This window comes from Clupea harengus, chromosome 22 (genome assembly GCF_900700415.2).
Source record: "Clupea harengus chromosome 22, Ch_v2.0.2, whole genome shotgun sequence".
Classification (NCBI taxonomy): Eukaryota; Metazoa; Chordata; class Actinopteri; order Clupeiformes; family Clupeidae; genus Clupea; species Clupea harengus.
In genome coordinates, this window is record NC_045173.1 from 16,070,689 (window position 1) to 16,137,861 (window position 67,173).

Sequence of the window (67,173 nt, forward strand, 5' to 3'; positions counted from 1 at the left end):
TTCTCCCTTGAACCGTTGTTCCCTTTTACACCCCGCAGCAAACATGCAAAAAGTTAGTCTCAACCCCACTTGAAGACAAGTGTACGCAAAACCGAAACAAACAAGAACCATATACTACTGTGCACTTACAATAAACAAACAATATACTCACAAACTCTCGGCTCTCCTCGCTGGCAGGCCCTGGCCTCCTTCTAATTCAAGTTGGAGGTCTTTAGAAAAACTGAGTCTCGTACTCCTCCGTACGATTCAGGTCCTGATGATTAGCCCAGCGTGGAGAGTCGATGAGGTTGTTGGAATCCCGGACACAAGCCCCCAATTATGATAGGTGAAAATTCACGCTAGTTACCTCAGGACTTCGGAGCTGCATATAAGTATATTTATTAGACAAACAACAATTGCAATCGGGCTCACTCCCAGCACAAGGCTGAAAGTGAAGCAATGATAAACACATCGCACAAGGTTTATATAGACAGAAGTTGAGCGTTCAGCAGGGAAAACCACGTGGTGGATTTCTGACGCCGAGGCAAGGATGGAAGTTTTGCACAAGGTCGGAAGAAGCACAGTTCGTCCCTTCTTATCACTTCTGGTCTAAACATGCTCTTGTACATATGCAGACTAAGTGGCACCTAATATTCTAAGTTACACGCACGCAGAAACACAGAAAAGCCATGTTCCTGCTTACATAAGTACATGATTCATATAAGGTAATTATTAATACAAGTCACTTGATTATTATATTAAGTCATTAACAGTGTTTGGAAATTATCTCCATCAATAATAAGGTCGTATAGAATGAAACATGGAAAAAAAACGGGGGAGGGGGTACGTAGCTGTGGGAAGAAAGGTGAGAGCAAAGTAAAACACGAGGACATTTGCAGAATATGCTATTTTAACAACATGTATGGTTATATGTTACCAGGAGACATCATAAAATGACTGCATTCATATAGAATCATTGCGAAGGATAATAGACCGAGTCATCAGTACCAATTGAGCAGAAATATTAGGCGGCTACTAAAGAAACCAGTCATCTAGTCAAACAGGCCTGATAATGTGCAGAATACACTGCATTCCACAAGCTATTGATTTTACCATGTTTGCCGTAATGCTTGTAACCCATACTGAGAAATTGCCACTCACACATGTATCAGCTCGTGGGTTTATTTGGACAGTCGTTGGACATTACCGTAAGGGGCAGATCTGTTAATACGGGAAAAGGAAATGGGGTTGTATGGCACCATGTCTCACAGGATCAGAAGTTCAGTATTGCCCCTCAAAAGGGAATTGCAAGTCTGGGCAAAAGGAGGATTTTATTAGACTTCAGCCTGGGGCTGACGTGAGCAGCATGCTTCTCCATTTACAGTGTGTGTGAGATTGTGTGTGTGTGTGTGTGGCCCAATTAGAAAATGAAAGCTTCAGCTGAGTGAACATAATGTATATAATATATGCAGTGGGTAGATTCATTTCCTCATCAGACTACAGCAAGACTGTACATACTTAGATGAGTGAGGATCCTTATAGTCTCTGTATTAAATTGTTTAAATCATCGGTTCCCAAACTGGGGTACGCAAAGTAGTTCAGGGGGTACGCGGGAAAGAAAGATGATCTTTATTCCTCTGCCTCAGTAGCAGTAGCACTTGGTATGGTCTGTCCCACTTGGGCGAATGGTAGTGTTTTCTTTTGAGGCTGTTGATTAGGACACAATCTCTTGGCCCAACCTTGGTTTCAGCCTCACAGTGTTCCTGTGTAGGGGAGAGAAGTCTGAGAGCATTTAGTTTCGACATCATCTTTGCCATGTACTCTGAAAGTGTGTATTCAATCTCTTTGTCTGTTTCAGCAAATGGTTTGAGAGTTTAGGCAGTGTAAATTCTTCCATACATCATTTCAAACAGTGATAACAACATGCATGTTTAATTTCACTAATTTCACTCTTGGATTCTCAATTAACTTTTAATAGTTTGGTTCATTCTTTTCTACCAGTCCGGCTGACTGGGGGTTGTATGAACAGTGATTGTCTATGGCTAGACAATATTTATTTCTTTCGTTGGGATTTAACTCAATAAAATCAATAATGAATGATTAAACATCTTTCTCATAAAATATAAATAAGAAGTACAAATATATGCTTACTATCCCCACTTATTGAGGCATGTTTTCACCATGGCTCAATATTACAGCATATCTTTTAGTATTGTGAGATCTAATTCTTCAATTGTGTAGGTGTCAGATGGTTGTTGTAGTGCGGCCTGGTTAGTGGCCTTGTCTGCTTTTTGGTTTCCCAATGAAACCGGGTCTTTTGCATGTGTGTGTGTGCGCAATCAGGGAAATCAGTTCCACTGCTTGTGCAGAATTGTTTGGAAGTAGTGGCTATGCGTTCAAGGTTTATTTGCTTGAACCATCAACAAACAATAGTTAAATCAGCTTCTGGAAAAGGCATATCTTGTAGGTCAGCTCTGGCTGCCATAGATTTTATCTGTTCTCTGCCGTAAGTAAAAGTGTAACTGGGTTAAGTGTCACGCAGCGCTCAATATTGATATGAGGCTGAGTGAGCAAAAAAAAATAAAAAATAAAAGTAAGCATGTGGAACTTTCAGTATAAGTGTCTGTTTAGTACAATAGGAGCAGAGGCCTGCAGCCACTACTGCTTGTAAACATTCAGACATTGCTTGGGCTACTGGATCTAGCCGTGTGGAATAGTATGGCACTGGTATCAACTTTAAGTCCCCACTTATGCATTAACACAGAACCTTTTTTTTTTTTTATCTACAGTTTGTATGAATGGCTTTGTCATGTATGTGCTAAGACATAATTTATTTCTTTGTCTGTGGCTGAGGTGCTTTTTTTAAGATAGCTTTACTTTACTTTACTGGACCACAGCTCAACAGTGTATATTCTATAATATTTTGGGACATCATTGTTTAATTTATTCTAAAACCAATGTATTGTTGGAACAATTCTAATGCCCAACCCACATACATCTCTTCCTAATAAGTTTGTAGGACATGTTTTTGAAACATATTCTGTATTTTAAATATCTCTCCTGTTTTCAGAGTCTGCTTTTAGATGTCTCTTTCTTCTTACAACCTTACTGTTCTGGGCATCTAATTCAAGTAATCAGAGTCACACAAAACAAAACAAAACAAAAAAATCATTGGCTTTCTTGCCACCATTAACGTAAGCTTTGCTCTGTTTGGCGCAACCAATAATGTAAAAACATTTTCAAATCAGTGTTTAAACCACCTCTTATTGCCATTATCATGTACGTCTTCTGATTTTGACGCACTTTTTCCCATTTCTAAGTTATTTTATGTATTTCTCTTAATACCTCTAACTGATCTTGAAACCTTTTAAATTACCTTTATCTTATTCTTCACACTAGGGTTAGTTATGTTTCTATTTTCAGACTCTCATAGTTTGTTTTTGAGATCGCAATGCTGAGTCAACCCGAGCCCGACCAGAGGGCCCCCGTCTCACTCGCTTGGTGAGGAGGTTGAGGCCAGGGAATTTCCCTGGGGTGATCAGTCCCCTACTGGTTCCGGGTCAAGGCATCTCAGTAATGCGAAATCTTTAATTACATAAATTATAACTACAATTATCTGTGTTTTATCCATTGTAAAAAGTTCGTCTCAACCCCACAGAAAAATAACACAGGAGTATCTCTGACTCTTTTTTTTCTTTGTGTGTCTCCTTTGTGCTACACTATGCCATATTTGGGCCTCCCTTAAACCCAGTTTTTCTTGCATGTCTCTATCACCACAGGCTTTCTCTCTGATTTTTTTGTATCAAGGCACTAGTTTTACACACAATTTTAGATTCCTTGTTTCCCATTTTTTATTATTATTCTCACTTAGAATAATACCCCTTTCGTATAGCCTTTTTGCTAAAGCACCCAGAGGCTTATCAGGGGATCCCACAGGAAAACAGAAATTGAGAAGTTTGTTCCCTTCAAACAAGGCGAACAGGAAAATATACAGAAATATCTGGAGAAAATAGGCCTAGAGAGTTTTCAACTTCAGATGACACCTTCCTTTTAAAGTGAACAGCGCTCTCGCGTATAACCTTTAGCGTTCCCTAAACGAACGATACCCTTCCGTCTCTACCTTACCAGGGGACGGGAAGGTGAACAGTGCTTATACTTTTAGCGCGCGCTAGCCCTTCTTTTGGCAACAGGCTTTCTTTGCTTATAACCTTTAGCGTTCCCTAAACGAACTGTACCCTTCCGTCTCTACCTTATCAGGGGACAGGAAGGTGAACAGGAATAGAAACATTTAGCCTTGAGTGCTCCAAGAACATGAAAACTACAGACAGGAGTCTCTCTAACTCTAGCAATTCGTTCAACACACGAGGCAACCAGGAAAAAGTTCTCCCTTGAACCGTTGTTCCCCTTTACACCCCGCAGCAAACATGCAAAAAGTTAGTCTCAACCCCACTTGAAGACAAGTGTACGCAAAACCGAAACAAACAAGAACCATATACTACTGTGCACTTACAATAAACAAACAATATACTCACAAACTCTCGGCTCTCCTCGCTGGCAGGCCCTGGCCTCCTTCTAATTCAAGTTGGAGGTCTTTAGAAAAACTGAGTCTCGTACTCCTCCGTACGATTCAGGTCCTGATGATTAGCCCAGCGTGGAGAGTCGATGAGGTTGTTGGAATCCCGGACACAAGCCCCCAATTATGATAGGTGAAAATTCACGCTAGTTACCTCAGGACTTCGGAGCTGCATATAAGTATATTTATTAGACAAACAACAATTGCAATCGGGCTCACTCCCAGCACAAGGCTGAAAGTGAAGCAATGATAAACACATCGCACAAGGTTTATATAGACAGAAGTTGAGCGTTCAGCAGGGAAAACCACGTGGTGGATTTCTGACACCGAGGCAAGGATGGAAGTTTTGCACAAGGTCGGAAGAAGCACAGTTCGTCCCTTCTTATCACTTCTGGTCTAAACATGCTCTTGTACATATGCAGACTAAGTGGCACCTAATATTCTAAGTTACACGCACGCAGAAACACAGAAAAGCCATGTTCCTGCTTACATAAGTACATGATTCATATAAGGTAATTATTAATACAAGTCACTTGATTATTATATTAAGTCATTAACAGTGTTTGGAAATTATCTCCATCAATAATAAGGTCGTATAGAATGAAACATGGAAAAAAAACGGGGGAGGGGGTACGTAGCTGGAGATTAAATGTCTGAAGGGGTACGGGACTGTAAAAAGTTTGTGAACCACTGATCTAACAGATTATTCTTTTAAAAGGATCACATTATTGGTGTAACATTAGCTGCTAGCCCCCACTGCAGTGCAACATGCCTAGCTAGCCAATTACAGTTGGCTGTGGTCTGATTTACAGTTCAGCAGCTAAATCCCTCATCTGACCAATCAGCCTCAAGCACTCAGTTTAATACACAAAGATGGTAGAATTCACTTGCAGTAATTACTCACCAACTTTTATTTCATTTTCCTGATCTTCTTTACTCTTGCTGTCCAATTCTGTGTTGGGTTAAAAAAAAGAATCTGTTCAGTTTGATTCCATCCCATGATATTGGTATTGGTGTGATGGCAGTATGTGTAGTCAAGACAGTTTGACAAAAAGCAAAGACTGTACTACATGTGGATCGATGAGATCTGTTCATCTATCTTGTGATATGCCTACTCTCAGAGCTGTCATATCATTATTGTTTCAATTCAAACTTCTTTGCAATATTCCTTGCAATAATAGATTCTTCACAAAGAGAGTACACAATCTGGAGACAACTCATATGAATTTAATGATGAATTCGGTCGACAGCCAATGCTAGCGATGCTAATTTTCTCTACTTTGAGCTGTCTTCATGGGCCATTGCATTGGTCTAGAATGGCTCGAAAACACTCAACATGCTAACCGTTCCTTCCTACAAACTGTTATATGGTCTTACATTACCAATCTACAACTCAGACCAGTCTTTTATATGGTCTTACATTACCAATCTACAATTCAGACCAGTCTTTTATATGGTCTTACATTACCAGTCTGGTTTGCACTTGTAGCCATGTAAGAGTTTCATTCAAGCACATTTTCCTGGTTTTAAGAAACAAAATATTACTGTTGTGTCACTTGTAGATTGATGATGTAAATGAAAAAAAGAGAAGTTAACAACATATAACATATATCCATCTCTTCTCTATCTCTACAAGTCAGGAAATACAGTATGATTGGCTACTGAATGTGGCCATGTCTTATCATCGTCATTCGGCACTAATGTAGCTTACCTGCAACTTTGTCCTTAAGCTTCTGGTTCTCTTGTTCTTTTCTGTTCAGGGAATCCATTCTCCAAAGCTGTAACATAGAGACAATAAAAAAAAAGACTTGAGTTGATCTGTTGGTCAGAGGAGATGCATTTACACATGCGTTAAGAAACTCTTAAAGATCATGTCCGCGATTCTGGCGAAAGGTTGTTGATATTTGATCCTAACAGCCAAACAATTTAGATAGATAGATAGATGGATACTTTATTAATCCCGAGGGGAATTTTAGGACATCCAGTAGCTTATACACATAGGGAGAATATGTTCAAAAGGAGTGGGGTGATAACAGATACAACAATGGGTCTGACCCTATGGTGCAATATGCATTGATTGTGACAGTGTAGATGCCCAGGAGGGAAGTGTTCTTGTGCTGCTTGTGTGGATAGTGCAAATAGATAGTGTTCTATATCCCTCCCCTCCGTGCTCCTGATGCAACGTGTTGATTGGCTGGAATTAGTTAGGGGTCAGTCCGAGCCACTGTGTTTGTGTCTGAGTTGTTTTGAGAGCATACTCTGAACAGACAGCCAGAGGGCTGTGAGGAGCAATTCACTGAATTTGACAAAAAGTGTATTGGATTAGAATCATAGACTGTGCCTTTAGCACTTCACATTGTTTACCTTCATTTGCAGCTTTTAGTTTAGTATTCTCTCGTTCTTTCTCTTGAACTTGTCTCTTGAGGTCTGGAAAGATAATCAGTTTTTCCATCAGCTCAGTACAAACCATATATTTTAAAGTATAAACAGAAGAAATTAAAACATTACCAGAAATTTCATCCGCTGTCCTCCGTTTTAGGTCTTTAGCTCGATTTAGTATGGCATTAATTTCATCTTGCATTTCAATAGCCTTTGCAACTGAACAGTCAAACCCAAAACAAGTACATTATTTCTTTTTAATCACTGCAAAGTACTTGTTGTTTGTCATGCTGTTGATGTAAGGACAATCTTACGGTGCGCTCCATTCTTCTTGTCCAGATGTAACAGAGTTGAAATGAACCTAACTTTAGATTAAGTGAATTCAAACAAAATTTGTATTTCACATACCATTGTAATCCAATGTTTTTTTGATGTTCTGTGTGAAACCTGGAAATGTCCCAAATACTATACTGCATTCACTAAGGTTCAATATGAGGCTGCGCGACTGCTTGTTTATTTTCTTTCACTTTAACGCATTTTGGGCGTTTGCGCTTCCCGTACCTTAGAGCTAGTCTATCCCTGTTTGAGGTAAGCAAGCTTTGGGAGCGCTCTGTGAATAATTTGATATTTTAATAAATGAACATGTTTTTACTTACTAACTATGGATTGTATATAAATGTATATAAGTTGCACTAATGGATGCTCTAACAAATTAACGATAGGAGGTGATTTGTAAAGGTTGTAACCAACATAAAGTATATTTTGGCGGCAACCACGCTGCACTATGCGTTAGGGTGAGCATTGTCCTGAGTTTGGTTTTGTGCTTTTTCAGACGTACGTAAGCAGTCGAGTTTGCAGTAAAGATTTTATGGATTATTTGTTTCTATTGTGAATGCAGGTATGTGGTTTGTACAAAATGTAAATGGTTAAGAACGTGTGTATATATATATTGCAAGTGTTCAAACTATACGATCATTCAGTGTGCTATGCCAGTGTTGTCTGTCTTTTTGTTTGGTTTATTTAGTCCTTTGGTTTGCACGAAGATTTACGAGCCGTGCATTCTGATTTCCATATAATTTAGAATGCTTTGCAATGCATGAGGTTAGCCAGTAAGGCAGGGTTTGCGCTTCCCGTACCTTGGAGCTAGTCTATCCCTGTTTGAGACGTACGTAAGCAGTCGAGTTTGCAGTAAAGATTTTATGGATTATTTGTTTCTATTGTGAATGCAGACAATAAAAGCCACTGTGCTGGTCCGATTCCCTGTCACTGATACACATGAGAGTGAGGGTCGTTACACAGACTCTCCAGTGTCTGACTACTGGCTTCTGACTACTAGATCCTCCTCTTTCTCCTTGAGACGCTTTTCCAAATCTAACATCAGCACATAGTTAACAGCAACCGTTAAAATCAACCCTTAATCAACCTACGATGTGTTGGGAGAATGTTTCCACTCCCAGTTGAAACAGTTTTCACTATGAAAACTATTTGCTATATATGACTGAAATTATTCATCACCTGCAATATCTCTCTCAGAGGACTATCTGAGACGCTTTAATTTGGCCTGCAAGTCTCTGGCTTCTTTCTCCAATGTGGCAATCTCTTCCACTGAAAACAGAAAAAATGTATTTGAATTCTAAGAATAGAATTGCTTTGTATTTGGAATAATTTGAAACAATCTGTGTTCTACTTACTTCTTTTACCATATTTACAGTCCTGTACTTTTATCTCATTGATCTCCTGCCTCTACCTCTCCAGTTCTGCCTCTACTCCTGCACGTTGATTCACATGTACACATGGAACTCACGTTATGTTAATGTGATATAGCATTCTTCACTAATATCTAATGTTTTTGGAACAACCTTTTAAATGTGCATCTGTTCATGATGGCAAATATGAAAATATGCACCAACCAGCAATCTTCTGGGAAGAATCCTGTTTGACCTTGGATAGTCTGCTCTTAAATTGGGTGATCTCATCCTGCTGTTCCATCACCCTGATCGCTAAAGCAGAGAAAACACAATGTACTGAAATATAGTATGATAGTATATCATTCTCAAAACTCCATATCATCTAGTCACTTGAGCACATTGTGGGAGCACAGTACACTACTGAGCTACTGGGTTGTTGTACCCCAGGAATAACCTGGTTGACGCGCTTAGATCTTTTAAGGTGATTACCGTCAGCGAGATAAAGTCCATACACGCATTGCGTTCGTTTAAACAGTTCTCCATTTATTGTCCATTAAAACGCAGAGCAACGACATGTTACTCAAACCTTCGCGGTATAGCGGTCAAAACCATTTGCCCTTCCGGGGTCAACACCTAACCACAACAGTAGGCTTCTTACCTATATGCCTAAAAACACCTGTGCAATGCACAGCAACACCCAGTGTACAAACAGGGACATTACACATTGAGTGACAACACATTGAGTGACAACACATTTGGCTGTAGCAACCCATTTGGCTGCTACACACATCATACATGAATGCATGTCATGACGAATTACACATTTAACACACTTTTTGCATATCATAAAGAATCAAAATATTCAACACTTTTTTTGTCTCCACTTGTTTTTCAGTTGGCTCTTGACCAATCATCAATTGAGTAACACTCAATGGCGAAATTAAGCTGAATGGCCAAAATGGCCAATGAAAGCCTCTTCCTGTCCGGGGTTTGCTTATCAGTCGTGAACTTGCACACAGTCATGTGGTTATATGGTTATATATACATACATATATATGCTCAAACTGTATATATATATATATATATATATATGAGAAGTAGCCCATTTCTGATTGCATATTTTGCTACAGCATTAAAAATAGAACATATGTTTTTGATATAATTTTTTGTTATTCTTAATTTTTATTCTTTGCCACTTGTATTCATTTTATTTGTTTTAGTCTTTCCACCTTTTACTATCTTTATTCCTCTTTTTTTATTCTTGACTGGAAAACACTTCGGTATAACTCCGTTTTTGAACGTGCTATGTAAATAAAGTGACTTGACTTTGTTTATAACAGTTCCCTCTAGTGGGCAAAACGAGGAGTTCATCGAACTACACTCCCACCTCTCCCGTTTGTCACCCTTAAAAAAAATCCAACTCATGTTATACCATGAACCATCTAATGTCTGTGGTGGTACTATCGTCAGATAATGATGACCTTGTTGAGTTTTAAGATAAAAAATAAACATTTATAAGATTAGTATTAAAAACGACCAGGGTGAAGCAGAAAAGAAGCACTATACAGTTTGCTGCCTCGGAATCCTTTCTGTGGCCAAGCCAGACACCAAACAATATCCAAGACTCGAAGTCTTTGCACTGTACAATGTCCAGAACTGTGTACATTGCCATGCTTATGTTAATTGTGTGATCATGAAGTGATGAATCTATTGTAGCATGGCCATGTCGAATGTTTGCCTTTTCCCCCAAAATATAACATCATAAAGAATGTCTAACTAAGAAGTCTAACTTTGTCCTTTGGCCTCCTCCTTTCTGTCAATCTTTGAAAGGAATCCTCAGTTGTGTGGACACATTCACACCATCTTTCTCCTTCTCCCTCCTTCACCTTTGCACTCTCCCTCTCTCTCTGTCTGTCTGTTTTGGACCCTAACCCAGATTCTGCAGGTAACTCCCACTTTCTGCTCTCTGATTGACTGGAAGCCCTTCAGAAAAAAACCCAGAACTAACCCCAGCTAGCCACCACAGTTTGAGCAGGAACATGTCAGTATCCAGCATTGCTGTGGATCAGGACAACTTCACATCTGCTTTGATCTCCTGACCGACCCATCACCCTTCCCTGTCGACAGTTACTGCATGGCCTACTGGAACGACCACAACAGAGTCTGCAACTGTCAACAGTATAGACATTCAAATGATGAAGCTTTCAAACAATGTCACATACACGTAGGATCTCCTTTCCATGACACCCATCACAAGAATGCTTGGGCAGGTGAGAGCATCTCCCTGAGGTGAATCATCTAGAAGCAATTACACATCAGTTGTTATTTTTTACTGTTAATGTATTATCCTTGGATGTTAGTGGAAATCCACACTATACATTTAGTCTCATAACATCTTTATATTTGAAAGTATTGTATGCATTTGCCACATGTATGCTAGCATGCTTATCCTGATTTATGATTATCTCCCCTCCCTTCCCTTCAGGTACCATGGGAATGGGGATGTACAGCTGATTGTTTACTTGCTTGTTTTTTTTAGCTATTTTGACCACTATGGTTAGTAATACTGCAAACATAAACAAAAAATGTGCAGGCCTTTTTTTTGAGCTGCCCATTTAGACACTGTCTCTCCTCACACAGCTCTGCCCTGGTAGCAACCGAGAACACAGACGACATCTTGTCTGAGCTCATCCAGGCCCTTGAGGGTGCTTCCAGGTTAACGTACATTTCCCACATTTCCTCCCATGTATTTCAGACCTTACCAATTTTATAGGTTATTTACTGTAACAGTACTGAATATGAAAATTTCCAAAAATGTAAGGAACTATACTTTATGATTGTGTCTGCTGTACACTAAAAACGTTAACACTATATGAGGATATATTATCATAGATAAAAAAAAAATAGTCACATTTCGATATATTTTACAGACTGCATTTACGAATGCATGTCACCACGAGTTACATATTTAACACACTTTTTGCATATCATGATGTATCAAAATATTCAACACACTATTTTTTAAATCTCAACTTGTTTTTCAGTTGGCTCTTGACCAATCATCAATGGAGTAACACCCAATGGCGAAATTAAGCAAGAACACATAATGTTCTGTGAAGTAGCGCACTTTTGTGTGTAGCACGTTGCAAAATATAAAACTTGTGTTCAATTAAACTTAAACTATTTCTCTCTGGTCACAAGCCGCTACTGGAGGTAACTATCTGTAGTATTATAGTTACTGGGATATTAATAATGTAACGACCTGTATGTTTAATGTGTTCATGTTCATGTTCATTGTGTTGTCTGTGTGCCTGTGTCCTTGCTCTCTGTCAGCCGCAGCAGCTCATGTGCGGGTTGCTATGCGCTGCAGGGGGCTGGCAGAGTAGCCGGGGGGCGGGGGCACCTGTTTAAGATAACGTGCAACTTGTTGTTGAGCCTCTTGATGCTCGCGGTTTTGTGATAAGGAGTCACTGTGATTTACGTGTCCTCCATGTCAAGTAATAAAGTCATCATAACGGAAAACCCTCTAAGAATAGTTACTGAGATCGCTACAATTGGTGTCAGAAGTAAACTATAAATAAAGTGAGTGAGCTCGGGAGACTTATTTTTTGTTTGGTAGTTAATGATCAGTTTAGCTAGCGGCTAAGTTTTTGCGGAGGACATTGCTTCGTTTAACGTCATGGAGAACTTTTCTGGCGTGAAAGTGAAGGAGGAGGAAGACAGTGGACCTGCCCGATGGTCTGAGGAGTCTCGGAGGATGGAGCAGGCAAGATCTCGGATACGGTATTCGGCTGCGAGGATGGCTTCGGAGGCGGGCACATAAAGGCTAGATGTCTCGTCCGCGTTGCCAGCCAACGGAGTCGAACGTCCGCACATGGCGGCCATCTTGCCCCAGGCAGCTCGCTCACCCATAACATTGTGTTGGTAGTGGTATGTACTTTTTAAATAACCATAACTTGCTCAATTTTCAACTGATTTACAAATGGTTTGGTTTCTTACAAACGTTATTAACGTGGTTATAATTCGGGATGCTATTTGGATATTTTTAAGAAAATAACATAAATATGCATAAGTATGTAGTGTCATAACTACATCTCTGACGTTTATAACAAACCAACCCGTTTAAAAATCGGTTGAAAATTGAGCAAGTTATGGGTATTTAAAAAGTACATACCACTACCAACACAATGTTATGGGTGAGCGAGCTGCCTGGGGCAAGATGGCCGCCATGTGCGGACGTTCGACTCTGTTGGATGAGACATCTAGCCTTTATATATATCTATGGGCGGGCATGGTTGCAGGTGCGATGTCAAAGTCCTGCGCGGAGCAACCGAGCAGAGGGAGAGGGGCGGACTGTGACTGTAACTATAACAACGTCAAACATGGCAGCGCCCATAGCGCATGGTCCTCATTGAAAACACCAAAGTACAGGGGTAAATCAGATTGGGAGGCATTTCATGCACAGTTTGAGTTGCTGGCTCATGCGGGGGAGTGGACGGAGAGAGAGAAAGCCCTGCAGCTTGCTATGTGCCTCACGGACGATGCATTAAAATGCCTTTTGTTGATTAGCCCAGAGGACAGGCATGAATATGGGGCTTTGGTGGCTGCATTACAGAGGCGCTTCGGACAGTGTGTGCAGCCTGGCCTGCTCAAAAATGAACTGAGCAACAGGTACAGACTCCCTGGGGAGCCCCTGCGGGCATTGGCAAATGACATTGAGAGCCTCACTCGGCGGGCATATGCACACATGCCACCTGATGTACAGAGCAAGCTGGCAAGAGACCAGTTCATCAGAGCTCTGTCCCCCACTGAGCTGCGTGTGCACGTACAGCTGGAGCACCCTCAATCTCTGCAGGCTGCATTGGAGTTGGCAGTAGAGAGGGAGTTTGTGTGGGGTATGCCAGCTGGAGGTAGCCACAGTGAGAGCATGCCCATAACAAGAGTGAAAGTGGGCACCAAAGCTTGCCTGGAGAAGCCGGCATGGGCATCTGAGCTGACGGAACTGATACGGGCTATGTCTGTCCAGTCAACCCGTACCCCACACACATCACCCAGGGTGTGTTGGGGGTGTGGCCAGCCTGGTCACCTCCTCCGGCAGTGCCCAAAAGCACCCAAGGGTCCGGGAAACGACGCGGGGTCCGCATAGGGGAGGCTGTGCGGACCCCTGCCCCATCCTCTTTCTCTTCGTCATCTGTAGGAAGGGCCTGACAGCACAGACGGGGGAGTCAGGGCCCACCCCCCCCAGAAGCAGACGACAACATGCCCACGGAGCCTGTGGTAGTGGTGGGGCGGACTTGTGTGGGGGACTTTTGTCACGTCTCAGTGACCGTAGAGGGGGTTCTCTGCACTGCTCTTGTGGACACGGGGTCCACAGTGACACTGGTAAGACCTGATGTGGTGCCAGGCTGGACTCAGTTAGAGCCCACCACTGTGCAGCTGCGCACAGTCACGGGCGGGCTGGCACCCATGAAAGGCAGGGGCACAATGACACTGTCTGTGGGGGGCAAAGCTGTCCGCCACCCAGTGTGGGTGGCAAGCGTGCAGGACCCGTGCATACTGGGGCTGGATTTCTTGAAGGCTACGGGCTGTCAGCTGGACCTGGGCAGATGCACGCTGAGGTTTCAGGACGGGCCTGTCATCGCGTTGTCGGCCGTGACACCACCAGTTGCTGCACCCACTACCTTGCCGGCGCGTGAAGTTGGCACAGCAGAGCAGCGGGCCACACCCACTTTCCCCCAAAACCCCTCACGACTTCAGGGTGCGTGTTTCCCCAACCGGCCACCACCTCACGCCCACAGCATTGCTGTTCAATCACCTCCCTCTCAGCTGGAGACAGAGGTGACAGCACCCAACTCCTCTCCACCCCTGCTGGCAGTGCCAGCCCCCAACAGCATGGGCTGCTCGTCTTCGGCCCTGCTGACCCAGACGGAGGAGGAGGCGTCCCTGCTGCCCCTGACGGAGGAGGAGGCGTCCCTGCTGCCCCAGACGGAGGAGGAGGCGACGCGGTCTGCCATCACGAAAATCTGGATGGAGAACTGTGATGACCTGGACTCACAACAGCAGGAGCTGTTGTGGCGGCTGTTAGTGGAGTTTAAAGACGGCTTTGCACTGAGGGAGGATGACGTTGGGCGAACACAGCTGGTGGAGCATGAGATTGACACCGGAGACGCCTGCCCGATAAAGTGCCGTCCTCGCCGGCTTCCGCTGGCACGGCAAGAGGCGTGTGACAAAGCTGTCGGGAACATGCTGCAGGCAGGCGTCATCGAGCCATCGGACAGCCCCTGGGCAGCTGCAGTGGTCATGGTCCCCAAAAAGAATGGTGAGTGGCGCCTCTGCTCTGACTACAGGCCACTGAATGGGGTAATTAAGAAAGACTCATATCCACTACCTCGCGTGGATGAGTCTCTGGACTTAGTCTCAGGCTCTGCCTGGTTTTCCTCACTGGACCTCCGCTCCGGCTACTACCAGGTGCCTCTCGCCCCATCTGCCCGACCAAAGACTGCCTTTTGCACTGGACGTGGGCTCTGGCAGTTTAAGGTCCTCAGTTTCGGCTTATGCAACGCCCCTGCTTCCTTCTCCAGACTGATGGATCAGGTGTTGACTGGCATCCCACGTCAGGAGTGCCTGGTTTATCTGGACGACATCTTGGCACATGGACCCTCGTTCGATGCCGCTCTGTTGTCGTTACGGCGCGTGCTGGAGAGGATCCGGGCAGCAGGGCTGAAACTCCACCCGGATAAGTGCCACTTCATGCAGCGTCAGGTGACTTTTCTGGGACACAGAGTGGGGCGGGAGGGAATTAGCACTGTGCAAGACAAAGTGCAGGCAGTGGCAGACTGGCCCGTCCCGTCCACTCAAAAGGACTTGAAAAGTTTCTTGGGCCTCGCCTCATACTACCGGAGGTTTGTACGGGGTTTTTCGTGCATCGCTGCCCCTCTATTCCAGTTGTTGCATAAAGACAGAGAGTTTGCCTGGACAGATGCATGCCAGGGGGCGTTCGACCAGCTGCGCCGGGCCCTCAGCGATGCCCCTGTGCTGGCTCCAGCTGACCCCTCTCTCCCATTTATGTTGGACAATGATGCCAGCGGGGTGGGTGTTGGAGGAGTGCTGTCTCAGGTGGGTGCAGACGGGGAGAGGGTAGTGGCGTATTTCAGCCGGGTGTTCAACAAGGCTGAGAAGCGCTACTGTGTGACCCGGCGAGAGCTCCTGGCAGTGGTGCTCTCCGTGCGCCATTTTAAATATTACCTGTGCGGTCTGCCCTTCACTGTGAGAACCGATCATTCAGCTCTCCAGTGGCTGATGTCATTCAGGGAGCCGGAGGGGCAGGTCGCCAGGTGGTTGGAGGAGCTCCAGGCCTATAACTTCACAGTAGTGCACAGGGCAGGAGCTCAACACAGCAATGCAGACGCCCTCTCCCGTCGCCTGTGTGCTGCAGACGGGTGCCACCACTGTGAACGGAGGTAGAGTCGGGAGCATGAACTGTGTGAGCAGGAGCAGCAGCAGAAGGCAGTGCGGCGGGCAGAAGTGGTTGACTGCCGGGAGCTGCAGATGGTGAGCGTGGGGGAATGGAGGCAACAGCAGGAACTCGACCCCGACCTACACCCTGTGCATCAGTGGGTGGAGTCACAGCAGAGGCCGCCATGGGAAGAGGTGGCAAGACTCTCACAGGCCACCAAGGGGCTGTGGTCAAAGTTCGACTCGCTGCGTCTGATCGACGGGGTGCTGCAGAGGGCGTGGAAAGAGCCTGCTACAGGGGAGGAGCGTTGGCAGCTGGTGGTCCCCAAGGGCCTGAGGACAGCTGTACTGCAGGGCATGCACGGAGCCTCGGGGTCAGGCCACTTTGGTGTGACCAAAACGCTCCGCCGCCTCCGTCAAGGCTTCTATTGGGGCCACTTTCGGCGGGACGTAGAGGACTTCTGCCGACGGTGTGACTTATGCACTGCACGGAAAGGCCCAACAGGGCCGTCACATGCCCAGCTGCAGCAGCATCTAGTGGGGGCCCCCATGGAGAGAGTGGCTGTAGATGTGATGGGCCCGCTTCCCCGCACAAACAAGGGTAATGTCCACATCCTCTCTGTGATTGACTACTTCACCAAGTGGCCAGAGGCCTATGCCCTTCCAAACCAGGAAGCAGAGACTGTGGCAGATGCCCTGCTGGGAGGCATTCTCAGCCGGTTTGGGATGCCTGACACACTGCACAGTGACCAGGGGAGAAATTTTGAATCCCAGGTATTCGCTGCCATGTGCAGCCGCCTGGGCATACAAAAGACACGCACCACCCCGTTACGTCCTCAAAGTGACGGGCTCGTGGAGAGGCTTCACCGCACACTGGGTCAGCAGCTGGCCATACTGACATCGGAGCATCAGCGAGACTGGGATGAGCATCTGCCGCTGGTGCTCATGGCGTGCCGGTCTGCAGTCCAGGAGTCGACCACATGTTCCCCAGCACTCCTCATGCTAGGGAGGGAGCTCCGCACACCAGCAGAGCTGGCCTTTGGGCGGCCTCCAGACGCCCCTGTTGTTGCCCCAGGCCCTGAATATGCGAGGAGGCTCCAGGACAGGCTTGAGTCTGCCCATGCGTTTGCCCGGGTGCAGCAGGAAAGTGCTGGTGCAAGGCAAAAGCGCAACTATGACGTGCGGGCACGGGGTAGGCATTTCCAGGCTGGAGAGCTTGTTTGGGTGTACAGCCCACAAAGAAAGAAGGGCCATTGTCCAAAGCTTGACAGTCAGTGGGTGGGGCCCTGCAGGGTGTTGGAGCGGATGGGGGAGGTGGTGTATCGGGTGCAGCTACCGCCACGAGGACGGAAGGTTGCACTGCACAGAGACAGACTGACCCCCTATCAAGGCAATGCCTTGCCCCAGGTTCCAGGTACCCCACGCACCCAACCCCAACCCCCTGCACTACACACACACACACCGCACCCCCCACAGCCAGTGCCTGATGGGGGTGACCCTGACTCTGTTCCTGTGGCCCCCTGGTCTCAGCCCACTTCCCCTGCCCCGGGGTTAAGCCTGTTACCCCCCTTCTCACTACACACACACACACCGCACTCCCCACAGCCAGTGCCTGATGGGGGTGACCCTGACTTTGTCCCTGTGGCCCCCTGGTCTCAGCCCACGTCCCCTGCCCCTGGGTTAAGCCTGTTACCCCCCTTCTCACGTCCACAAAGGGCTAGGAGACCGCCCCAGCGTTTTGCAGACTTTGTTTGTTCCCTCAGGGACGAGGAACTTTGTAGTGGGGGGGGGGTAATGTAACGACCTGTATGTTTAATGTGTTCATGTTCATTGTGTTGTCTGTGTGCCTGTGTCCTTGCTCTCTGTCAGCCGCAGCAGCTCATGTGCGGGTTGCTTTGCGCTGCAGGGGGCTGGCAGAGTAGCCGGGGGGCGGGGGCACCTGTTTAAGATAACGTGCAACTTGTTGTTGAGCCTCTTGATGCTCGCGGTTTTGTAATAAGGAGTCACTGTGATTTACATGTCCTCCATGTCAAGTAATAAAGTCATCATAACGGAAAACCCTCTAAGAATAGTTACTGAGATCGCTACAATACAATCTCCAAATATGAACTTAGTTTGGGTGTGCGCCGTAGTACAGTAGGAGGGACATTCATTACAATAACTAGAGTTGGCGTATTACGAAGATTACGGTAGAGAGGCAGCTCATGGGGTTTGCTTATCAGTCGTGAACTTGCACACAGTAGGCCTATGCGGTTATATGGTAATCTGGCAAAAAGAAATGACAAGTAGCCCATATCTGATTGCATATTTTGCAACAGCAGTAAGGAAGCACAAGTAAATCTCGACCCACTCGTTGATGAAGGTAAGAGCCTTGTTAGATATTGGTTACATGTTTAATGTATATCCTAGGAGCCTTGTCACGTCGAGGCAGAAGTGTGACAACTTTTTAAACGGTCATAGTCCCGTTGTCCAACTTCCCTCTGCATATCCTTTTAGTGTGTGGTCATTTATACTGAGAGTACTGTAAACTACGTAGCCTACATTGTTTTGATATAAATCAGACAATGTTGAATGCCATTAGCCTAGAGTCACAGTCCCACCGTTTATTGGTGTAAGTAAACAATGTCAGCAATGTGTTAGAAGTCTTCATTTTGATTCATCTAGTTATGTCCACCGTAGATAGCAAAACTATGACGCAGCTGAACTTGCATAACGGTGCATTCAAAGGAAGACCACATGAATTCGATATTTTCTTCCCGTTGTCGGCGCTGTTTCTCTACAGATTATCTAATATGCGTTTATCTCACACAGTATTATCCTTTCATCTAGATGGCGCTGTCTGGATGGATTTGTTTGGTAACAGGAGCCTCAAGGGGTATTGGTAGAGGTATTGCTTTGCAGTTGTCAGAAGCCGGAGCGACTGTGTACATTACTGGTCGTCAGGAGAACACCTTGAAGCTCACCGCAGCTGAGGTGAGGATGTGGCCTACACGTTGCGGCCTTAAGTTTTGTTTACATAATAATGTCATCTAAACCTCTCTATCTACGATCGTGGCAGGGTTATGCAATGGCTGCCTTTGCATTACTGAAAAGTACAGTGAAATTGACTCACACTTGTGAGACACAGCTTAAGTTTTGATGAGAGCCTTGCTTACTACTCCCTAAAATTTCACAGGTCAAAGAAAGAGGAGGTGATTGTATACCAGTGGTATGTGATTCCTCAAAAGAGGATGACATCGAGGCACTCTTTGAAAGAATAAAACAAGAGCAAAACGGCAGGTTGGACATCTTGATAAACAACGCCTATGCTGGAGTGCACGTAAGAGACACTGAGGGGGTTTCATACCACACATAACAGACACTTCTACGCAAAGTAACCCCCTCTAAATAATGCTACTTTACAATATGACTGATTTGGATAACATTAATGCAGTGTTTGTTCATTATAAAGTAACTGTTGACGGTAAAGTTGATGACAAAGCTGTTTGTTTAAGAGTGATTTATATTACAGGCCATATTTGACAACATGGGAAAGAAATTCTGGGAGACTGATCCATCCATATGGGATGCAATTAACAACACAGGACTGAGGTACTGTATTAAGTCAAATCAATAATAATAAGATGCCAGTAGACAGTACCCCTCAATATTATAAATTACCTCTGTTATTAGACAATGTGTCGTTAGATAATGTAATTCACCATAGCAACACAAAAGAGCTGTTTTTGACATGCATGGTGATAACATCACATCCTCTTTATCTCATCTGTGTAGTCATGTTAAGACTTGTTCTTATACCCTGCAGAGGCCATTACTTTTGCTCAGTCTATGCTTCCAGACTGATGGTGGCCCAGGGAAAGGGCCTAATCGTCATGATCTCTTCCATGGGTGGACTGCGGTACCTCTTCAATGTGGCCTATGGGGTTGGCAAGGCTGCTGTGAGTCCACCTGCCTATTCATTTTTATTAGCGCATCTATGTTTGCTATCAGTGTGCGTTTATATTTAGTAGTATGTCTGTACAGTCTTAGCCTGGAGAAACCCAACGCACATTCATTTTGTGAAAACTGGGCTGGGAGCGATAGACCAGAGTCAGGCTTATAAAATGTATGTATGTATGTACAGTGTATTCTCCCATTTCCATTATACGTATATGTGATGGAAATGGGAGTAAATGGGGGTAAAATCTATTGTAATTGACAACCTGTCAAGTTTTCCCTTTACTTCTGCATCTGTATATGCATATATGTTTGGCAGTATATTTATATACAAACAATTTATCATACACCCCACATTTTTCAAATATTTTTTTGTTGCAGCAATTAGGGGAATGGCTGTTTAAAGGCCTTCACTTTAACTCTTGACTTCATCCGTCTATGTGTTGTGCTGCTTTTGTGTGACAGTGTGACAGGCTTGCGGCAGACACTGCAGTGGAGCTGAAGAGCAGAGGAGTGGCATCTGTGAGTCTGTGGCCGGGTGCGGTGCAGACTGAGCTGATCTCTAAGATGGTAATCGAGAAAGAGACACCAAAGGTACTGCAGCCAGATTGGCAGATGTCTATTAACTCCCACGTGTTTTTGTAGAGGGTCAGCCAGCGAGACACTAAAATCACATTACAGTTCCACATAACTCTGAACCTTGAATGGTTTTTTTTTTGTTTCCTCTTACAGTTTACAGATGTGTTTGCCAATGGGGAGACAACAGAGCTCAGTGGCAAATGCATTGTTGAACTGGCCAAAGGTAAGCTGTAAGATGCTATAAAACCTAAGGAAAAAGTGATTAAGTGAAACTCAGTGGCTTTGTATTTGATGTGTGCATTTTCCTCTTTGTCATTAAGATAAGAACTTGATGTCCCTCACGGGGAAGGTTCTAATGACGTGTGACCTGGCGAGACGTTATGGCTTCCAGGATGTTGACGGTAAGATTAAACTCACGTTATCCATCAATTACGTTTTATGTTTATAATTATGTTTGTGATAACATTAGTTTTAAATTCTGTTTTCTTTCCCCCAACACTGACTCTTTAAGGACGCAGTGTAACTGACTTCACATCCATGAAGTTTATAATCTCACAGGTGCCTTACCTGTCTTGGCTTTCATCCATCACTCCGTCATTCCTGCGTGTACCCAGATTCATGCTCACACTAGCAAATGGACGCTTCTAAGTAAATACATGGTGGTGTGGAACAACAACAATGGAACTATTGATTTATGAAATGTAATTCTAATACTTATTTGGTAATTTTCACATTGTGTGCAAAAAGTCAAGACTGTCTAGAGGAATGGAAGGCAGTATGTTTTTTTTACAGTTTTAAAAGAATTATAGGAGCTGCAGCTTTAGCCCAACAGCCACAAACTGTAAATGTTTTACTGTCTAAAAAGCTATTTAACATACGTATAATGGTATGCTACATGTCTGTTCATTTATAACATTCCCAAGTTGTGCCTTCTGCAGAAAACTTCTGCACATGTTATGATGAATTCAGAGATAAGTGATAAGGATTTACTGGACTCAGAATAACTAGCCTTTTACAATATGTCTAATTTGTACTACCTATAAAAAAAATAAAGTGGGGGTTCTCACACTCCAGTTCAAATATCAGACCTCTTTTTATTTTATTTTAAAAGTTTTAAATTATTAACATTAATATTCGAAATCAAACAAGGCGATAGACTTATAACCGTTTTCAGGGCGAACCTGGCGAAGATGTCGAGAGACAACTCTGCGCAAGTTTATTGAACTCAGTAAGCCGTCCTAAATCAAATGGCCTTTCCTGCTGCCCCTTTCATCCAATCCTCGTCTTGCCCAGCACGGGCTGGCACACACCCTCAGCTTCGTCACTGAAGGCGATACGGGGCCTAGGCTGTGAGTTTCCTGATTCTCCGCCTAGCCTCGATTTGGCCGGACAGGGTGGAAAACAGTTTGGGATTGCCAGAACAAAAGCACAACGGACCAAAGGGCTGCTAAACACAGGGCGATGCGTGTAGTTAATGTTAAATACACTTAAAAAGAGAAAATATGTTTTTGATATAAACGAATCTGTGCTCCAAATGTAGTAGCGAATAAGAACAATTAAGTATTAGGTTAAGTTTGTTCAGATTATCATTATTTGGTGTGGAGGACACTGGAATTGTTGTCCGAGACAATCGCTCGGGGAACAGGTTCGAGGAGGGCAATTGTTTTCATTTCACTGTTCATATATTTGGATTACGAAGACGAAGAATCGATCATAAAGAATCGATCATCAAGTCAATACAGAGCGACGAGGTTGATATATTTTTTTGTCTCCACTTGTTTTTCAGTTGGCTCTTGACCAATCATCAATTGAGTAACACTCAATGGCGAAATTAAGCTGAATGGCCAATGGCCAAAATGGCCAATGAAAGCCTCTTCCTGTCCGGGGTTTGCTTATCAGTCGTGAACTTGCACACAGTCATGTGGTTATATGGTTATATATACATACATATATATGCTCAAACTGTATATATATATATATATAGGCTATATATATGAGAAGTAGCCCATTTCTGATTGCATATTTTGCTACAGCATTAAAAATAGAACATATGTTTTTGATATAATTTTTTGTTATTCTTAATTTTTATTCTTTGCCACTTGTATTCATTTTATTTGTTTTAGTCTTTCCACCTTTTACTATCTTTATTCCTCTTTTTTTATTCTTGACTGGAAAACACTTCGGTATAACTCCGTTTTTGAACGTGCTATGTAAATAAAGTGACTTGACTTTGTTTATAACAGTTCCCTCTAGTGGGCAAAACGAGGAGTTCATCGAACTACACTCCCACCTCTCCCGTTTGTCACCCTTAAAAAAAATCCAACTCATGTTATACCATGAACCATCTAATGTCTGTGGTGGTACTATCGTCAGATAATGATGACCTTGTTGAGTTTTAAGATAAAAAATAAACATTTATAAGATTAGTATTAAAAACGACCAGGGTGAAGCAGAAAAGAAGCACTATACAGTTTGCTGCCTCGGAATCCTTTCTGTGGCCAAGCCAGACACAGTCTTTGCACTGTACAATGTCCAGAACTGTGTACATTGCCATGCTTATGTTAATTGTGTGATCATGAAGTGATGAATCTATTGTAGCATGGCCATGTCGAATGTTTGCCTTTTCCCCCAAAATATAACATCATAAAGAATGTCTAACTAAGAAGTCTAACTTTGTCCTTTGGCCTCCTCCTTTCTGTCAATCTTTGAAAGGAATCCTCAGTTGTGTGGACACATTCACACCATCTTTCTCCTTCTCCCTCCTTCACCTTTGCACTCTCCCTCTCTCTCTGTCTGTCTGTTTTGGACCCTAACCCAGATTCTGCAGGTAACTCCCACTTTCTGCTCTCTGATTGACTGGAAGCCCTTCAGAAAAAAAAACAGAACTAACCCCAGCTAGCCACCACAGTTTGAGCAGGAACATGTCAGTATCCAGCATTGCTGTGGATCAGGACAACTTCACATCTGCTTTGATCTCCTGACCGACCCATCACCCTTCCCTGTCGACAGTTACTGCATGGCCTACTGGAACGACCACAACAGAGTCTGCAACTGTCAACAGTGTAGACACGCCTTCACCACAGTGCCTCTTCTTGGAAAAAACACAATGCTGGACAAAGTTGTAGAAGAGCTCAAGAAGATGGCCGTCCAGACTCACCCTCATCATCTGGCCATCTGCAGGGCTGAGGCTGGCGACGTGGAGTGTAATGTGTGCTCTGGGGTGAAGGACAAAGCCGTTGGGTCCAGCCTTGTGTGCCTTGCCTCCAATTGTTAGTTTCACCTTCAGCCTCTCCTCTCATCTCCAGCCTTCCAGAGGCATACGCTAGTTGACACCTCAGGCAAGCTGCAGCAGAAGCAGGTTGCTGGAGATCTACCGGGGGACGTGACAGCGTCTTGAGAGAGGACTGAGAGTGTGGTTTGTATCTGTTATTTGTGGAACAATGAAGTCGTAGTGCATTGACAAGTACGCTTCATGAGAATGAACCCAAAACTGAGAAAGTGTCGAACAACAAACATTCAAATGATGAAGCTTTCAAACAATGTCACATACACGTAGGATCTCCTTTCCATGACACCCATCACAAGAATGCTTGGGCAGGTGAGAGCATCTCCCTGAGGTGAATCATCTAGAAGCAATTACACATCAGTTGTTATTTTTTACTGTTAATGTATTATCCTTGGATGTTAGTGGAAATCCACACTATACATTTAGTCTCATAACATCTTTATATTTGAAAGTATTGTATGCATTTGCCACATGTATGCTAGCATGCTTATCCTGATGTATGATTCTCTCCCCTCCCTTCCCTTCAGGTACCATGGGAATGGGGATGTACAGCTGATTGTTTACTTGCTTGTTTTTTTGGCTTTTTGACCACTATGGTTAGTAATACTGCAAACATAAACAAAAAATGTGCAGGCCTTTTTTTTGAGCTGCCCATTTAGACACTGTCTCTCCTCACACAGCTCTGCCCTGGCAGCAACCGAGAACACAGACGGCATCTTGTCTGAGCTCATCCAGGCCCTTGAGGGTGCTTCGAGGTTAACGTACATTTCCCACATTTCCTCCCATGTATTTCAGACCTTACCAATTTTATAGGTTATTTACTGTAACAGTACTGAATATGAAAATTTCCAAAAATGTAAGGAACTATACTTTATGATTGTGTCTGCTGTACACTAAAAACGTTAACACTATATGATGATATATTATCATAGATTAAAAAAAAATAGTCACATTTCGATATATTTTACAGACTGCATTTACGAATGCATGTCACCACGAGTTACATATTTAACACACTTTTTGCATATCATGATGTATCAAAATATTCAACACAAAAATCTCAACTTGTTTTTCAGTTGGCTCTTGACCAATCATCAATGGAGTAACACCCAATGGCGAAATTAAGCAAGAACACATAATGTTCTGTGAAGTAGCGCACTTTTGTGTGTAGCACGTTGCAAAATATAAAACTTGTGTTCAATTAAACTTAAACTATTTCTCTCTGGTCACAAGCCGCTACTGGAGGTAACTATCTGTAGTATTATAGTTACTGGGATATTAATACAATCTCCAAATATGAACTTAGTTTGGGTGTGCGCCGTAGTACAGTAGGAGGGACATTCATTACAATAACTAGAGTTGGCGTATTACGAAGATTACGGTAGAGAGGCAGCTCATGGGGTTTGCTTATCAGTCGTGAACTTGCACACAGTAGGCCTATGCGGTTATATGGTAATCTGGCAAAAAGAAATGACAAGTAGCCCATATCTGATTGCATATTTTGCAACAGCAGTAAGGAAGCACAAGTAAATCTCGACCCACTCGTTGATGAAGGTAAGAGCCTTGTTAGATATTGGTTACATGTTTAATGTATATCCTAGGAGCCTTGTCACGTCGAGGCAGAAGTGTGACAACATTTTTAAACGGTCATAGTCCCGTTGTCCAACTTCCCTCTGCATATCCTTTTAGTGTGTGGTCATTTATACTGATAGTACTGTAAACTACGTAGCCTACGTTGTTTTGATATACATCAGACAATGTTGAATGCCATTAGCCTAGAGTCACAGTCCCACCGTTTATTGGTGTAAGTAAACAATGTCAGCAATGTGTTTGAAGTCTTCATTTTGATTCATCATGTTATGTCCAGAGTAGATAGCAAAACTATGACGCAGCTGAACTTGCATAACGGTGCATTCAAAAGACGACCACATGAATTCGATATTTTCTTCCCGTTGTCGGCGCTGTTTCTCTACAGATTATCTAATATGCGTTTATCTCACACAGTATTATCCTTTCATCTAGATGGCGCTGTCTGGATGGATTTGTTTGGTAACAGGAGCCTCAAGGGGTATTGGTAGAGGTATTGCTTTGCAGTTGTCAGAAGCCGGAGCGACCGTGTACATTACTGGTCGTCAGGAGAACACCTTGAAGCTCACCGCAGCTGAGGTGAGGATGTGGCCTACACGTTGCGGCCTTAAGTTTTGTTTACATAATAATGTCATCTAAACCTCTCTATCTAAGATCGTGGCAGGGTTATGCAATGGCTGCCTTTGCATTACTGAAAAGTACAGTGAAATTGACTCACGCTTGTGAGACACATAGCTTAAGTTTTGATGAGAGCCTTGCTTACTACTCCCTAAAATTTCACAGGTCAAAGAAAGAGGAGGTGATTGTATACCAGTGGTATGTGATTCCTCAAAAGAGGATGACATCGAGGCACTCTTTGAAAGAATAAAACAAGAGCAAAACGGCAGGTTGGACATCTTGATAAACAACGCCTATGCTGGAGTGCACGTAAGAGACACTGAGGGGGTTTTATACCACACATAACAGACACTTCTACGCAAAGTAACCCCCTCTAAATAATGCTACTTTACAATATGACTGATTTGGATAACATTAATGAAGTGTTTGTTCATTATAAAGTAACTGTTGACGGTAAAGTTGATGACAAAGCTGTTTGTTTAAGAGTGATTTATATTACAGGCCATATTTGACAACATGGGAAAGAAATTCTGGGAGACTGATCCATCCATATGGGATGCAATTAACAACACAGGACTGAGGTACTGTATTAAGTCAAATCAATAATAATAAGATGCCAGTAGACAGTACCCCTCAATATTATAAATTACCTCTGTTATTAGACAATGTGTCGTTAGATAATGTAATTCACCATAGCAACACAAAAGAGCTGTTTTTGACATGCATGGTGATAACATCACATCCTCTTTATCTCATCTGTGTAGTCATGTTAAGACTTGTTCTTATACCCTGCAGAGGCCATTACTTTTGCTCAGTCTATGCTTCCAGACTGATGGTGGCCCAGGGAAAGGGCCTAATCGTCATGATCTCTTCCATGGGTGGACTGCGCTACCTCTTCAATGTGGCCTATGGGGTTGGCAAGGCTGCTGTGAGTCCATCTGCCTATTCATTTTTATTAGCGCATCTATGTTTGCTATCAGTGTGCGTTTATATTTAGTAGTATGTCTGTACAGTCTTAGCCTGGAGAAACCCAACGCACATTCATTTTGTGAAAACTGGGCTGGGAGTCAGGCTTATAAAATGTATGTATGTATGTACAGTGTATTCTCCCATTTCCATTATACGTATATGTGATGGAAATGGGAGTAAATGGGGGTAAAATCTATTGTAATTGACAACCTGTCAAGTTTTCCCTTTACTTCTGCATCTGTATATGCATATATGTTTGGCAGTATATTTATATACAAACAATTTATCATACACCCCACATTTTTCAAATATTTTTTTGTTGCAGCAATTAGGGGAATGGCTGTTTAAAGACCTTCACTTTAACTCTTGACTTCATCCGTCTATGTGTTGTGCTGCTTCTGTGTGACAGTGTGACAGGCTTGCGGCAGACACTGCAGTGGAGCTGAAGAGCAGAGGAGTGGCATCTGTGAGTCTGTGGCCGGGTGCGGTGCAGACTGAGCTGATCTCTAAGATGGTAATCGAGAAAGAGACACCGCCCGGGGTTGACCCAAAGGTACTGCAGCCAGATTGGCAGATGTCTATTAACTCCCATGTGTTTTTGTAGAGGGTCAGCCAGCGAGACACTAAAATCACATTGCAGTTCCACAGAACTCTGAACCTTGAATGGTTTTTTTTTTGTTTCCTCTTACAGTTTAAAGATGTGTTTGCCAATGGGGAGACAACAGAGCTCAGTGGCAAATGCATTGTTGAACTGGCCAAAGGTAAGCTGTAAGATGCTATCAAAACTAAGGAAAAAGTGATGACGTGAAACTCAGTGGCTTTGTATTTGATGTGTGCCTTTTTCTCTTTGTCATTAAGATAAGAACTTGATGTCCCTCACGGGGAAGGTTCTAATGACGTGTGACCTGGCGAGACGTTATGGCTTCCAGGATGTTGACGGTAAGATTAAACTCACGTTATCCATCAATTACGTTTTATGTTTATAATTATGTTTGTGATAACATTAGTTTTAAATTCTGTTTTCTTTCCCCCAACACTGACTCTTTAAGGACGCAGTGTAACTGACTTCACATCCATGAAGTTTATAATCTCACAGGTGCCTTACCTGTCTTGGCTTTCATCCATCACTCCGTCATTCCTGCGTGTACCCAGATTCATGCTCACACTAGCAAATGGACGCTTCTAAGTAAATACATGGTGGTGTGGAACAACAACAATGGAACTATTGATTTATGAAATGTAATTCTAATACTTATTTGGTAATTTTCACATTGTGTGCAAAAAGTCAAGACTGTCTAGAGGAATGGAAGGCAGTATGTTTTTTTTACAGTTTTAAAAGAATTATAGGAGCTGCAGCTTTAGCCCAACAGCCACAAACTGTAAATGTTTTACTGTCTAAAAAGCTATTTAACATACGTATAATGGTATGCTACATGTCTGTTCATTTATAACATTCCCAAGTTGTGCCTTCTGCAGAAAACTTCTGCACATGTTATGATGAATTCAGAGATAAGTGATAAGGATTTACTGGACTCAGAATAACTAGCCTTTTACAATATGTCTAATTTGTACTACCTATAAAAAAAATAAAGTGGGGGTTCTCACACTCCAGTTCAAATATCAGACCTCTTTTTATTTTATTTTAAAAGTTTTAAATTATTAACATTAATATTCGAAATCAAACAAGGCGATAGACTTATAACCGTTTTCAGGGCGAACCTGGCGAAGATGTCGAGAGACAACTCTGCGCAAGTTTATTGAACTCAGTAAGCCGTCCTAAATCAAATGGCCTTTCCTGCTGCCCCTTTCATCCAATCCTCGTCTTGCCCAGCACGGGCTGGCACACACCCTCAGCTTCGTCACTGAAGGCGATACGGGGCCTAGGCTGTGAGTTTCCTGATTCTCCGCCTAGCCTCGATTTGGCCGGACAGGGGGGAAAACAGTTTGGGATTGCCAGAACAAAAGCACAACGGACCAAAGGGCTGCTAAACACAGGGCGATGCGTGTAGTTAATGTTAAATACACTTAAAAAGAGAAAATATGTTTTTGATATAAACGAATCTGTGCTCCAAATGTAGTAGCGAAGAAGAACAATTAAGTATTAGGTTAAGTTTGTTCAGATTATCATTATTTGGTGTGGAGGACACTGGAATTGTTGTCCGAGACAATCGCTCGGGGAAAAGGTTCGAGGAGGGCAAGCGACAAGGGTCAGGCAGCGGCAGAAGCATTGTTTTCATTTCACTGTTCATATATTTGGATTACGAAGACGAAGAATCGATCATAAAGAATCGATCATCAAGTCAATACAGAGCGACGAGGTTGATATATTTTCGGGTAAGTTCGTGTTTTGTATGTGTTACTGAAGCGTGTCTGTGGCAGTGCGCCTGTGCGGTTTATCTGACCATAAGCAGTAGTTACTACGCCACAAAAGACCAAGTTTGTGAGATCGATGGGCTATTGTCATGGACATTTAAGAGGGTGCAACTGTCTTTGTTGGATATGAGGTGCCCTTTCGGCTAGGCATTTTGAAATTTTTTACTCAGACGGATGGTAAAGTTCATTTTACTCAGCTCTCATGAAATGTGTTACCTAATTTGCCAACTGCGTCAAACTTCTAAAGCTTAGCTTAGCAATACGCTGTTAATTAGCCAGCTTTAGGGCAGCGTGAAACTGTAAACTAATCGTTGCCTGGCTATCTCCGTTTCAATTAAAAACGTGGAAAACAGTTACACCTGCCTCAGCTGCATTAATGTCTTACGAACCCATATCGTTAAACTAGGATTAGATGCTGTTATCAAGTCACGTTTGTCACTGTTGTCATTTATTGTTAGACACCGACCTAATTCGCGAAAGCCAGAGTGAAGTGAAGAAAACATGCAAATCCCTGCCAGTCTAAAGTCGATGGCTAGCTAAGAAAGTGCAAACAAATCGGATTGATGTTAAACTTATTACTGCTTTTGACTTGACGAACGTCGTAAAAGCTTACTTTAATGGACCAAACTAACAGCACTTGGTTTGTTTTACTTCCAACGTTTATTGCCATTGCTATTTTATATATTTTGGCCTCTGAACTGTACAGCGTACATCAATAAGTATTTTATTGATTCGAAGCACACCCCCTTTTAACAGAGTTACAGGTTAGATATCCTCATCCAGACAAGAGAGTTTGAGCTTTCTGTTTGTCATGCTAGTTAGTAGGCTGCAATCCATTGAATATGCATGAACGAATGTAGCAGGTGTATGAATGAATAACGCGATGAGCGTATTGATGTGGGCTACTGTTACATAGAAAATGTTGGTCATTTTCAATTCATGTAGCCTACCGCTTGTTGGTAGGCCCACAAGAGTTGGTTGATTTACTGGTGTTAAAATATTTTGGTGCAGAAGGCATTTCATGTTTGTATATGGCACGGTCCCGTTGATCACACCAGTTTCTTTTTTGGTTGAAACAATGTGGAGACTTATAAAAAATATTGTTTGGCTCATCACAGTAGCTTTGCAAAATGCCAAAATGTATGTATGAGGGTCAAACGGATATGTGTGAGACGATTAGGAAGGGCCCATAACTGTTAATAGGGTGTTCATCACATATCTGCCTAAAGCTGCTGAAAAGATAGCCACCTTTTAACACTATTAATCTGTTTGTATTGTAAAACCCTCTGTTTCTCCTTTTTTAATTCAGACTGGAATTTCAAAAGCATCGCACCTCCCCCTAGAGGTTATGCTGAACTGCCTGCCGGGTGTGGAAGATTGGGACTGAGAAAGGGAGACAAAACAGGCCCTGGGAAAGGGGTGAGCAAAGACGGGGGTAAGCAAAGGGACCCCCATCCCATCCACCCCATACCCAATAAAGTCTGTCCCCCATAGTCTGGTGAAAGTGGGGGAGGGGTAGGAGGCACAGAGAGAGGGTTACAAGCGGTTTCATGGTGGGATGGTCAGGAGCCGAGGGGGAGGGGACACAGCTGTTAGATCTGTAAAGTTTCGAGTGAGAAGTTGGCTGCTAGACTTCCTCATCAAAGGATGTGGCAGGGTGACAATGGCATTTCATGCTTAGCCAAACATCTGTGCCACTCTCACAACATGAAGAAAACAACCTATTACTACTCTTGTGTTTAGGCTATTTCATCATCACATGTTGTGATATTGTTTTTTTTCTTACAATTTTCTCCTTTTACCCCCACAAATAGAGACAAAGGGGAAGACGGTGGCACATCACCGATGGCGACACACGGTGACTTTGACAAACAAACTGGACTGGATGGGAACATGAAGGAGAAGTCTTTCAAGGGATCCTTGTCAAACAAAGAGCGAGACGGAAAGCACACTCACCCTCGACCACTGAAAGCCTCCTATTATCACAATACAAATGGCAAGCTCCAGTCACCCTCTGATCACACCGTGGCAGAACACAATGGGGGTGACAGTGGCGGCGTGGTCAGCTTTAGCACCAACCACAACTCGGTGGTTTGCCTCCCTCTAGTGTCGGAGGGACTCAAACTGGTGTGGACACAATCCGACCAAACTCGAGAGCTGGACACTGTCCCAGAGCTGGTTCAGGCTTTCAATGTGTTCCCATATCCTACGTCACGAGAACTGAGCAACCTGGCTTGCCTCTGTGCACTGCCGCTGGACAAGGTTAAAGTGTGGTTCATGGTGCAGCGCATCAAGTATGGTATCAGCTGGACTTCTGAGGAAATAGAGGAGACGCGGCGCAAGCTGGCAGGACCAGAGCGCATCAGCAAGTACGAGGATGAGGGCAAGACAGAGGAGGACAAGGAACTAAGGAAGGGATTAACAACCCATTGCTCTCCTCAGAAGAACCCAGCAAAAAGACCCCGGTATGATCCACCAGAGTCTCCAAACCCTCCGAGTACGCCAAAATTCCGCTCTTCCCTGCCACCCCCGCAGGACTCGTATTATTACCGCCACCCAGTGGATGTACCTGCCATCACGGCCACCTCTCCAGGCACCCCCGAGTCTCCCCTCAGCCTTCAGCAACAGAGGCAGGGCCGCTACAAGAAATCCAAAGCCCAGCTGGCCTTGCTCCGCAGCAGCTTCCTGCGAGAAAACTGGCCCAACGAGGCAGAGCTGCGGCGCCTGCAAGAAGAGACTGGCCTGAGTCGCAACGACATCCGCAAGTGGTTCAGTGACAGCCGGTACCAGCTCAGGAATGGACGTGCAGGACCAGGGATTACCTCGACCCCGAAAGGAGGCCAGGTTGACCCTCGGCCGCCAACCCCAACAGAAACTCAGCAGCTTCAGCCTCTGCCGCTTGTGGCACATAAGCCTCGGGACCAGGAGAATGAGGTCACACCTACGGGGCTCCCTCGTGGGAAGGTGGTCCGTAATGGTGCAAAGGAGAGTGATTTCTTTAAGAACTTCCTGTCCAATCGGCTGGAGGCTTTTGGTGAAGGCACCGTAGCGAAGGGAGAGAGTGACGACTCTGCGGACGAGCCCCCAGCTGGAATACCGAAGGATGAACCTGTGGAGCCGAAAGCCAAGGAGGAAGCCAAGAAGGAAGCCAAGGAGGAAATGCAGAGTGACGAGGACCAACCCCTAAAGTTGATTAGGGAGCCCTCTGAGCCAGAGGCGCCTACAGCGCTGCCAACCAATGCATCGTCCCCATCTCCCTCCGCCACTCCCCCACCTGCTTCGGCAGCTTTACCTCATAAACGCTCTTCAACCAGCGGCCCGTCCTCACAGAAGACAGCATCCTCGGCCAAAGCAAACCCTCCAGTCGTCTCCAGCCCCTCCTCCCCTCATCTGACAGCAGCTGGCCGTCCCCGCAAGACAAAGGAGCAGCTGGATGTGCTGAAGCAACACTTCTTGTCCTGTCAGTGGCCCACGAGCGAAGACTATACCCAGCTCGTCGAACTCACCGGCCTGCCCCGTGCTGACGTCATTCAGTGGTTTGGGGATACACGCTATGCCGTGAAAAACGGGCAGCTCCGGTGGGTGCGGGGTGTCCGGGAACAGATACTGGCAGAAATTGCACTGCAGCAAAATGGAGGAGGAGCGGGTGGCAACAGTTCCAGTGGGGTCTCCCGGGGTGGTAGCCGCAAGCGGAGATCTCAGGGGGGCAACACCACCAAAGCACCGGCAGCTTCAGCTTCAGCGGATTCTCCCGATATCAAACCACTGGAGTCATATCACCAGCAGACTGGAGTGCTGCAGGAGAAAGACCTGGATGCTCTCTGCCGAAAGTCAAGGATGAGTTACCAGCAGGTGCGCGAGTGGTTTGCGTCCCAGAAGGGGGGTGAGTCACAGCCCTCTGAACCCAGTGTTACTAACTGACTGGGCAGGCCTCGACTCTCATTCTGTTCAGGTTGATCGTTTTTTCTTCTTTTGGCTGTTTGCTCCCCTCCACCAATGCAGGGATAGAGGCTCATCTTGAGCTTTTGGACAATACTGCTTAATTTTTTTACTGTAATGTGGCCACTTATGTCTTCCAAGTAAAAGTAAATGATCCATAAATGAGCGTGAATGCTGTATCCAAGTCCATTTCTGGTTTTGAACTGGCTTAAACAATAAGCCTGTGTTGTTAGTGATGGGCATAACTGTCTGCTGTGCACTGTTTTCTTTTACCATGACAACTCTTTGGTTGTACGTATTATTATTTTAGAGCTAGACCCAAATAATTGTTACAGTTTACTATTAACTTAATATAGGCTACATTTAGATTGTTAAACACATTGGTTGGTCCTACACAGGTACTGTGGAATAGTTTTGTAGATAGCAGGACTTAGATAGTTAGGACTTTTACCATTGTGAGATCTCATTCCTTTAGACGAGCAATTCAGTTCCATTTAATCATCTAGTCCCCTGGAGACGTTTCGCACTTCCCTTGATTGGTGCAAGCCCTGATGATTATGTGGACAAATATTAAATCAGTATATATTTTGCTAGTTTGCTTTTTTAATAGTTGTTCTTTCCCCCTGAAAGTTTTTGTTTCTACCCCTAAAAAGGTGCAAAGCACTCTTACTTCCATGAAATACCCTGCTTCCACGAAAGCTGCAAAAATAAATGTGTGCCTTACATGAGTCTGTGTAACCATAGAAATAGAACTTTTTGGATCACTGAAAACACCTCATTATTAAATGTCTTCCCTTCCTCTGATATTTGAATGGTGAGGGGGCATGAGACCCCCTCCTGTGATTTTCAATGACTGTGAATTCTAAAAACCCTGAAAACACCTGGAACCTTTAGAAATAATGGTTGCAAAATTGCAATGTAAATGCATATTTAGTGCTGAAAATGGTATTAACTTTAACGAAGAAACCTTGTCCAGTTCATTTTCCGTTTAGTGCTGCTGTAACTAATACCGTTTATTTAACGAACATGATCCCAGGGGTAATCGCATTCCACTGAACGTTAGGCCTGATGGTTATTTATTGTCTAGTTTTGTGTCTATTTGAAATAATAAACACATCAATTCAGTGCTTAGTGATTCACTTTTACCATTTCTTTCCCAAATTGCAGATCAATGTCACAACATTGTTTGGGTCTTCCTTTGCAATTTTGAGGTCAATTCAAGTAAAAACATTACTAGAAATGTGATAATCTTATTAGTTAATGAGAATGGCAAAATTAAAGTGATGTGCTGAGCATTTGTAGAACCTGCTGTCACATGAACCTCCTTGAGGTCTTGTTTTGTAGTAGATGGGTCCGATGTTGCTCTTTGTTGTAATAAACTGGACTGAATGCACTACCTCTACTGGTCTGTGTCATATTTTGTATTTATCACACAGTGAATCTACTGAATATGGAACCAATATCTTTGTTCAAATTATAGTATCGAAGTAGTAACTAGCGAAACTAAGACAGTGGATGCAGCTGCATTAACTGGCGAAACACAGTCAGTAGATGCGAGCAGCCTAGGCTACTTGTAAGATCACCTCAGCGTGAATTCCAACACAAATTGGGTCACAAAGCGAGGACGTAGTCGAAATACGTCTATGTCCGTAGCACACTCACAAACCATCCCCATTTATAATAGACTATCCCCTATTAGTAACACAGGTGCTGATGATTAAGTTCTGATAGTTGGCGATTCTAATGAGAAAAAAAACATTAAGTAAGCAACACCTACGAACACTGTGAGCTGTATTTCTGAAGATAGAGTAACCAACATTGAATCAAATCTATAACTGATCGCTAATTCTAAATGCATTACTCCACAATTATCCACACCGGTGTTGTACCCAATTCAGCACCCCCGGTGTTGTACCCAATTCAGCACCCCCGGCGTCAGATGCACCCCCTCGCGGGAGCGCGCACCACTCGCTTGATCGGAAAGGAAAGCAGTTCGCCTAAACAAACGCAGGGGAAAATACTATACTACGATTTAATTATTTGTGAAAGAGATGGAAGAGAAGAACACAAGTGATTACAGTCTTTAAAACTGTTCTAAAGAGTACAAACAACCGATGTTTTTCTTCCAAAAAACTCGGATAATAGCGAACGCAAAAGAACACCTTTTTTTCTGTGGAAATATATAGCCTACCCCAGCCATGACTACAACATGAATTAACTTAATTTTGCTTTGAGCAAGTTGAATGTATTTGACACGGCGTTTCACAAGACTAAATATGATTCTAGCATTTCTTGCAATTCATAGGTTCAAAAGTAAGTGCTTTTAATTGGGTTAACTTGTATATAGGTCGAAACAATAGCCTTCTGATCCTGAATATCTCTTGATGAAAATGTAATGTGATCTATGCCTGATAGACAAGTCATAACCTATGTGTGTTTCTCACCATTAAAGGGCATATTCTCTTCATCAAATAGCTACACTTGTTTTTGTGAAATTAAACATTTTTCTTGCTGCTTTATAATAAAATATAATAAACCAATTCCACATCCACCACTGACTTATCTGTTGTCAGACTTACTCATACATATCTTGGCACCAATTGCATGCAGTTAAAAGCACCAATAGTGAGGTCAAAGGAACAAAATGATGCAGATGGGGTGCATTTCATGGCAGGCATTGTGTTCCATTTCCTGTGATATGTACCCCCAGCATAACTCTAACTGTGAAGCTGTCACATGCACTAAACTGACTCTGGTTACACATACTAGTCTCAAATGCTAGGATCAACAGAAAACAACGAGGGTACGTATCACGGCAGAGCTGGTTTCCTACCTGCCAGAATGTGCACCCCCTGTTAACTTTTACTACAAAGGTGGCACATGCATGAAACTGACTCTGCTTAGACATACTAGTCCCATGTGTGTACTGTCAAAAATATTTGATGCTGGGCTCAACAGAGAAAAAAATTAGGAGGGTGTGCATATCACGCAGGCCTATTTTCACACCAGGCAGAATAAGCACCCCCTCTTAACTTTTACTAGGAAGGTGGCACATGCATGAAACAGACTCTGCTTAGACATACTAGTCCCATGTGTGTACTGTCAAAAATATTTGATGCTGGGATCAACAGAGAAAAAAATTAGGAGGGTGTGCATATCACGCCAGGCCTATTTTCACACCAGGCAGAATAAGCACCCCCTCTTAACTTTTACTAGGAAGGTGGCACATGCATGAAACTCACTCTGCTTACTCATACTAGTCCCATGTCTGTACTCTGAAAAGCATTTGATGCTGGGATCAACAGAATTATTTTAAAGGGAGGGGGTGCATATCACGACAAGCCTATTTTTACAACAGGCAGAATAAGCACCCCCTCTTAACTTTTACTAGGAAGGTGGCACATGCATGAAACTCACTCTGCTTACTCATACTAGTCCCATGTCTGTACTCTGAAAAGCATTTGATGCTGGGATCAACAGAATTATTTTAAAGGGGGGGGTGCATATCACGCCAGGCCTATTTTCACAACAGGCAGAATAAGCACCCCCTCTTAACTTTTACTAGGAAGGTGGCACATGCATGAAACTCACTCTGCTTACTCATACTAGTCCCATGTCTGTACTCTGAAAAGCATTTGATGCTGGGATCAACAGAATTATTTTAAAGGGAGGGGGTGCATATCACGACAAGCCTATTTTTACAACAGGCAGAATAAGCACCCCCTCTTAACTTTTACTAGGAAGGTGGCACATGCATGAAACTCACTCTGCTTACTCATACTAGTCCCATGTCTGTACTCTGAAAAGCATTTGATGCTGGGATCAACAGAATTATTTTAAAGGGGGGGGTGCATATCACGCCAGGCCTATTTTCACAACAGGCAGAATAAGCACCCCCTCTTAACTTTTACTAGGAAGGTGGCACATGCATGAAACTCACTCTGCTTACTCATACTAGTCCCATGTCTGTACTCTGAAAAGTATTTGATGCTGGGATCAACAGAATTCTTTTAAAGGGGGGGGGGGGGGGGGCATTTCACAACAGGCAGAATAAGCACCCCCTCTTAACTTTTCCAAGGAAGGTGGCAGATTTATGAAATGGACTCCCCTCATCAGTCCTGTTTGTACTCTGACAAGTACAGTAGTGATGCTGGGAGAAACACACCACTTTCATGAAAATAATGTAATTGTTGAATTTAATTAGTTTTTATTTTTACACTAAATAGTATTTGCATCTGAAATGAATAGAAATGTAGGCAACATTCCTCACTCCCCACCATCGAGGCTGTCCAGCACAGAAGATGTCTGCGGAGGGCGCGCAGCATCACCAAGTACAGCTCCCACCCCAACCGTTCCCGGACTAGCAGGTTCAGGAACAGCTTCGTTCCTGGGGCTGTCTCCCTGCTGAACTCTGCACCTCCCTCCACCCCCCCGCTGAACCCTGCAACATCCCCCCCCCCTGGCACATCGACCCCCAATGACTGTACTCCTCCCAGCCTTGACGGCCATGCACCTTGACCCACCTGTTCATTTGCACTGACTGCTTTATACTGTTTTACTGTACTACCTCAATCCACTTCACTCCACACCACTTGTTCTTCACCTTTCTTAACTGCACTTTACATACTGTACATAGTCTGATCTGCACTCCCCTCTGCTATTTAGCAAAACTGCTGCTCACTTTTATAGTCATGTTATAGTCTTATATTGTACTGCACATATCCTACTTCATACTGTACATTCTCATGTCTATAGTTTTTGTCATAAAAATGCTTTTCACGGTACGCAGATGAGACTAGTATGTGTAACCAGAGTCAGTTTAGTGCATGTGACAGCTTCACAGTAAGAGTAATGCTGGGGGTACATATCACAGGAAATGGAACACAAGGCATGCCATGTAATGCACCCCATCTGCATCATTTTGTTCCTTTGACCTCACTATTGGTACTTTTAACTGCATGCAATTGGTGCCAAGATATGTATGAGTTTGATAGGTCTGACAACAGATACGTCAGTGGTGGATGTGGAATTGGTTTATTATATTTTATCTTATAAAGCAGCAAGAAAAATGTTTAATTTCACAAAAACAAGTGTAGCTATTTGATGAAGAGAATATGCCCTTATGCCCTTTAATGGTGAGAAACACATAGGTTATGACTTGTCTATCAGGCATAGATCACATTACATTTTCATCAAGTGATATTCAGGATCAGAAGGCTATTGTTTCGACCTATATACAGGTTAACCAAATTAAAAGCACTTACTTTTGAACCTATGAATTGCAAGACATGCTAGAATCATATTTAGTCTTGTGAAACGCCGTGTCAAATACATTCAACTTGCTCAAAGCAAAATTAAGTTAATTCATTTTGTAGTCATGGCTGGGGTAGGCTATATATTTCCACAGAAAAAAAAGGTGTTCTTTTGCGTTCGCTATTATCCGAGTTTTTTGGAAGAAAAACATCGGTTGTTTGTACTCTTTAGAACAGTTTTAAAGACTGTAATCACTTGTGTTCTTCTCTTCCATCTCTTTCACAAATAATTAAATCGTAGTATAGTATTTTCCCCTGCGTTTGTTTAGGCGAACTGCTTTCCTTTCCGATCAAGCGAGTGGTGCGCGCTCCCGCGAGGGGGTGCATCTGACGCCGGGGGTGCTGAATTGGGTACAACACCGGCACGAACGATGCCCGTTTGCTGCAATCGGAGATCACCAAGTTAAATTCCGTATCAGTATGCACTCTTGCCAAACATGCTAGACTTGGTATAATGTTAATTGACCCATTAATCGTGCTGATGAGATGGATCGCAAACCCTAGTATAAAGTATATAGTTTAATATTAACACCAAAAGCTACACTTGTAAATTAGTTCATAACAGAAAACCTATTTTAAAAACTTTTTCTAACTCGCCTCAGCTCTTACTCCAGGCACTAGCGATGGCACAAGCACATTTCTACCTCGTATCGACCTACTAATAGATGGTGTCACAAGTGTGCTTTGCAAAACCCTTCACACTGTTGCACCACTTGAAAAGAGAATAAGAAAACCGAAAACTCTTACACCATAGTACACTAACCAAACGTATGCACTTAAAGAAACTACTGAATAAACCACTCCACCAAACCTTCAGCTGGCATGGAAGGATAATCTTGTAAACTATAAAAAACGTTCTGATGCAAAATCAGCATATTCTTCTTCATTGCTTGAAAATGTCTCTTTAACACCATTTCTAGAACATCGAACATTGTATTCCTACAAAATTTTACAAACAGACACAAAATTCAGTCTTCTCCTCCTCCATGACCCTGTAGCCCTTTCAGGATGCACTTTGACTACCTCTGTAACACCCCCTCAACCTAGAGGATTCCTAGAATCCTTCACACCCATTTACCTCCCTGAACTCACATCCCTGATCTCATCTAAATCATCAACGTGCCTAGTAGACCCCATCCCTACAATATGCACTGCCCTTATTAAATGAGACACTACTTAAAGTAATAAACAATTCACTTATTTCAGGATACCTTCCACAATCATTCAAAGGCTGTGCCCTATCCTGGTTTAGATCTTGCCTTTCTGACCGTCTTAATTTTGTTCATGTCCACAGTCATCAGTCACAGTCATCAAATCACACCAGTGTAAGTCATGGAGTTCCCCAAGGCGCTGTGATTGGACCCCTTTGAAGCATGGATGACTAACAACATCCTGCTCCATTGCTATGCTGATGACACCCAACTTTACCTATCCATGAAACCTGATAAATTGTACATCTACCTAAGATAGAAGCTTGCCTCAAAGACGTAAAAGCATGAATGACTAACAACATCCTGCTCCTTAATTCAGATAAAACTGAGGTTATGCTTTCCAGCCCTAAACAATTGAGAACGACATTATCCAGCCATCTGCCCACAATTGATGACTCGATCCCATTACCATCCAACACTAGCATCAAAAATCTTGGTGTAATTATCAACTAAGACATCTTACTCTACTCACACAAAACAGACCTAAAAAACATCATCTTTTTTATCTACACAATATTGCTAAAATCAGAAAAGTCTTATCCCTCCAAGATGCAGAAGAACCTTCTGCTATCAAGCCCCCCTCTTGTGGAATAATCTTCCTTCCTCCATCTGAGAAGCAGACACCCTTTCCATATTTTAATCGGGGCTGAAGACATTCCTCTTCAGTGCATCCTATAGTCATGAATAATGCATTGAAACCCAGCACCTGTCGCAACATACTTCATACTTCTTGTCAGCCATGTTGTTGTGTTTAGCAATAGTGGTCTACAGATGGCCTTTCCAGATTCCTGGTACAGCATGGCGTGTGCATGTTGCGGCTGGCACCAGCCAGTGGTGTGCTGTTGCTGTATCCTGCCACCCTTGCTATCCTTGTATAACTAATATTCTCATGCATAAATGTCAGCCAACATAACTAAACATAATTCATCAAAACTAAACATGTGCAAAATTCCCTAAACATGTGTAAAACATGTATACAATTCCCAAAATAAATAACTGCAGGCTACAGACAGTGCATGCTATGCTGTGTCGGAGGGCCTTTTTACGGATCCTGAGTACAGCATGCAGCACGGGTTGCAGCTGTCACCAGCCAGTTGTGCACTGCTGTGCACTAAACCTACACAAAATTCCCACACACCATGCCGGGCAGCCTCTCCCTCTTCATCTCCTTCTATATCACATTATGCTAAGGCAATAATACTGATCAAGGGGCCATATTACCTAGGGTTAATGAATTACCTAAATTTATCTCTTTATCTGTTTATGAAATTGATGCCACATGTATGCTAGCATGCTTATCCTGATATGTGCATTTAGTCATCTGCTATGTTTCTGATTTTCTCCCCTCCCATCCATTCTGCCACCCCCATTTTTAATCTCTACCTCTCTGGCTGGGTCCAAGCTGGGTCCAAGCAGACGACCCCCCCCCCCCCCCCCCCAAAGAGCCATGGGTCTGCTTAAGGTTTCTGATAAAGTGTTCCTCAGATTAGGAAGACCGGAGTCATAACAGGAATACAATGACAGCCAAAGAGCCATCCAATCAGGTCATGATTTGCCTGCCAATTGTGCCTGAATTAATTTTGACCACAAAAGATGTTCTCAGGGAAAAAAAAACAAGGCAAAATGTGAGTGGAGATGGAATGATTTTACTGTTTACCTTCTCATTAGATGATAACACAGTCAGGGTGGTCAATACACAGATTTTGTTGTTACATATGTCATGGTAAAGAAAGGTAAGGTAACTTAACCAGTCTCATTTGTCATTTAATAAAATATTGTTGGCTAGCTGGCTACATGACCAGACTACACCCTTGTACACCCGTAAACAGACAGACTACTCAGCAGAGCAAGCTAACTACCAAACTATCAGAAACAGCTAACTGAAACCATACAAGGTAGGACCCTAAGAACCAGTATCATCATGTCACTGAATATGTAAGAATGTAAAACACAATAATTGATTGTGATGTGACAGTTTATTTAGAAAGTTCATATCACGAGTCACAGTTTTGTGTTTACCAAGGGTCTGACCATTTCATCTATGGTCTAGGAGAGGGGTGGGCTGACCCGGGCTGAAACTGGAACCGGAAAATTGGGGTCACGAGGTCTGACCTACAGGTTGGGAACAGACAGTTCAGCATGTTGCTCTAATTTCCTGTAGTTAAAGATGCAGTCTGTGATTCTGGGGAAAGGTTTTTGATATTTTAGCTCAACAGCCAGTCAAACTGCAGTCCTCCTTTCCGAGCATTGAACTAAAATCGCAAACTGCACCTTTAATACAGTGTGTATTGTGGCTTTCTGCAGTTTCTGAACGTTGTGGATTACCTGGTAGGCGTGTGCATAGAGATGGAGTTTGGCGTCCCTGTCAACGGAAACAGATAGTCAAGTTTACACAATGCTAACAGAAAAATATATATCCCTGGAGATACACACACTCCAAGACTCAAGCCTACTCCTTTGCCCCCTTCCCCCCACACTACACATCTTTCTACTTCAAGTATACTTGAGGTCTGTTCAAATTCGACAAAAAAAGTCAACATTGCGTGTTAACATTCCAAATCGTTTGATTTAAACGTTAACCTTCAGTCCATCATCCATGTTTGCTCACCGAAAACTACCTTCTCAGACCGTATGTTCGAAAAAACTAAAGCTAGCTCCTGGTCTGGGCCTACAGAAGATGAGATCACAATGGTGTGAGCCACTGGGAAAAGAGTTCCAACCTCGGAGTGGGAGAACACTGTCGAACTAGGAACATCCCACTAGGAAACGGAACAATGATAGTAAGATACTAATGGGATATCCTTCCGTCTGGTGCCAGAATAGGTCAATATTATAATTTTATGAGTATGCCCTGTGCAACTTGGGGTGCAGTGTTGATGGGGAGAGCAGCCAGCAGGATGTGGAGGCCCAGTTGGACCAAACTTCACATCAACGCCAGGTTCGCATGTTCTAATGCAGACAGTCAGCACCACTGTGGTGTCATATATAAACCACCAAGGGGGCTTAGATTCTCCACACTCTTCACCATTGGAGCTGTAACAGAGGCCAGATTTGCTATTACAGGCACAGGGGTGACTGTGGTACCCCAATCCCAGAGGTGATTGGACAATCTCTGAAAGTATATGCAGCAGCTATCTCGTCATGTCATGATGAAGGCCCAGATCGTCCCATTGGTAGCCACCGACCTTTGTCCACTGACCTGAAACACTTTTGTCCTAAAGACAGCTTTTCTTGTGGCCATCACCTCAACCAAGAGACAGTGAGATACTGTACATCCTCTCTCAGTCAGTGATGAATGCTACCGCTTACACTCAGAAAAAGCGCACATTATTCTCCTAACTTTCTTTCCTGCCTAAAATATTCCCCCAAGATTATGTTAACATTCTTAAAATTTTGGTTTCCGGCGTCCCTTTAGCAGACATATGCTGCTGCTGCCAGCTTGGTGTCTTTAGGCCCCTTTGGAAGGGTTTACCAGGTGAATATCACTGCACCTTATGAGGTGAGTACAGCTATACTCAGCACCACTTATCTTTCCCAGTGATGAGTTATGATTACTGTTTTATAAATAAGGTTTGATTTAATCAAGCAGACTCTGTCTTCTTATTTCTTGGGAATCAATGTACTGTAGTACTAGGTATTCTAATCCCATTAGTATGTGAACGGCATATTCCTGTGAAATAGAATCACGTAACCATGACTGTGAACTAAGGGACTATGCTAGTCCAGCTGTTGTATCTTATGGCCTCGGCAGGTCTTGATGTGGCTCGGCATGGCAGCATTCATGGTGAAAGGTAAAAAATGTATTTGCTCCACGCACAAACAAGTCACTTCATTGTTAATTTAGGTTGTACTCATTAGTGCAGGTGATTGTGATACTTTACAGTTTATTTTTGTAAAATTGTCTTCACTATGTAGCCCGTTTTCTTGTAACTAACGTAATGTTAGCTTTCTACTTAACTGTCAATACTGTTGCCTGTTTATTACAATCATGTGAACACTCTTAACTAGGAAGTGGGACGTTCCTCACTGGGAACTTTCCCAATTCACAGCTGCCTGGATGCACAATTATACTCACTCTGTCCTCGATCATGAAGAGAGCCAAGGCTGGACACTGAGGAGACAGAGCCTGGTGGAGTCTTTAAAACAGAGAAAACAGCTATAACATTGACTTGGCCACAGTAAACAAAATGCTCTAGGTAAGCCTGTTAGAGCTGATAGTGGAGAGCAGAATGAGGAACTATACACATTCAAGAAATTAATCCATAGGTCATGCTGAGCAGGGAAGATATTGAGGTGTATTTAAGGATACACAGCACTTTGACATGACATGTCAGGTTTAAAACAAAAAATGAAGTTGAAAGACTGAATCACAACTCCCAGGTACGTGTAATATTTGGAGCCTACTCGGCCCGAGGTGCCCTACAGGAAAATGTACACCTACATTCATAGAGTATCTTGAATGCCTTTCCCTAAATCTCTCCAGGGTATCTTCAGCTCCTTGTCGGCTTAAAGACACAAACGACACAAATATCAGTTATTACTTCATGTTAAATCCCATAATAAAATGTTTGTATGCAAATGAATGTAGTCTTTAAGACCTATGTTTTTATTAAATGCCTACCTTCCACTTTGTTGATAAGCAGTAACTGTGGGCAAATGGCAAAACATTTTTAATTCACATTAGTATTAACTGGCCACACAGCACGAAGAAACAGAGGGCATTCAAGGGTCCAAGGGTTTAAAATCACTACTCTGAGCTACCTCAATGCATTCAGGGTAAAATAAGAAAATTAACTGACATAAATCAGTTGTTACCTGGAGGCGTAACAGCGATGGGTAAGGACATTCTTTGAGGGGTCCTACACAAAGAAACCGCAATGTAGCTCTGTTTAGTTTATATTGCATTGAAAATTAACAATGCATACTAGAAGTAAAGAGACAAAATTTCAGAAAGCAGAAATATTTAATGAAATAATGAAAGGACCGTGTATGTAAGATGAAGAGTCACTTTACCCGTTAGATTGAAACTTTCCTGGTGACACCTTTGGGGTTGAAAACATCTATTAGGGACCACAACTGTGATGTTACCATGGCCAAAAATTCAAAATCAAAAACTGTTTTTCATTAATAATTACAAATATTACCCTCCACTGTGAAAGAGGCTTCTTAAGTTCAGTATTCTCCTTCTTTAGCCTAAAACAACAGAGAAAGACAGTATGTCACATGAAGTTCACATACATTAACACAATATATAGCACAAGTGAGAGCAAAGGTAACATTTACGATTTCACCACCTGTAACACTCTTCAGTGACTTCCTTCAGCCTTCTCTCCAGCTCCAAAGATCTTTTCTTGTTATAAGTCATAACCCTGTCCATCTGTTTGAGCTGGAACTGGGCAATCTGGGCAATCAGAAAAACATTGCGTTTGATATTGTGCATTGCGCAACATCTCAGATCAATATTACTATTTAAATGGTGCAAAATAAGCATATACAAATGTTGGGTAGGCTGTGAAGCCAACAACAGGAATTTTGTGTATGTTAAGAGACCTGTGAAATGTGTTCCATGCGTGACTGAATGAGCTTCACCGGATCTCGAAAATAAACTTGTTCTTGAGGTTTCATCTTTCCACATAATGTGATATTCAGCATTTCCCCATAGACAGCAGAGAGGATTAGTTAAAAAAAGTTACTAATGAATAGTTCACGTTTAAACACACACAAAAATGACGCATCTTGTTGTAAAGAATCACAAAAAAACTGACCTGATTCGATATTGGGAGGTAGTTACAGCTAGTTCCACAAACACTGCATTGCTCTAAATAAGGAGATGTAAACAGCTTGAAGATTATGGCAACATTTTGCTGGCCGACATGTAAGGACATTTTATTTTAAATATTTTGGTATTTACTTGGGTTGATGCAGTTGTCACAGCAAATATGACCACAGGTGGAGACCGCAAACTTCTTCCCCTCCCTGTGAAAGCACCTGTTGCAGTGGAACCAATCCATTCTGGTCGTGCAGAAGACATTCGTTGCTTTTAAGAAAAACTGTTAGCTATGTTGCTAGCAGACAAACTGTACATTTAGGTAAATTTGACAAACTATACGAATGGATTCATTCATCCAACCTCTGCTTGGCCCATTGGCTAAACATTGCTAATATGACTATCAGGATGGTTAGTCGTTTGACCAAAGTTATTATTAGTATTATTCGTAGCATAGCCACCTAACTATTAGCTAGATCTTGATGAAAACAGAATTAGCAAAAATATTTCGTTATCTTCTTGAAAGTCAGATGACACTTGAACATAGAAATGAATCTACTGGAGTTGTGCCAAATTAACGAGAGTTTACTCACCTCTCTGTAATTTAACACATTGACCTGGAAAAAGGAGTGATTTATCATTAAGGTTAGCACATTATTTCCATACCTTACTGACTGACAAGTTCTCTCGGGAAGATCGTGGTGTTGTTCGTGTCCATATGATGCGCGAGATGTGTACAGTGCTTAGCATATTTTATGCTATTCGGGGAATTATTTTATAGAGAATATTAGCATAATCACAAGGCATGTTCAGAAAGATATTTCACAGGTCTATGGTAAATGGTTACTTTAGTGCTCTCTAGTTACTTTGTTCACTTTCACGTTCACTTTGAGGCCACAGAGAATAACGCCTCCTTGAGAAGAGAGGTCCCAGAGGAGAGAATGGGATTCAGACAATTCTAGCATGACATGCACTCCTTACGTGGACTGAGCTGAGACATCATGGTGGAACAGAGGGAGAGCCTCGAACTGTGAACTGTGCAAGATCAAACAGAACCAAGGAAATACTGAAGCAACAGAACTGCTGAGCAGGGTGATGGCACTGGAGAGATATTAAAGGTAAATATAATGGAAAATTGAATGGTAAAAAGTTTTACCTGCCAAAGATGCCATTCTTTTTAATGATCTTTTTATCCTAGAGGCTCTGGCTTTGTTTTGTGGTGACAATGCATACTGCATTAAAGTACAGTGTGTAGTTTTTTGTGGCATCTAGTGGTGAGGTTTGCTTAATTGCAACCAGCTGAATACCCTTCCCTTTACAAGCATGTGCATGTACCTTTGGTTTTCCGTTGAATGCAATTGCAAAAAGCCATATCTTGAGCCAGTTTTTTGGTTCGTCCATTCTGGGCTACTGTAGAAACATGGCAACATGTTGGACTCTGGAAGAGGACCTGCACCCTATGTAGGTACAAAGGGCTCATTCGTAGCTAACTAAAACAATGATTTGTAGTTACAGGTTATACACTAATGATTATATAATGCTATATTCCATTTCTACTCATAGATGCCCCTACAAACTACACACTGTGCCTTTAAAGAAAAACTTCAGTTTGGAAATTGATTGTGCAGTTGACATTGAAATCGGAATATGACTTTGGTGTCGGAACGAGTCTTAAAGTGGAGGGACAAAAACAGGGCAAGCCCAGATCAGTAAGGGGGAAAACTTAGGCGGAAGGCTTCCTCCTGTGAAAATAAAGTATTTAAAGGATAGTGTTTTTTAAGTAAGAAAATGAAATCCCATGGGGCAAACATCTGCATCATAATAAACCACTTGTTACCACTGACACTCAATGGTATAAGTGTTTGACAACTTGGAAAGGATTTCTACAGGCCCGTGTCTGTTAACCACAATAATTAAAGTAAGGAGAAAATGACCACAAAATTGCCTTGATACAGGCATCCTCACTGCACCAGTTCATTGGGTTTGCTACTTTAGTTTCAATACATATGCAAGTTACCAAAAAGATTTACTTCCCTTTGTAAAAATGGCAAACCGGTAGTGTCATATGCATTATTGCTCTCGGATTACTCTTACAGCTGGTGGGAAAAAAATATATACGCAGTTATGGAGATCACAGCCACAATGATGAAACTACCACAGCACATCTTGCTATGCTGTCTGCCAACTAAGTCTTTGGTGTGGTTGCAATGTTTAAGATGTTCTGCCCCAGTTAACAGCCTTGTTAAAATAAAACAGTTGCCTAGAACTGAGAAGTACCATGTCCCTATTCGCAGTTCCTTATAAAGCTAGCCATAGGATCAGAAGTGATCTAATAAAAAAAAAAAAAAGTTTTTTTAAAAACACCACTTGATTCCCTTTGAGTAAGCACACTTGCAGAAGGTTTTAAATTCAGTTGTCCTGGCCTACCTCGTTAGAGCCGTAACGGTCCCGTTTGCATTAACATGTAATCCATATTTGCCAAGGGAAAGAAAAGGCAAAAAGCCAATTGGCTGTTGAGCTCAAATATCAATGATCTCCCAAAATCCTGAACACTGCATCTTTAAGTGAAAGTTTAAGCAAAACCCCAAATTCCAAGTTACTGTCCCCACATCACCCAAAAACAGTCAGAGAATGTCTTCAAAGAAAGTGTTTTATTGATGTCCAGTCATCTAGCCTTCACGCTCAATAACCAGTGGTCCAACCACAGCTTCCCTGGTCATCCCTTTACCACCTAAAAAGGCAAGACGAGCATTTGTCATATAATGACCACAGGAGGAGTACAACTAGCTTGGCAAAAGATGCTGCAATGAGGTTGAAGCATACCCAATGCCCTCCTCTTTCTGGAATTGCAGCCATAGTCACCACCATAGTCACAGCAGTCGCAGAGAGAACTCTGGGCAGGGTCGTCAAGGAGCTCCCAACTGTTGGCCAACAGAATTGTGTTACTCAAAGAAAGGTGCCAATGGTGGTGGTGGGGGTGGATGCATACATTACCTTCCATTCTTGTCATGGCAGGCCTTCATCCCTGCATTCAAGACATTTTCATCCCATGCCACAAGCTTACAGTGGATGTAGACCTAAGACACAAGGTCAGATCAGAGTTCAAGCGCACCAAGACACCTTTGTAAATACATCAAGAAGTAATCTGTAGTACCTCCTTGCCAAGAGCAAATGCAAAGGCTTGCAAATAGAGACGGATTTCAGAGCTTCTTTGCCGAGGTTGGAAACTAGACATGGTCTTGCGGCTATCGACAAAACACCTAAAAAAGGAGAGCCACCTCAGTCACAGAACCACTAAACAGTCGTTTGAAAAAAGGTAAACCAAAATCAGCCCTCAGGCCAGACATAACATGTTCACCCCTTGTTGTTGATAAAAGGGTAGATCTCAGCATCAGGCCCTAGCTGAGCGTCAGTAGAAGCCACACATTCCTCCAGCAACAGCAGCAATGGCTGGTGGGCCTGCTGGTCCACTGAAGCAGAGATTGGGATGAAGCCGCCCAGCTGGTACACACTAGTCACCGCCGGACCACTGAAGTCAGCTGTGGACAGTCAACACTACTGCTTAACTGGAGAAGGTGGCAGGGATTACTGACACAAGTCAAGACACCTACCGTTCATCAGGCTCATACTGAACACCAGTTTACCAGTGCCATAGGTTTCAATCACAGGTTTGAAAGTTCGTGGAGTCCAACCAGCAGCCCTATTGAGAACACAATACAGCTAATGTTATGTAGGTCGCTATTGCTTAAAGAAACAATCTTGTGTAGAGATCATGAGCAGTACATCTAAGCACAGATTTTAGTATCCCCACTTGCCTTTGGTACACACAAACAACATTCTTAAGGAAGAACTCGTCAGTTCCAGAGTCAGGAACATAGGTTAACTCCGTAGACCAGACCAGATTCTCCTTCAATGCCTTAAAAAAAGACAGCAAGGTGTGCTTACTTTGATTTCATACACTGACAAATTACTGCTTTTATCAGGTTAAAGAAAATATAAGAAACAAAGCCTGTGTTACAAGTTGAAAAAGTATTTAGGCCAAATTATGGTTAATGCAGCACTCCCCAAACGTAGTCTCAGTTAGCCTTAAGCGGTACTTACCATCATCTCCGCCCCACATCGCCACTCCTTAAACTCGAACACAGCCCGTGCGCCACCCGGTATTACAGAGTTACTATCCGGAGTACAGTAACCCAGACGGACATGAGAAGGATCAATGTCTGGTTGGTTCTGCAGTCCCATTGGCCAGCTCACAGTCACAGTCTCTTCCTCACACTCCACAGAGAAGTCCACTGTCACAAACCATATCAAGAAGCAAGTCAAAACAGACAGATATTGTAAGTTTCCTTTCCACAAAAAAATAAATAAAAAATTAACAGTAACTACCTGCATTTGTAATGGTAACAGCCAACCCAAAAATGACCAAACACAACACAGGACCCATGGTGACAGAGAATACAGCTGTTCCTGCTGCTACCCCTTTTATACCTCTTGAAATCTCACAGCTGATGAGGTTGTAGAATGACGATGCCCGTTAGCTAAAAAGAACTCCGCTGTTTCGCCAAGGTGCAGCCAATTATCAAGTGAACATCTTATCAAGTGAATTTTGACACCAGTGGTATGTATTTAGTTGTGTGCATCATATCCCACTTGTTTCAATACCATGTAGACTTTTTCAAAACACTTTCGCCATAACAGTAGATTATGTGAACTAAACTGTGGATACTTTTCCATTGCTTAGATACAAAATGCATTCAATGACCACGGAAATTCATGGATACCTGTCTCAGTCAATGTTCACCACCAGCAAAACTCTGTGCAACTACAGCAATTTTGCTAACATTTAAATGCTCTGTTCAAAACAGTCAACTTTCAGTTCAAAATCGGACAGAATTTAGAACATTTTAGATGGAAAGATGCTGTATTTTGACAGACAAATGAAATTATACACTTGTAACAAGACTGATTATTCTATAATTTTGGCTGAAAGTGTATTCAGTTTTCTGCGTTGTTATGTTTCTTTACAGCCTTGTTACCAACTATACTATACACCTATACAGATGTGGTGTAGTACAGCATTTGCATTGAAATGTGAATGTATGAAGAAAAAATATAAATTGTAGTCGCTGAAGACAATTTCCCACTATTTTTGCTTTACATGTAAGTCATGGGCTATCAATGACACAAAGTGGCCCAAAAAGGCAACTATAACAAACACTTTTATCCAAAGTGACTTACAATAGCATCTTGCATTGCCACGGAATGAACCCAGGACAGCTACTTGTTATTCAACAACACTAACCGCTATACACCTTGATAGGTGAAAATTCACCCTAGTTACCTCAGGACTCCGGAGCTGCATATAAGTACGTTTATTAGACAAACAACAATTGCAATTGGGCTCACTTCCAGCAAAAGGCTGAAAGTGAAGCAATTTCACTCACAAACCACTAGGTTTATATACTTAACATTTATCTAATGCTGACGCCATTAATGTTTAACATCACAGTCAAAACAGAGTTCTCGAATGAGCTTCTTGTTTCTTCCCAGGGTCGAGAAAACAATAAGTGGCGCCAGTTAATCAAAGTTACACATATACACAGAAGCACAGAAAAGCCATGTTCCTGTTAACATAAGCATATCATGTAATTGTTAAAACAAGGCACTGGATTCATATATTCTAAAGTCATTAACAGTGTTTGGTAATTATCTCCATCACCCCTGATCCTACATGGTAAAACACAGGTACATTCTAAAAGGGTACACCAAATAAAACATTAACATTCTCACAGGCACACACACACACAGCTTTATGAGGCAAACTTTTAGCCTACACACACACACACATTTCCAGGAGAGCACAGCCCCCTATTGCATGCTACAGTACATTTCATATCACACAAAACCATTTGCTCCAGTCTGTTTATATGATAGTATTCCAAGATCATTGACATGGTCCTTAAGCAGTGTATGGACAGTCAATCAGTGAGATACTGCTTGTTACAGGTATTCTTGATAAATGTCAGCACCACAAAACTAATAAAGGTGCACTTCTGCAGCCCTGAAGTGCATCTTGAGGTGCATGTATTTAGTCAAAGGCTTGGTAATGGGTGCCACTTAAAAAAAGACCATAGAGCAAACGGTGTGAATTAAGATTGTAAGTCAGAGTTTAATGGCACATCATGCCCTCCTCTACTTCGATCATGAATGTAGTAAAGTGTACTTCGGGGGTGCAAGTACAAGCAATTGGAAAAGAAAGTATCCTATTGCAAAGTCTTCTATGGTAATTTCAAATAAAGGGACCATACAAATGTCCAGTTTGGAAAATATTTATTTTAAACACAAGATAGAAGAGCCATGCAAGTGCACTTTAAATGCCCAGGACCAGTCAGTACACACAAGGAAACTCCAGATCACCTGCAAGGCAAAGAACAAGATTCAAACTGCCAATACACTAGAAAAATCAGTAACAGTATGTCATTTGTTGGCTTTATCAAAGTTCTGGTTATCTAGACAGAGTGATCCAGCCTAATGAAGATACTTGACCCTTTTTGGATAGGGCAGACACACAGCCTACAATCCATACCTCTAAATGTATGCTCAATCGCTTCCTGGAATTAGTTTTTCGTGATGATCAGTGGCCCCAGTACTGCATTCTGAACAAGCCCTTGAGGTTCTTCAAACACACCACAACATTTTTCAGAAAAATAGTCAAAAGGCTAAATGTCAGACCATGACTACAAAAATAGATAAATAAAATGGTAGTACCGGAGTCCACATCCCGCCTAGCACGGTGTTTGCAGACCCTGTCACAGCAACTGCAGACAGCACTCCTAGATGGATCGTCCAGAAGTTCCCAACTACTAGTAGAATGAAGGCAAAAATTAGCAGCTACCACGGACATCATATACATGATTTTAATGTGGTCGTCCGAAACCCATTAGAGCACACAGATTGTGCTAAACGTGGAGACACATTACCCTCCAAACTCCTTGTTAAAGTTGCACATCTTCTTGCCCTCATCAAAAATATTTGGGTCCCATGCCACAAGTTTACAGTGGATGTATACCTAATGGAAAGAGAAATAATTATCCCATATAGTAGCTATAAAAAAAGATTTAAAACAATGAATAAAAACTCTGGTCAACATACCTCATCAAAGCCATGATTGGGGCGGCAGTGGTACAGGAGGTAAAGAAGTCGTTTAGTAATCAGAAGGTTGCTAGTTCGATTCCCTGTCGAAGTGTCCTTGAGCAAGACACTGAACCCCTAATTGCTCCTGATGTGCAGTGTGCCATCAGTGTAAATGTAAAATGTGTATACATTGTAAGTCGCACATATGTAAGTCGCTTTGGATAAAAGCGTCTGCTAAATGACTAAATGTAAATGTAAAATGTAAATCCCTGCCAATATTGATCAGAGGTTAATGGTTAAGCACAGTCCAGCAAAAACACATCCCCTCGATCTGTATAGACTTTTCTGGACATGTACTCTACCATGGCATCCCATCCACCCCGCTGTATGAGAACACAACTCACCATGTTGTTCCTTGACACAATGCTCCCTATCAATTTCAGGTTATTTGCAGGTAATTTCTAGGTGCTTTAAGGTTTTGCCTAGGTGTAAATGTTGCCATATACTTACTTTTTCCAGAGAAGAACTAAAGGCTTGCAAGTAAAGAACAACTGCAGAAGACTCGTATCTGGGCAGAAACAAAGAGTTTCCATTCTTCCCATCATCAAGACACCTATAGAAGGTATAAAGCAGAATAAACTGGAACGGAGACCCAAACAACATCATAAGAAACCTGGGTAATTTGCTCAGAAATCTAGGAAACATACCAGTCTCTTGAGGCTTTTAGATTTGGCTATATGGAGAAAAGGCAGGGTGCAACTTACCCATGGTTAGTGATGATTGGATAGACCTTTGTTGTTGGCTCCAACTCTATGCTGTTCGATGCAACACACTCATCCAGGAGCAGCACCAAGGGCTGATGGGCGTGCTGCTCCACATAAGCCCACACAGGGATGAAGGAGCCCACGGGAAAGGAGTTGGACTGTGCTGGGCCAGTGAGATTCTCTGCAGCCAGTGATGACATGTCGTAAGGTGAAACAAAAAGTTGAAAGGTGTTGATTTTAAAAACGTTGTCCTCTACCCCCCCATGTGTGATCACGTACCATTAAGGAGCCCCATGTGGAAGGAGAGTTGGCTGTGACCCTCAGCACTGGCGAAGCCAGGATTCAGGAAGGCAGGAGTCCAAGCCTTTTTTCTTTTCACAGAAATAGAAAGAGAAAGATGCTGTAGAAATAGGACTGTGGATTCATAACCCATAAAAACAGACTTCACTGGTTTCATCTTGTTTTACCTTTTATATGCACATTCAACAGGAAAGGATAATGCAGCTGGCTTAGGCTTAGACTCTGGCCTGTATGCAAGTGTGTTTTTGTAGACGACCGCCTCTTCAGTGATCTAAAACCATTAGTTAGAAAATCACCATCAAGGCAGGTGGAACAATTAGAAAAAAAAAGCACAACTCTGGTAAACTGACCTACCATCTTTTTAAAATGGCATGCAGTTAATGCATAATGAAAAAACAGGTCCCCTCCACCTTCTGGAAGTGGAACAAATTCCGTCGCGTAGCAGCTGCCAAGTAAAATTCGGGAGACATTCACAGACAGCTCCGGTCCCACCCTCAATCTCACCAACACAACGCCTTTTCCACATTCTATTTGGATATCTACAATGTAAAAAAAACAAGGCTATTGTGACATTCTCTTGCAGACATAATTTATAAGTGTAAGTAGGTCTAAAGCTAGCTCATGCTTACCATGTTTTGCAAACACAGCACATAGACTGGCAACTACCAAAAGAAAAACTTCTAGCTGAAGAACCATGGCTCATGCGGTACAGGAGTCTGAACAGTGAGGTTCCTTTCATGCTGCTGGAGAGGGGGCTATTTAAATGAGCATTCAACACCTGCTGTTGAGTCTATTCGTCCAAAAGCCAATTGGCCAAATCACTTAACCTATCGTTGAAGACATCACACCTCACACCATTATGGGTGTTAACATTCATTTGTGATGCATCTAAGAAACAATCGATCAAAGTTTCACCAAAAAGCAACCAGTTAAATGACCTTCCTTCCACTTTTGTTTTGGTTTGTTTGTCTCTGTGTTAATAGAATACATTTCACAGGCAGTGAAAACTTTGTATTTATAATGAAACTCCCTGTTTCACCCATTGGTTTCATTTGTCAATGATTGCTTAGCACACATGAAGTAGGCCTAATGCAAGATTTAACCAAGGAGTGCCCTTCTGTGCCTCGGCAGAACGGACATGTTTTTGAGACTTGACATGTTTACGGACATCATTCTTACCGTCGTGCTCTATGTTGAAATCAATACGACAAGCTTTGCAAAAAGCATGACTATTATCAAAATGATATGATCGATATACATGGAAACTCCTCTGTCCCACAAAACTTAAATTTACAAACATATTTCACCTTCTTTGGTGGTACACCGGCGTCGCCTTCTGCCATTTTCCCTTTCCCTTGCAGTTTCAACTTTGCGCGTCAATAGCCTGAGCAGGGTGATGGCAAAAGTTGTACCTGCCAAAGATGCCATTCTTTTTAATGATCTTTTTATCCTAGAGGCACTGGCCTTGTTTTGTGGTGACAATGCATACTGCATTAAAGGTACAGTGTGTAGGTTTTTGTGGCATCTAGTGGTGAGGTTTGCTGAATTGCAACCAGCTAAATACCCTTCCCTTTACACGCGTGTGCGAGTACCTATGGTTGCCGTTGAATGCCATCGCAAAAAGCCCAATCTTGAGGCAGTTTTTTGGTTCGTCCATTCTGGGCTACTGTAGAAACATGGCTGTGCAACATGGTGGACTCTTTGAAAGAGGACCTGCACCCTGTGTAGGTACGAAGGGCTAATTCGTAGCTAACGAAACAATGATTCATAGTTACAGGTCATATTATATATAATGAATATATAATACTAAAATATAATACTATATTCCATTTCTACTAATAGATGCCCCTATAAACTACACACTGCATTTAAAGCAAAACATCAGTCTGGAAATTGATTGTGCAGTTGACATTGAAATCGGAATATGACTTTGGACTTTGGTGCCGGAACGAGTCTTAAAGTGGGGGGGGGGGACAAAAACAGATCAGTAAGGTGGAAAACTTTCCTATAAGACTCCCTCCTGTGAAAATCAAGTATTTAAACGATAGTGTTTTTAAAATGATACAACATATCTTGAGCAAAATAAGCAGTCAACGCTGTAGCTGTGTATTTCCACCTTGGAACTGCAGTGTACCAATGACACTGTCATGTGTCATTGGTCATGTGTCATTGGTACACTGTAGTTCCAAGGTGGAAATACACAGCTACAGCGTTGACTGCTTATTTTGCTCAAGATATGTTGTATCATTTTAAAAACACTATCGTTTAAATACTTGATTTTCACAGGAGGGAGTCTTATAGGAAAGTTAACAGCCTGGGTTTCATACCTCACAACCAAGAAATCCAATTCTGTCAATTGGAGGGATGGGAATTTACATATTAGCATAAGGCTACAAGCTATAAGCAGAAATGCCAGATGTGGCTAATTTGCATATTTTTAGTTCGGTGTATACTTTCAGGCAAAGGTGGAGTTATATCCAAGATATTTTAATGCTGTAAAGGGATTTTCACAAAAAAAAAAAAAAAAATCCCATGGGGCAAACATCTGCATCACAGTAAACCACTTGTTTTTACCACTGACACTCAATGGTATAGGTGTTTGACAACTTGGAAAGGATTTCTACAGATAGACCCGTGTCTGTTAACCGCAATAATTAAAGTAAGGAGAAAATTACCACAAAATTGTCTTCATACAGGCATCCTCACTGCACCAGTTCAAGGGGTTTGCTACTTTAGTTTCAATACATATGCAAGTTACCAAAAAGGTTAACGTCCCTTTGTGTAAAAAAAAAAAAAAAAAAGCAGTTCCTTATGAAGCTAGCCATAGGATCAGAAGTGATCTAATAAAACACCACTTGATTCCCTTGGAGTAAGCACACTTGCAGAAGGTTTCAAATAGGGATTCAGTTGTCCTGGCCTACCTCGTTAGAGCCGTAACGGTCCCGTTTGCATTAACATGTAATCCATATTTGCCAAGGGAAACAAAAGGCATCGGCTTGCCAAAAGCAAATGGGCTGTTGAGCTCAAATATCAATGACCTCCCAAAATCCTGAACACTGCATCTTTAAGTAAAAGTTTAAGGATAACCCAAAATTCCAAGTTACTGTCCCCACATCACCCAAAAACAAAGTCAGAGAATGTCTTCAAAGAAAGTGTTTTATTGATGTCCAGTCATCTAGCCTTCACGCTCAATAACCAGTGGTCCAACCACAGCTTCCCTGGTCATCCCTTTACCACCTAAAAAGACAAGACGAGCATTTGTCATATAATGAAGACAGGAGGAGTACAACTAGCTTGGCAAAAGATGCTGCAATGAGGTTGAAGCATACCCAATGCCCTCCTCTTTCTGGAATTGCAGCCATAGTCACCACCATAGTCACAGCAGTCGCAGAGAGAACTCTGGGCAGGGTCATCAAGGAGCTCCCAACTGTTGGCCAACAGAATTGTGTTACTCAAAGAAAGGTGCCAATGGTGGTGGGGGTGGATGCATACATTACCTTCCATTCTTGTCATGGCAGGCCTTCATCCCTGCATTCAAGACATTTTCATCCCATGCCACAAGCTTACAGTGGATGTAGACCTAAGACACAAGGTCAGATCAGAGTTCAAGCGCACCAAGACACCTTTGTAAATACATCAAGAAGTAATCTGTAGTACCTCCTTGCCAAGAGCAAATGCAAAGGCTTGCAAATAGAGACGGATTTCAGAGCTTCTTTGCCGAGGTTGGAAACTAGACATGGTCTTGCGGCTATCGACAAAACACCTACAAAAGGAGAGCCACCTCAGTCCCAGAACCACTAAACAGCCGTTTGAAAAAAGGTAAACCAAAATCAGACATGTTCACCCCTTGTTGTTGATAAAAGGGTAGATCTCGGCATTAGGCCCTAGCTGAGCGTCAGTAGAAGCCACACATTCCTCCAGCAACAGCAGCAATGGCTGATGGGCCTGCTGGTCCACTGAAGCAGAGATGGGGATGAAGCCGCCCAGCTGGTACACACTAGTCACCGCCGGACCACTGAAGTCAGCTGTGGACAGTCAACACTACTGCTTAACTGGAGAAGGTGGCAGGGATTACTGACACAAGTCAAGACACCTACCGTTCATCAGGCTCATACTGAACACCAGTTTACCAGTGCCATAGGTTTCAATCACAGGTTTGAAAGTTCGTGGAGTCCAACCAGCAGCCCTATTGAGAACACAATACAGCTAATGTTATGTAGGTCGCTATTGCTTAAAGAAACAATCTTGTGTAGAGATCATGAGCAGTACATCTAAGCACAGATTTTAGTATCCCCACTTGCCTTTGGTACACACAAACAACATTCTTAAGGAAGAACTCGTCAGTTCCAGAGTCAGGAACATAGGTTAACTCCGTAGACCAGACCAGATTCTCCTTCAATGCCTTAAAAAAAAACAAGACAGCAAGGTGTGCTTACTTTGATTTCATACACTGACAAATTACTGCTTTTATCAGGTTAAAGAAAATATAAGAAACAAAGCCTGTGTTGCAAGTTGAAAAAGTATTTAGGCCAAATTATGGTTAATGCAGCACTCCCCAAACGTAGTCTCAGTTAGCCTTAAGCGGTACTTACCATCATCTCCGCCCCACATCGCCACTCCTTAAACTCGAACACAGCCCGTGCGCCACCCGGTATTACAGAGTTACTATCCGGAGTACAGTAACCCAGACGGACATGAGAAGGATCAATGTCTGGTTGGTTCTGCAGTCCCATTGGCCAGCTCACAGTCACAGTCTCTTCCTCACACTCCACAGAGAAGTCCACTGTCACAAAACATATCAAGAAGCAAGTCAAAACAGACAGATATTGTAAGTTTCCTTTCTGCAAAAAATAAATAAAAAATTAACAGTAACTACCTGCATTTGTAATGGTAACAGCCAACCCAAAAATGACCAAACACAACACAGGACCCATGGTGACAGAGAATACAGCTGTTCCTGCTGCTACCCCTTTTATACCTCTTGAAATCTCACAGCTGATGAGGTTGTAGAATGACGATGCCTGTTAGCTAAACAGAACTCAGCTGTTTCGCCAAGGTGCAGCCAATTATCAAGTGAACATCTTATCAAGTGAATTTTGACACCAGTGGTATGTATTTAGTTGTGTGCATCATATCCCACTTGTTTCAATACCATGTAGACTTTTTCAAAACACTTTCGCCATAACAGTAGATTATGTGAACTAAACTGTGGATACTTTTCCATTGCTTAGATACAAAATGCATTCAATGACCACGGAAATTCATGGATACCTGTCTCAGTCAATGTTCACCACCAGCAAAACTCTGTGCAACTACAGCAATTTTGCTAACATTTAAATGCTCTGTTCAAAACAGTCAACTTTCAGTTCAAAATCGGACAGAATTTAGAACATTTTAGATGGAAAGATGCTGTATTTTGACAGACAAATGAAATTATACACTTGTAACAACTGATTATTCTATAATTTTGGCTGAAAGTGTATTCAGTTTTCTGCGTTGTTATGTTTCTTTACAGCCTTGTTACCAACTATACTATACAACTATACAGATGTGGTGTAGTACAGCATTTGCATTGAAATGTGAATGTATGAAGAAAAAATATAAATTGTAGTCGCTGAAGACAATTTCCCACTATTTTTGCTTTACATGTAAGTCATGGGCTATCAATGACACAAAGTGGCCCAAAAAGGCAACTATAACAAACACTTTTATCCAAAGTGACTTACAAAAGCATCTTGCATTGCCACGGAATGAACCCAGGACAGCTACTTGTTATTCAACAACACTAACCGCTATACACCTTGATAGGTGAAAATTCACCCTAGTTACCTCAGGACTCCGGAGCTGCATATAAGTACGTTTATTAGACAAACAACAATTGCAATTGGGCTCACTTCCAGCAAAAGGCTGAAAGTGAAGCAATTTCACTCACAAACCACAAGGTTTATATACTTAACATTTATCTAATGCTGACGCCATTAATGTTTAACATCACAGTCAAAACAAAGTTCTCGAATGAGCTTCTTGTATCTTCCCAGGGTCAAGAAAACAATAAGTGGCGCCAGTTAATCAAAGTTACACATATACACAGAAGCACAGAAAAGCCATGTTCCTGTTATCATAAGCATATCATGTAATTGTTAAAACAAGGCACTGGATTCATATATTCTAAAGTCATTAACAGTGTTTGGTAATTATCTCCATCACCCCTGATCACACATGGTAAGTTTGCCACACGCAAAAGTGGTATACAGTATTGTGACAGTCAAACCAGTAGATCAAAAAAGTTTGTTCCTGGTGTCATGACAACAGCTTGCCTTGAAATATTTGAGGACACTTCTAGTGGTCGTCTCATGTGTTGTTTTATTTACTGTAATGGGGAAGAAAAGTGTCTGCACACTTTTTTGTACTATTTTATTTTATATTACAATATGTACGTGGCGTCATACATTTTTATTTCATTTTATTTTGCAATGCAACACTAAACTTACTGATGTGCTGAAATGTGTGTCTGTAAAGCCCACTGTGTGAAGAGTTTTGAAAAAGTGGACATGGTATTGAGACAAGTGTGAAAATGATTGGAAAAAACTGTAATCTGTTTAGTAAATAGTTGCATCAATAGTTGCATCAATACAAAACAAAGAAAATAGTTGCATCAATACAAAACAAGTTTTTTTTTGTAAACAGAGTCTCATAATCGTGTCATTTATCATTCATGGAATTATAAATTTGAAGATAATTAATACATTTTAGTCACAGGTGATCATCATCTAGTCAGTGTATTGTCTGCTGGTCAATTCTTAAGCTTTAGAAGCACAAAGGTGTGTGCATGCATCTGTCAGGATGGTTTCCAATCACCAACATAACCCAAAGCAGAGACCAGTCGTTAGGGGGGAAAAAAAGAGATAAGGAGCAGAAGTCGTTCGTATTGTGTGTTCTTCAGTCTTGTTTAAATATGGAGTATACTAGTCATTGTTCAATGATAAAAGTGAAACTGCAGTGTAAGGTGCAGGAAGCAGGCTCTTCATTGGGATCTTGCCGTTTATTAGCCAAAGCTCACATTGTCAGACTGATGCAGAAGAACAGAATCACTATGGGGGTCTTATCCTTATATGACAGTCAATTACACAGATCATACAGACTCAAAAGGATAACAGAAATGCACACTAACAAGCTGGAAAACACAGGTACATTCTAAAAGGGTACACCAAATAAAACATTAACATTCTCACAGGCACACACAGCTTTATGGGGCAAACTTTTAGCCTACACACACACACATTTCCAGAAGAGCACAGCCCCCTATTGCATGCTACAGTACATTTCATATCACACAAAACCATTTGCTCCAGTCTGTTCATATGATAGTATTCCAAGATCATTGACATGGTCCTTAAGCAGTGTATGGACAGTCAATCAGTGAGATACTGCTTGTTACAAGTATTCTTGATAAATGTCAGCACCACAAAACTAATAAAGGTGCACTTCTGCAGCCCTGAAGTGCATCTTGAGGTGCATGTATTTAGTCAAAGGCTTGGTAATGGGTGCCACTTAAAAAAAGACCATAGAGCAAACGGTGTGAATTAAGATTGTAAGTCAGAGTTTAATGGCACAGCATGCCCTCCTCTACTACGATCATGAATGTAGTAAAGTGTACTTCGGGGGTGCAAGTACAAGCAATTGGAAAAGAAAGTATCCTATTGCAAAGTCTTGTATGGTAATTTCAAATAAAGGGACCATACAAATGTCCAGTTTGGAAAATATTTATTTTAAACACAAGATAGAAGAGCCATGCAAGTGCACTTTAAATGCCCAGGACCAGTCAGTACACACAAGGAAACTCCAGATCACCTGCAAGGCAAAGAACAAGATTCAAACTGCCAATACACTAGAAAAATCAGTAACAGTATAAGTCATTTGTTGTCTTTATCAAAGTTCTGGTTATCTAGACAGAGTGATCCAGCCTAATGAAGATACTTGACCCTTTTTGGATAGGGCAGACACACAGCCTACAATCCATACCTCTAAATGTATGCTCAATCGCTTCCTGGAATTAGTTTTTCGTGATGATCAGTGGCCCCAGTACTGCATTCTGAACAAGCCCTTGAGGTTCTTCAAACACACCACAACATTTTTCAGAAAAATAGTCAAAAGGCTAAATGTCAGACCATGACTACAAAAATAGATAAATAAAATGGTAGTACCGGAGTCCACATCCCGCCTAGCACGGTGTTTGCAGACCCTGTCACAGCAACTGCAGACAGCACTCCTAGATGGATCGTCCAGAAGTTCCCAACTACGAGTAGAATGAAGGCAAAAATTAGCAGCTACCACGGACATCATATACATGATTTTAATGTGGTCGTCTGAAACCCATTAGATCATACAGATTGTGCTAAACGTGGAGACACATTACCCTCCAAACTCCTTGTTAAAGTTGCACATCTTCTTGCCCTCATCAAAAATATTTGGGTCCCATGCCACAAGTTTACAGTGGATGTATACCTAATGGAAAGAGAAATAATTATCCCATATAGTAGCTATAAAAAAGATTTAAAACAATGAATAAAAACTCTGGTCAACATACCTCATCAAAGCCATGATTGGATTGTAATCCCTGCCAATATTGATCAGAGGTTAATGGTTAAGCACAGTCCAGCAAAAACACATCCCCTCGATCTGTATAGACTTTTCTGGACATGTACTCTACCATGGCATCCCATCCACCCCGCTGTATGAGAACACAACTCACCATGTTGTTCCTTGACACAATGCTCCCTATCAATTTCAGGTTACTTGCAGGTCATTTCTAGGTGCTTTAAGGTTTTGCCTAGGTGTAAATGTTGCCATATACTTACTTTTTCCAGAGAAGAACTAAAGGCTTGCAAGTAAAGAACAACTGCAGAAGACTCGTATCTGGGCAGAAACAAAGAGTTTCCATTCTTCCCATCATCAAGACACCTATAGAAGGTATAAAGCAGAATAAACTGGAACGGAGACCCAAACAACATCATAAGAAACCTGGGTAATTTGCTCAGAAATCTAGGAAACATACCAGTCCCTTGAGGCTTTTAGATTTGGCTATATGGAGAAAAGGCAGGGTGCAACTTACCCATGGTTAGTGATGATTGGATAGACCTTTGTTGTTGGCTCCAACTCTATGCTGTTTGATGCAACACACTCATCCAGGAGCAGCACCAAGGGCTGATGGGCGTGCTGCTCCACATAAGCCCACACAGGGATGAAGGAGCCCACGGGAAAGGAGTTGGACTGTGCTGGGCCAGTGAGATTCTCTGCAGCCAAAGTGATTACATGTCGTAAGGTGAAACAAAAAGTTGAAAGGTGTGGATTTTAAAAACGTTGTCCTCTACCCCCCCATGTGTGATCACGTACCATTAAGGAGCCCCATGTGGAAGGAGAGTTGGCTGTGACCCTCAGCACTGGCGAAGCCAGGATTCAGGAAGGCAGGAGTCCAAGCCTTTTTTCTTTTCACAGAAATAGAAAGAGAAAGATGCTGTAGAAATAGGACTGTGGATTCATAACCCATAAAAACAGACTTCACTGGTTTCATCTTGTTTTACCTTTTATATGCACATTCAACAGGAAAGGATAATGCAGCTGGCTTAGGCTTAGACTCTGGCCTGTATGCAAGTGTGTTTTTGTAGACGACCGCCTCTTCAGTGATCTAAAACCATTAGTTAGAAAATCACCATCAAGGCAGGTGGAACAATTAGAAAAAAGCATAACTCTGGTAAACTGACTTACCATCTTTTTAAAATGGCATGCAGTTAATGCATAATGAAAAAACAGGTCCCCTCCACCTTCTGGAAGTGGAACAAATTCCGTCGCGTAGCAGCTGCCAAGTAAAATTCGGGAGACATTCACAGACAGCTCCGGTCCCACCCTCAATCTCACCAACACAACGCCTTTTCCACATTCTATTTGGATATCTACAATGTAAAAAAAACAAGGCTATTGTGACATTCTCTTGCAGACATAATTTATAAGTGTAAGTAGGTCTAAAGCTAGCTCATGCTTACCATGTTTTGCAAACACAGCACATAGACTGGCAACTACCAAAAGAAAAACTTCTTGCTGAAGAACCATGGCTCATGCGGTACAGGAGTCTGAACAGTGAGGTTCCTTTCATGCTGCTGGAGAGGGGGGTATTTAACTGAACATTCAACACCTGCTGTTGAGTCTATTCGTCCAAAAGCCAATTGGCCAAATCACTTAACCTATCGTTGAAGACATCACACCTCACACCGTTGTGGGTGTTAACATTAATTTGTGATGCATCTAAGAAACAATCGATCAAAGTTTCACCAAAAAGCAACCAGTTAAATGACCTTCCTTCCACTTTTATTTTGGTTTGTTTGTCTCTGTGTTAATAGAATACATTTCACAGGCAGTGAAAACGTTTTAACTATTTAAAATGAAACTCCCTGTTTCACCCACTGGTTTCATTTTCAACGATTGCCTAGCACACATGAAGTAGGCCTAATGCAAGATTTAACCAAGGAGTTTAGGCAGACTACACTATGAATGAGTGGCTTCAGTCATATTTGATTAGATCGTCATTCGTTTACTGAACTGGTTATGATAACAACTGAAATTTGTAACCTACATTTTAAGATAATTTATATTTTGAAAATTTGTTTTGGTTTAACAGCTTTCGTGGGGGCGCTTCAGAAGCAATATTATGCCGGAACCTTGATTTTTGTGAAGGGGTAGAGGCGGTCGTGTTTGTGAGTCAAGCAGGAAGTGAAGTCAAATCTTCCGCCAAAAGAAGAGGTGTAGGAATAGCGTTCGCTCAAAATTGCTATAAAATCGAGAAAAGGACGGGATCATTGTCATTTACGCGTTAACTTTGATTGATACATATATTTGTATGTGTTAAAGTAAATCCCATCATGTTGATCAAAGTAAAGGTAAGACAGCATCTGTGCCTGCTATAATAACATTCCAGGTTCTCACATAGGCGACAGCATTCAATGATTAGCTTTAGAGCTAGCTAAGTTTCGTCATGCTAACTTGTATTTAATAAGTAACTGTTACAAGACTCCTAGCTGCAAGTTAGCGATCAACATAATACATTGGGCACTAGTTTAGTAATTTACTCATACGTTGTATCAACGTATGGTAAATGCAGTTTATATCCTGTTATGTAGCAAGTCATATTTTGGTTATCAGCGGCGCAGAACAGTTCACAATGCTGTGATTTGACAGCACAGCAAACGAAGTAGACGTTAGCTATCGTGCCTGTGTTTGTTTTTAGCTGCATTGTAGCTAACATTAAACGAATGTCACACATAGCCTGGTAACGTTACACCTCATCAGCTCGCCAAAAGTCTGTTTTTGTTCTTTCAGACTCTGACAGGCAAGGAAATAGAAATTGACATAGAACCTACAGACAAGGTATGTAAACCACTGTTCTCATTTCTGTCTGTACCATGGTTAATGTTACCATTATTCCCCAATTCTACTAATCTTTCTCGGTTAGGTTGAGAGAATCAAAGAAAGGGTGGAAGAAAAAGAGGGGATTCCTCCCCAGCAACAGAGACTTATCTACAGCGGGAAACAAATGTAAGTCGAGAGGCATAGTCATGGTGTTTTTAAGTGGTAGCAATTTAACTGGACATTACTGAAAGATTTGTCATGAATGTATGTCCATAAGAATGTTCCAGTTACTCATCTCGTTTGATCCATCTGCCTTCTCCTCTTTTTCTTCACAGGAATGATGAAAAGACAGCTGCTGACTACAAGATTCAGGGAGGGTCTGTGTTGCACTTAGTTTTGGCCCTCAGAGGAGGCAGTGTCTCCCACTGTCCCAGCCTTGCCCTGTCACCTGTGTAATCTTCCCCTGCTCAGGGTGTGCCAACCTTAGAATTTCAGTCACTATTACCACCTGGTCATGCCACAAGAGCACCATGGAGCATGGATCCTGGGCGGTATCCCAAGTATGTGGTTTAGTGACATCTCCAAAGTTAACTCTGAGTAAGTGGTAAACCTTCTTAAAGAGCCATATGGCTTTCTTTTGCTAGGAGAATAATGCCATAAGGCTAAAGGAGGTTTACCGCTTACTGAATTAACTCACCCAGGTTTGTCACTAAACAACGTGCTTGGAATACCTCTCTGGTCAAGAGCTACAATGTTGCAGCAGCTGATCTTCAAGCACATCTACGGATGTCTCGCAATAGTGAAATCTATCTTGTTCTGATTATGTAATTGTTACCACCTACAGCTATGTTTGACATGTGTGAGTGATGTTTGTGTACTGTGTGAAAGAATCTGAAAACTGGGTTATTTGCCTGTGAATAAAAATGGAAAATGTCTCATAAACTGCATCTTAAAGTGGAGTGCTGTCTTTAGAGTGAAATTGCACTAAATGTCACTGGTATGAATATTGACGAGGAATACTAAAGGTCACAGAGGTTTACAATAAACTTTATTTAAAAATGACACAGGACAAATCCAAACTCACTTCAAACAAAGAAATCTTCACTTCCACAATCTTCCCTGGTTGTGCCGATGGTGTCTATCCAGATAAACCACTTGCCTGAATGATTCATGTGTATCCCTGTCTCTTGAATGTACATGTACAGGAGACTGGTTGTGCTTTATTACTCATAGAAGAAAAGTAGGGTCCTCTGTACAAACACTTCCATAAAGGGATCTGACTGCTGTCAAACACACTGAGATTTACTGTATTCCCAAATAATATTGTACATGCTTCATAAAATATCTGAAATGAAGAGTTACTGTAAAACACTTTTTAATTTTTAACCCAGGGAAATTATTTTCTGACCATTTTAAGTTTTGAAGGCATTGGATTTGACAGTGTCAATATGATGAGTTAGAAAATACTGATGTGACATCACAAACTGGACCTGTAATAGCATGTTCGGTTTTGCTTGAAATGTTGCCCTAGTAACCCTAGTGAATGATTAAAAAGTGAACTGATCCAATGAGGAGAGTGCACTGGGTTTAGCATTCAGAAAATATACTGGTTGTGGGATTATCCCACCAATTGGGAGAGTAATTCTGCGGTCATTAAAATAGAGGAAACGTAAATCCATGTAGCACTTAAGATAGGTAGTAGCCCTTAAAGGGGCTGAAGAAAAGAGGCATATAAAAAAGTGGGTAAGGCATTCAGGGATCGTGATCATGTGGCTCTAACTGACCAAAGAGCAGCAATGTTCTCTGGACCAGGAAATAGGACCTATAATGAATAGCGGCGTTAAAGCTGTAGCAAAGCCAGTGGGATATGTTGACAGCGGTACCAAGGAGTTACACACAAACACCAGCACTCACAGTATGTATG

The 67,173-nt window shown here is 42.4% G+C and overlaps 10 protein-coding genes and 2 long non-coding RNA genes across 22 annotated transcripts in view; 4 read left to right on the top strand and 8 right to left on the bottom strand.

The window, feature by feature from the left end:
- Window positions 1-5,015: 5,015 nt before the first annotated feature.
- Window positions 5,016-6,987, bottom strand: LOC116218428. Its single transcript, XR_004162846.2, has 3 exons — window positions 6,917-6,987; window positions 6,264-6,330; window positions 5,016-5,504 (listed from the first exon to the last, which is right to left on the bottom strand). It is a non-coding gene; the product is annotated as an uncharacterized LOC116218428 (long non-coding RNA).
- A 1,321-nt stretch (window positions 6,988-8,308) lies between these two features.
- LOC116218495 lies at window positions 8,309-9,385 on the bottom strand. The gene is made up of 4 exons (XR_004162885.2): window positions 9,109-9,385; window positions 8,842-8,931; window positions 8,623-8,700; window positions 8,309-8,536 (listed from the first exon to the last, which is right to left on the bottom strand). It is a non-coding gene; the product is annotated as an uncharacterized LOC116218495 (long non-coding RNA).
- Window positions 9,386-18,275: 8,890 nt separating this feature from the next.
- On the top strand, window positions 18,276-21,674 carry LOC116218342 (dehydrogenase/reductase SDR family member 1-like). Of its 2 annotated transcripts, none has more exons than XM_031559442.2 (9): window positions 18,276-18,436; window positions 18,886-19,047; window positions 19,250-19,393; window positions 19,586-19,665; window positions 19,880-20,012; window positions 20,476-20,604; window positions 20,743-20,812; window positions 20,910-20,990; window positions 21,101-21,674. In XM_031559442.2, exons 2-9 carry the CDS (start codon window positions 18,904-18,906, stop codon window positions 21,235-21,237), a joined length of 918 nt encoding a protein of 305 aa, XP_031415302.1. In that variant the 5' UTR covers window positions 18,276-18,436; window positions 18,886-18,903; the 3' UTR covers window positions 21,238-21,674. The 2 variants fall into 2 exon arrangements, with proteins under 2 accessions (XP_031415302.1, XP_031415301.1); XM_031559441.2 differs by having other exon boundaries at window positions 18,278-18,436; window positions 18,904-19,047.
- Window positions 21,675-25,174: 3,500 nt separating this feature from the next.
- On the top strand, window positions 25,175-28,672 carry dhrs1 (dehydrogenase/reductase (SDR family) member 1). Of its 2 annotated transcripts, none has more exons than XM_031559440.2 (9): window positions 25,175-25,429; window positions 25,880-26,041; window positions 26,246-26,389; window positions 26,582-26,661; window positions 26,876-27,008; window positions 27,459-27,602; window positions 27,741-27,810; window positions 27,908-27,988; window positions 28,099-28,672. In XM_031559440.2, the coding sequence occupies exons 2-9, from the start codon at window positions 25,898-25,900 to the stop codon at window positions 28,233-28,235; spliced, it is 933 nt and encodes a 310-aa protein (XP_031415300.1). In that variant the 5' UTR covers window positions 25,175-25,429; window positions 25,880-25,897; the 3' UTR covers window positions 28,236-28,672. The 2 variants fall into 2 exon arrangements, with proteins under 2 accessions (XP_031415300.1, XP_031415299.1); XM_031559439.2 differs by having other exon boundaries at window positions 25,177-25,429; window positions 25,898-26,041.
- A 139-nt stretch (window positions 28,673-28,811) lies between these two features.
- homeza (homeobox and leucine zipper encoding a) lies at window positions 28,812-34,759 on the top strand. Of its 3 annotated transcripts, none has more exons than XM_012835266.3 (3): window positions 28,812-29,383; window positions 30,732-30,857; window positions 31,237-34,759. In XM_012835266.3, exon 3 carries the CDS (start codon window positions 31,268-31,270, stop codon window positions 33,341-33,343), a length of 2,076 nt encoding a protein of 691 aa, XP_012690720.1. In that variant the 5' UTR covers window positions 28,812-29,383; window positions 30,732-30,857; window positions 31,237-31,267; the 3' UTR covers window positions 33,344-34,759. The 3 variants fall into 3 exon arrangements, with proteins under 3 accessions (XP_012690720.1, XP_031415298.1, XP_012690721.1); XM_031559438.2 differs by having other exon boundaries at window positions 30,732-30,841; XM_012835267.2 differs by lacking the exon at window positions 28,812-29,383 and adding an exon at window positions 29,390-29,599.
- A 7,111-nt stretch (window positions 34,760-41,870) lies between these two features.
- On the bottom strand, window positions 41,871-46,763 carry LOC105906903 (RING finger protein 212B). 5 transcript variants are annotated; one of them, XM_031560075.2, is made up of 14 exons: window positions 46,633-46,763; window positions 46,245-46,268; window positions 45,796-45,896; window positions 45,650-45,702; window positions 45,435-45,509; window positions 45,179-45,285; window positions 45,029-45,077; window positions 44,898-44,944; window positions 44,700-44,743; window positions 44,506-44,530; window positions 44,326-44,389; window positions 43,960-44,020; window positions 42,210-42,246; window positions 41,871-41,996 (listed from the first exon to the last, which is right to left on the bottom strand). In XM_031560075.2, exons 3-14 carry the CDS (start codon window positions 45,893-45,895, stop codon window positions 41,924-41,926), a joined length of 735 nt encoding a protein of 244 aa, XP_031415935.1. In that variant the 5' UTR covers window position 45,896; window positions 46,245-46,268; window positions 46,633-46,763; the 3' UTR covers window positions 41,871-41,923. The 5 variants fall into 5 exon arrangements, with proteins under 5 accessions (XP_031415935.1, XP_031415934.2, XP_031415932.2 ...); XM_031560074.2 differs by having other exon boundaries at window positions 44,898-44,926; window positions 45,796-45,921; XM_031560072.2 differs by having other exon boundaries at window positions 45,796-45,921.
- A 1,524-nt stretch (window positions 46,764-48,287) lies between these two features.
- LOC105907033 (zona pellucida sperm-binding protein 3-like) lies at window positions 48,288-50,150 on the bottom strand. Its single transcript, XM_031560069.2, has 9 exons — window positions 50,038-50,150; window positions 49,753-49,943; window positions 49,467-49,567; window positions 49,263-49,351; window positions 49,010-49,190; window positions 48,806-48,911; window positions 48,646-48,728; window positions 48,475-48,572; window positions 48,288-48,382 (listed from the first exon to the last, which is right to left on the bottom strand). Exons 1-9 carry the CDS (start codon window positions 50,093-50,095, stop codon window positions 48,321-48,323), a joined length of 969 nt encoding a protein of 322 aa, XP_031415929.1. The 5' UTR covers window positions 50,096-50,150; the 3' UTR covers window positions 48,288-48,320.
- A 1,816-nt stretch (window positions 50,151-51,966) lies between these two features.
- LOC116218412 (zona pellucida sperm-binding protein 3-like) lies at window positions 51,967-54,589 on the bottom strand. 2 transcript variants are annotated; one of them, XM_031560013.2, is made up of 10 exons: window positions 54,479-54,589; window positions 54,204-54,388; window positions 54,017-54,120; window positions 53,829-53,920; window positions 53,550-53,730; window positions 53,296-53,398; window positions 52,632-52,720; window positions 52,420-52,511; window positions 52,238-52,327; window positions 51,967-52,068 (listed from the first exon to the last, which is right to left on the bottom strand). In XM_031560013.2, the coding sequence occupies exons 1-9, from the start codon at window positions 54,543-54,545 to the stop codon at window positions 52,269-52,271; spliced, it is 972 nt and encodes a 323-aa protein (XP_031415873.1). In that variant the 5' UTR covers window positions 54,546-54,589; the 3' UTR covers window positions 51,967-52,068; window positions 52,238-52,268. The 2 variants fall into 2 exon arrangements, with proteins under 2 accessions (XP_031415873.1, XP_031415875.1); XM_031560015.1 differs by lacking the exons at window positions 51,967-52,068; window positions 52,238-52,327; window positions 52,420-52,511; window positions 52,632-52,720 and adding an exon at window positions 53,063-53,168.
- A 2,402-nt stretch (window positions 54,590-56,991) lies between these two features.
- On the bottom strand, window positions 56,992-58,839 carry LOC105907032 (zona pellucida sperm-binding protein 3-like). The gene is made up of 9 exons (XM_031560016.2): window positions 58,726-58,839; window positions 58,442-58,632; window positions 58,151-58,251; window positions 57,947-58,035; window positions 57,694-57,874; window positions 57,507-57,612; window positions 57,347-57,429; window positions 57,179-57,276; window positions 56,992-57,086 (listed from the first exon to the last, which is right to left on the bottom strand). Exons 1-9 carry the CDS (start codon window positions 58,781-58,783, stop codon window positions 57,025-57,027), a joined length of 969 nt encoding a protein of 322 aa, XP_031415876.1. The 5' UTR covers window positions 58,784-58,839; the 3' UTR covers window positions 56,992-57,024.
- A 2,759-nt stretch (window positions 58,840-61,598) lies between these two features.
- On the bottom strand, window positions 61,599-64,019 carry LOC116218375 (zona pellucida sperm-binding protein 3-like). The gene is made up of 11 exons (XM_031559690.2): window positions 63,890-64,019; window positions 63,615-63,799; window positions 63,431-63,534; window positions 63,243-63,334; window positions 62,962-63,142; window positions 62,708-62,810; window positions 62,437-62,466; window positions 62,266-62,354; window positions 62,054-62,145; window positions 61,872-61,961; window positions 61,599-61,700 (listed from the first exon to the last, which is right to left on the bottom strand). Exons 1-10 carry the CDS (start codon window positions 63,954-63,956, stop codon window positions 61,903-61,905), a joined length of 1,002 nt encoding a protein of 333 aa, XP_031415550.1. The 5' UTR covers window positions 63,957-64,019; the 3' UTR covers window positions 61,599-61,700; window positions 61,872-61,902.
- Window positions 64,020-64,588: 569 nt separating this feature from the next.
- Window positions 64,589-66,191, top strand: nedd8l (NEDD8 ubiquitin like modifier, like). Its single transcript, XM_012835272.3, has 4 exons — window positions 64,589-64,780; window positions 65,220-65,267; window positions 65,353-65,435; window positions 65,585-66,191. Exons 1-4 carry the CDS (start codon window positions 64,763-64,765, stop codon window positions 65,703-65,705), a joined length of 270 nt encoding a protein of 89 aa, XP_012690726.1. The 5' UTR covers window positions 64,589-64,762; the 3' UTR covers window positions 65,706-66,191.
- Window positions 66,192-66,275: 84 nt separating this feature from the next.
- The window catches only part of ap1g2 (adaptor related protein complex 1 subunit gamma 2), an 11,994-nt gene continuing 11,096 nt past the window's right edge, over window positions 66,276-67,173 (bottom strand). For both annotated transcript variants that reach the window (XM_012835273.3, XM_031559689.2), the window contains exon 22: window positions 66,276-67,173. This exon is cut by the window's right edge and continues 1,306 nt beyond it. The gene's annotated coding sequence lies outside the window, so the exon portion shown is untranslated.

Coding starts and splice junctions, on each gene's coding strand:
- LOC116218375 (XM_031559690.2), bottom strand. CDS start 63,956: ATGGTTCTTCAGCAAGAAGTTTTTCTTTTGGTAGTTGCCAGTCTATGT. Junction 63,535..63,614: donor CATGCCATTTTAAAAAGATG/GTAAGTCAGTTT, acceptor TAATGGTTTTAG/ATCACTGAAGAGGCGGTCGT. Junction 62,355..62,436: donor CCAATCATGGCTTTGATGAG/GTATGTTGACCA, acceptor TCTTTCCATTAG/GTATACATCCACTGTAAACT.
- LOC105907032 (XM_031560016.2), bottom strand. CDS start 58,783: ATGGGTCCTGTGTTGTGTTTGGTCATTTTTGGGTTGGCTGTTACCATT. Junction 57,430..57,506: donor CATTTGCTCTTGGCAAGGAG/GTACTACAGATT, acceptor CTTGTGTCTTAG/GTCTACATCCACTGTAAGCT. Junction 57,277..57,346: donor TGCCATGACAAGAATGGAAG/GTAATGTATGCA, acceptor GTTGGCCAACAG/TTGGGAGCTCCTTGATGACC.
- nedd8l (XM_012835272.3), top strand. Junction 65,268..65,352: donor ACATAGAACCTACAGACAAG/GTATGTAAACCA, acceptor TTTCTCGGTTAG/GTTGAGAGAATCAAAGAAAG. Junction 65,436..65,584: donor ATCTACAGCGGGAAACAAAT/GTAAGTCGAGAG, acceptor TTTTCTTCACAG/GAATGATGAAAAGACAGCTG.
- dhrs1 (XM_031559439.2), top strand. Junction 27,811..27,907: donor CATTGTTGAACTGGCCAAAG/GTAAGCTGTAAG, acceptor TTTGTCATTAAG/ATAAGAACTTGATGTCCCTC. Junction 27,989..28,098: donor TGGCTTCCAGGATGTTGACG/GTAAGATTAAAC, acceptor TGACTCTTTAAG/GACGCAGTGTAACTGACTTC.
- LOC105906903 (XM_031560072.2), bottom strand. CDS start 46,654: ATGATGTCTCAGCTCAGTCCAC. Junction 45,510..45,649: donor ACCTCCCAATATCGAATCAG/GTCAGTTTTTTT, acceptor TTATGTGGAAAG/ATGAAACCTCAAGAACAAGT. Junction 44,744..44,897: donor GGAAAGTTTCAATCTAACGG/GTAAAGTGACTC, acceptor TTCTTTGTGTAG/GACCCCTCAAAGAATGTCCT.
- LOC116218342 (XM_031559441.2), top strand. Junction 20,605..20,742: donor TCGAGAAAGAGACACCAAAG/GTACTGCAGCCA, acceptor TTCCTCTTACAG/TTTACAGATGTGTTTGCCAA. Junction 20,813..20,909: donor CATTGTTGAACTGGCCAAAG/GTAAGCTGTAAG, acceptor TTTGTCATTAAG/ATAAGAACTTGATGTCCCTC.
- LOC116218412 (XM_031560013.2), bottom strand. CDS start 54,545: ATGGTTCTTCAGCTAGAAGTTTTTCTTTTGGTAGTTGCCAGTCTATGT. Junction 52,512..52,631: donor TTTAACAAGGAGTTTGGAGG/GTAATGTGTCTC, acceptor TTCTACTAGTAG/TTGGGAACTTCTGGACGATC. Junction 52,328..52,419: donor TAGGCGGGATGTGGACTCCG/GTACTACCATTT, acceptor GTGTGTTTGAAG/AACCTCAAGGGCTTGTTCAG.
- LOC105907033 (XM_031560069.2), bottom strand. CDS start 50,095: ATGGGTCCTGTGTTGTGTTTGGTCATTTTTGGGTTGGCTGTTACCATT. Junction 48,729..48,805: donor CATTTGCTCTTGGCAAGGAG/GTACTACAGATT, acceptor CTTGTGTCTTAG/GTCTACATCCACTGTAAGCT. Junction 48,383..48,474: donor CAGAAAGAGGAGGGCATTGG/GTATGCTTCAAC, acceptor TTGCCTTTTTAG/GTGGTAAAGGGATGACCAGG.
- homeza (XM_012835266.3), top strand. CDS start 31,268: ATGGCGACACACGGTGACTTTGACAAACAAACTGGACTGGATGGGAAC.